The sequence below is a fragment of the Eurosta solidaginis genome, chromosome 1, assembly GCF_040869045.1.
Source record: "Eurosta solidaginis isolate ZX-2024a chromosome 1, ASM4086904v1, whole genome shotgun sequence".
Taxonomy (NCBI): Eukaryota; Metazoa; Arthropoda; class Insecta; order Diptera; family Tephritidae; genus Eurosta; species Eurosta solidaginis.
The window spans coordinates 153,751,655-153,823,743 of NC_090319.1; the positions used below are offsets into that span (position 1 = coordinate 153,751,655).

Sequence of the window (72,089 nt, forward strand, 5' to 3'; positions counted from 1 at the left end):
CACATAATCTTCGACACTTTACAGCCCCGCGCTTGAACCCACGCCTTTTATGCTTGGTCGATCATGTGCACCTCTCACCTTCGCTTATTCTCGCCCAATCTAATTGGGACGTCTACGGAGCAAGCTTCAAGGGATGCGCCCTTTTTAGCTAATTCGTCCGCTTTTTCATTCCCATCTATTCCCATATGCCCTGGGACCCAATATAGATGTATGCTTCTCCCTGTCCCGATTCTCTCCAGAGACTGCTTACACTCTAACACGCATTTAGATGCTGTGCTATGCGAGATTATTGCCTTAATTGCTGCTTGACTGTCAATATAAAAATTAACACGGTTGCAGCTGTTGTTGTTGTAGCAGTGCTTCGCCCCACCTAACAGACGCGACCGATCACAAACTGTCATCAATATCCTCTAACGGGAGTCCAAGGAAACTTGCTGTTTCAACAGGGGTGGACCATATGGAAAGGGGTGTTAGAGGCGTTGGTTCCACATTACAATTAAAGAGATGGTTGGTGTCATGTGGGGACACATTGCAAGCGGGGCATACATTTTGTATGTCGGGGTTGATTCTGGATAGGTAAGAGTTTAACCTGTTACAGTATCCAGAACGAAGTTGAGCCAGAGTGACACGCGTTTCCCTGGGGAGTATGCGTTCCTCTTCCGCAAGTTTTGGATACTTTACTTTGAGTACTGGGTTCACCGGGCAATTCCCGGCATAAAGGTCCGACGCCTGTTTGTGGAGTTCACCAAGGACCTGCTTATGTTTTTTCGCTTCATACGGCTGTGTTCTCAGATGCCGTATTTCCTCAAAATGCTTACGGAGATGACTCCTTAAGCCCCTAGGCGGTGCTGGCTCGTCAATCAGATGTCTGTTGGGATGCCCAGGTTTCTGGGTATTCAACAGGAACTGTTTGGTCAGCATCTCGTTTCTTTCCCTGATGGGGAGTATTCTCGCCTCATTATGTAGATGGTGTTCTGGGGACATAAGAAGACAGCCCGTGGCAATTCTGAGAGCAGTATTTTGGCAGGCCTGTAGCTTCTTCCAGTGGGTAATTTTTAGGCTTGGCGACCATATGGGTGACGCGTAGCACGTAATCGGCTGGCTAATTGCTTTGTATGTAGTCATGAGCGTTTCTTTATCTTTTCCCCAGGTACTGCCAGCAAGGGATTTGAGGACTTTGTTACGGCTCTGAATTCTCGGAACAATTGCGGCTGCGTGCTCACCAAAATGTAGATCCTGATCAAACGTCACACCCAAGATTTTGGGGTGTAGGACAGTCGGTAGCGTAGAGCCATCGACGTGGATGTTCAAAATGGTCGACATTTGGGACGTCCATGTTGTAAATAAGGTCGCGGAAGATTTAGTCGGTGATAATGCCAGGTTTCGCGAGGCGAAAAAACTGGAGAGATCAGGGAGGTAGCCGTTTATTTTATTGCATAGCTCATCGATCTGTGGGCCTGGGCCTGTGGCCATTACTGTGCAGTCATCGGCGTAGGAAACGATTGTGACTCCTTCCGGTGGTGAAGGTAGCTTAGATATGTAGAAATTAAACAAAAGTGGGGATAGGACACCACCCTGTGGCACCCCTTGTTTAATTCTCCTTGGCTTTGATGTTTCGTTTCTAAATAGCACCGATGCCTGCCGACCACCCAGATAATTTGCGGTCCACATTTTAAGACATGGGGGAAGGGTAGACCCTTCCAGGTCTTGCAGTAACGAGCCATGGTTGACCGTATCAAAAGCTTTTGATAGGTCTAGCGCTACGAGTACTGTTCTATGGTGGGGGTTTTGATTTAAACCGCAATTTATCTGGGTGCTGATGGCATTTAGCGCGGAGGTAGTGCTATGGAGTTTTCTGAAGCCATGCTGATGGGAGGCTAGTTGCAAATTTGCTTGGAAATAAGGGAGCAAAATGGCTTCGAGCGTCTTTGCTACTGGCGATAGGAGAGATATCGGACGATACGACTCTCCTATGTTAGCTGGTTTACCAGGCTTTAGTAGCGGGACCACCTTGGCCATCCTCCATTTCTCGGGTATGACAAAGGTGGAAAGAGACAGGTTGAAGACCTGCGCTAAATATTTGAAACCCTCTTTCCCTAGGCTTTTAAGCATCGGCATGGCTATGCCGTCTGGGCCCACTGCTTTGGATGGTTTAGCGCGACCAATGGCGTCCTCAACCTCTTTAGCGGTGATGGTGATTGGTGACGCGCTGAATTTGTGTTTATGTGCGTGTCTGTTGGCCCTCCGTCTAACTTTGTCGACCGTAGAATGCATTATATATTGTCGGCAGAAAGCGCTCGCGCATTTTTTCGCATCCGACAGCACTTTGTCGCCAAAGGCGATGGAAACTTTGTCTTTGTGGTTAGTCGGATTCGATAGGGACTTTACGGTGGACCAAAGTTTACCCACACCCGTAGAGAGGTTACAACCTCTTAGGTGCTCCTCCCATTTCGCCCGCTTGTGTTCATCCACAAGCAATCTGATGCGTTGGTTTATATCCCTTATTTGGGGGTCGCCTGGATCAAGCTGCCTTATAAGGTCACGTTCTCTCGCTAAGTTTGCGGCCTCCGCCGGGAAGTGGGGCCGGATTTCGGGAATTCTCCCGGCGGGAATGAAACGTGCCGAGGCGGATTCAATGACCTTGCGGAAGGCACGCTCCCCTTGGCGGGCATCAGTCGGGATAGGGAGGGCAGCAAAGAGGTTGTCTGTAAAGGATTTATATTCTTCCCACTTTCCTTTTTTAAAGTTTATGAAAGTGCGTTTTTCGGTGACGATGAAGTCGGCGGTACGCTCGAGCGAAACAAGTATAGGCAGGTGGTCGGATGCCAATGATACCATCGGCTGCCAGTTGACGCAGTTTACGAGTTCTGCGCTCACGATTGAGATATCTGGCGAACTGTGACAGCTTCCTACCATACGTGTGGGGGCGTCTCCGTTTATTGTGCAGAACGTCGTTTCTTCTATTTGATCCGCCAACATCTCGCCCCTACTGTCCGCCCGCAAATTTGAATGCCATAGATCATGATGGGCATTGAAGTCGCCTAAAATAATGCGATTGTTTCCAGTGAGTAAGGCTCTGATATTAGGGCGGTATCCACCGGGGCAACAGGTGGCAGGGGGGATGTAGATGTTGATGATTTCTAGGTTTGCATCGCCTGACCGGACAGATAGGCCTTGACGTTCTAAGACGTTGTCCCTGCGGTCGATGCCAGGATCAAATATGTGATACTGCACAGAGTGGTGTATTATAAACGCGAGGCCACCTCCATTTCCGCTCTCGCGATCTTTTCTGTGGACATTATACCCAGAGCAGGTCTGCAATGCAGATCGTGCTGTGAGTTTAGTCTCTTGAATCGCAGCAATGCGGATGTTGTGCCGCTTCATGAAATTGACTATCTCCGTAATCTTCCCAGTTAGTCCATTACAGTTTAACTGCAGAATTCTGAAGTGCATGAGGGGAGACGTCGCCACTCTGGGGGTAAGTGACGGGTGACTACGCCTGGGTTGAGGAAGGCCAGGACGCAATTGCTGTTGTGGCCCTGGGACTGGGCGTCCTTGGGCAAGCATTGGGGTACCCGGATGATTTGGGTTTGCGACCTGGCAACATGGCGCGATGAAACCAGTCGAGGGGTTGCCGTCGCGGAGACCAGAACATCTAGGAAAGTGGCACCACCCAAGGCAGAAGCTGCATTGGGCGGATGTCGCAAACATATATATTCTGTGCTGGCAAACGGTGCAAACGGAGGTAGGGACTAAGAGTCTGGTTCCCTGACCTACACGATTGCTGCCGGAAAAGAGGGGGGGAGAAGACGGGGGCAGGGGCTGTTGCTCAGCATTGCTTCCGACTCTACTACGAAGATTGTAGTTATGAGTGGTAGCAGCTGTTTGAGTTGTTGGCGCCGTAAGGCGCGAGCAGCAGCGGGTACTTGTTGTGGCTTGCTGAGCAGCGGGGCTGCTGGAAGGTAATGGGGGGGCGCTTAGACGTAGACTACGAGGCGCCCTTGGGCGTGAACAGCAAGGAGCCACAAAAGATTTATAAAAGTTACGTGGACGTCGGGTTTTGGGATCAAGCCCAGAACAACCTGTCCGATGCAACCATCCCTTACACGAGACACACTGAAGAGAGTATGACCGTCCTAAAAAGATTCTTTTCCGGCAGATGCAGCAAAACCATTTCTCAGGACCGGGGTCAGGAGACGGACCCGGATTGGATTCGATACCTTCCCGGAGCAAGAGAATATGGAGCAGTCCTGCTGCAAGGAGCTGCTGGGAGGATGACAATTTATGGGAGGGACGAAACAAATTAAATGGGGTTACACTGAAATGACAGTCCTTGGTCGGGAAAAATCCCGAGTCGCTCCGGTACATAGAACCGACTGCCTTGGGAAGCGCCGGTTGCAGCTTAAGCTATTCTCTTCCAGGGTTTCTACTGCTTTGGTTACGGCTAATATTTCCGCTTGGAAAACGCTACAGTAATCCGGCAGCCTGTAGGATCTGCTTAATTCCGGATCAGCGCAGTATACCGCAGACCCTACTCCTTCCACTATTTTGGAACCATCGGTGTACACATGTATCGCCTCGTCCGCCATTTGCGCACCCTTGCGCCAACCGTCCACCTCTATTGTGGCCTTAAGATCTCCCTCAAAGTGCAGGTAGGGAATCATGTAGTCTGTTCGTCTTGTGACTGAGGACGCTATACTACTATGGCCATATGGTCGGCGCTCAAGCTGCCCCGAAGCATCGAGCCTGGTTGCGGTCGTTAACGCTTTGTTCTTTGCTACCAGGTCTACAGGTGGAATGTGCAGAATGGCATACAGTGCAGCCGTCGGGGTTGTTTTCAGGGCTCCCGTAATGCAAAGCATCGATAGTCTGCATACCCCCTCTAATTTTTTGAGGTATGTTTATTGTGTGGCTTTCCACCAAACAAGAACTCCATAGTATAGAATAGGGCTTACAATCGCTGTAGGTAGTATTAATCTATATAATGAAAAATTAACGCCTAATAGTAATATAATTAATATAACTAGTATTATAGTTAGTAATATAACTAGTAATATAACTAGTAATATAACTAGTGATATAATTAGTAATATAACTATTAACTAAAAGATTACAGTAAGCTATAATAAATTTTTATAAAGATTAGTAATAAAATAGCTAGAGTAGAAAATTTAACTTACCAAAAAATTGATATGGATGAACGAGTTAAAGGAGGGAAAGAATTAAGCAACGTAATTAAAGAAATCTTGTTCCTCCAAATCAATTTACATCACTGCAGGGTAAAGGGATTTTTGTCAGACTGATAAACTTATAAAAATCTTTTCCCTAGGGGGATGGTGTAATGGCACCACTAACGATATGGCAACGCATATTGAAAGTATGAAATATCGATAGTGGGCTGGCAATGCCGTCATACCGAATGGAACGCATATAACGGCATAGCGAAAATTTGGAAAGCCAAATTAATATAGATACACGCTTAAGGAGTACGGTTCACTCTCGAATAGTTTTTGCTCCCAAATATTTTTAAAAGACAGTTGGTAAAAGTTATACAATAAAGTGAGTGTCAAGAAAAGTCAATAATATTTTCATTGTTTAGAAATTTGAGCACAAATCTGAAATTACAGAAGGGTTGGAGAAACTGATTGAAATTTGAGCTATACCAGCGACGACAACATCGAAGGCGGATATTTTGAGAACGCCAGCACTTATCAGTGCGCAGCAATGTTGGCTAGGATAAGAAAAAGTAAGTTGCTAGAAGCCGATGCTGCACTAGTGTCCCATAACATTCTTGAGAGTGACTGGAGAAAAACCAAGGAAATTTTAGATGAGATTAGATTTAGATTTATAAATTCATTCTTTTCTTACAATGTAACATATCAACTTAAAATTAACATGATTTAGATTAATATGTAAGAAAAAAAGGTAAAGCATTCTGTAAAATATAATATAATAGTGTGGAATGCTATACATAAATAGAATACAAAACTAGTGTGTGGGGTGAAAATGGCATATCTAGATTATAATATAAATATGTATTATACAATATTTAAAGATCCAAAGTCAAATTAAATACTAGGGTCCAGCAAAACTTTGATATCGTTATGTGATAGCTCGAGTAGATACGATTTTACATTTTTTAAAAACTTGTGCAAATTACTTATGAAACGTATATTGGCAGGCAGGGCATTGAAGAGCTTACAAGAGACGATTGTGAAAAAGCTACTCTAATGAGTTGTACGATATGCAAGAATGCCAACTAGGCCGTGGGTGTTTTCCCTCAGATTATAGTTATCCGAAGATAGGCTATGTAAATAACCGCATCGAGTGAAAAATATTTTCAAAATCTTATAGTAATACATGTGTCTTATCGGCAGAATTCCAAGATTTGTAAAAAGCTCCATGGAGTGCTGAAATCGGTTAACATTGCGGATTTTTCGGATAACGTATTTCTGGCTAACTAGAAGGGGCTGAATTATATTAAACGATGCCCCACCCCAACAACTTATGCCATACTGAAGTTTGGAGTGGACTAGCGCATAATACAGAACCTTGAGGGTTACATTTGTACAAATATTTCTAAGATTATAAAAGTGTCGAATCGTGCATCGCAAATAGGTTTTTAAACGCAAAATAGAGCGAAGACCAGTTAAGACTTTGATCAAGAGACACACCCAAATATTGAAACTCCTTAACTTTTTCAATTGTAAAGCAGGAATCGCTACAATGAGCATTGCAATTGAAAGAACTCATTGACAAGATAAGCCATGTAGGGAAAAATATGTGCAATTAGTAGAATGGAAAAAAATGTCTCCGTCAGGCATATCTCTCGCATGTAGATTAAAAAACATCATCTGTTTTTATACCTTTCATGAAAATGAAATGGTATATTTTAATATTTTGTTTTTAGGCTATTTGACCTATTGTGGGTTCCAGTAAGAAATAAAAATTTGGTAATTATTCCACTGTTGCGGCCCTACGTTTCGCTAGCCGTCCTAGCTTCTTCAGGGGCGAAGTCTATTTATTTTCAACAATAAAACATAAGAAATAATTACATTAGTTTTTTTTTGTCACAATTTTTGAAATTCAACAACAATAAAGTGTCACAAAACAACAATTTTAGCTAAGCTAATACTAATTAAGGTACAAAAAGGACGCACATACATGTATACACGTAAACAAAAATTAACATCACTCACATGATATTTTTCCTTAACTCTAAAAAATTTTTGGTACCACTTGCAATGGGTATCATAGTCATACTAGACATAAAAATATTATAAACATAAAAGATAGCTTGCTGCAATCGCTTCTGTATCCTCCTTCTTGTTTATCGTGATTTCCCTTTTTTGCATTATTCGGAGGCTCTCTAACGTGTATCGGACTTTTCCTCTTTTGTTTTTGTCTATTATTGTGGTATTCGCGAGATCAGCTGTATGTCCAGTTGATGTTATGTGTTGTGATAACGCAGTGTTGTTCTTTTTCTTCTGTATGTCAGCTTCGTGTTCTCTTAGTCGTACGCTCAGATTTCGCTTTGTGGTCCCAATATATACCCGGTTGCAATTTTCGTTAACTTTTTTGTTTCCCATGCAACTGATTTCATACACAACATTATTTTGTTGTAGGATCTCGATGGGGCTCTTTGTATTTGTAAATATGCTGGACAGGGTGCAGTTGGATTTATGTGCTATTGTAATGTTCGGCTTAATATTCATGCTTTTTCGAACAGTTTCCGTAAGTTTGGGGATATATGTAACGCTGTAGTATTGTTTCGTTGAATTCGTTGTTTGCGATGTTAGTGCTTTGGTATGTTTCGTTTCTGTTCTCAGTGTTTTTTGCTGTATTAGATTTTGTATCATGTTATGTGGGTAGTTGTTGTTTCTTAATATTTGGTATATTTTTCCGATATTGGCATTGTGAAATTGTTCGTGGCTTATAGACAGAACTTTGTTTACGAAATTTCTCGCTGTGTTTAATTTATATTTAAAAGGCTGCGATGAAAGGAAATTGATCATCCGTCCCGATGACGAAGGTTTGGCATACCAATCGAATAAAAGAGATCCATTATTTTTGTGGATCTTGACGTCAAGAAAGGGGATGCTGTGATTTTGCTCTACTTCCAGGGTGAATTGTAACTTATTGTGGTAGCTGTTGAGCGTATTTAAAATTATTTCCAAATCTTTGCGGGTGACTATTGCCAATATGTCGTCTACATATTTGACCAGAAACTTTATTTTCGTATTGTGTTGTTGCTTTAATGTTGCGAAAGTGTTCTCGATTAAATCATCCATAATTATATCTGCTATAGTTGGGGAGAGGGGGTTGCCCATGGGCATTCCAAACATTTGGGTATATATTGTGTTGTTACACATGAAATAGTTGTTGTCCATGAGACAAAAGTTTAGTATGTCGCGGAATTTGTTTTTGGGTATGTTCGTTTTATTTTGTATTTTCTCCCATTTTTTATACTCAGTTGAGCAGAGCTCACAGAGTATATTAAGTTTGATTGGATAACGGTTGGTTGTACATATATAAAGGAATCGAGATAGATATAGACTTCCATATATCAAAATAATCAGGATCGAAAAAAAATTTGATTGAGCCATGTCCGTCCGTCCGTCCGTCCGTCCGTCCGTCCGTCCGTCCGTCCGTCCGTCCGTCCGTCCGTTAACACGATAACTTGAGTAAATTTTGAGGTATCTTGATGAAACTTGGTATGTAGATTCCTGGGCACTCATCTCAGATCGCTATTTAAAATGAACGATATCGGACTATAACCACGCCCACTTTTTCGATATCGAAAATTTCGAAAAACCGAAAAAATGCGATAATTCATTGCCAAAGGCGGTTAAAGCGATGAAACTTGGCAAATGGGTTGACGTTATTACACAGAATAGAAAATTAGTAAGATTTTGGACAATGGGCGTGGCACCGCCCACTTTTACAAGAAGGTTATTTAAAAGTTTTGCAAGCTGTAATTTGGCAGTCGTTGAAGATATCATGATGAATTTTGGCAGGAACGCTACTACTATTACTATATATGCGCTAAATAAAAATTAGCAAAATTGGATGAAGAACACGCCCACTTTTTAAAAAAAATTTTTTTTTAATTAAAATTTTAACAAAAAATTTAATATCTTTACTGTATATAAGTAAATTAAGTCAAAATTCAACTCCTGTAATGATATGATGCAACAAAATACAAAAATAAAAGAAAATTTCAAAATGGGCGTGGCTCCGCCCAGTTTCATTTAGTTTGTCTAGAATACTTTTAATGCCATAAGTCGAACAAAAATTTACCAATCCTTCTCAAATTTGGTAGGGACATAGACTCTATGACGGTAACTGTTCTCTGTGAAAATGGGCGAAATCGGTGGAAGCCACGCCCAGTTTTTATACACAGTCCACCGTCTGTCCTTCCGCTCGGCCGTTAACACAATAACTTGAGCAAACAACGATATATTTTTACTAAACTTAGCCAACCTACTTACCTGAACTCACTTTATCTTGGTATAAAAAATGGCCGAAATCCGACCATTACCACGCCCACTTTATCGATATCGAAAATTACGAAAAATGAAAAAAATGCCATAATTCTATACCAAATACGAAAAAAGGGATGAAAAATGGTAACTGGATTGGTTTATTGACGCAAAATATAACTTTAGAAAAAACTTTGTAAAATGGGTGTGACACCTACCATATTAAGTAGAAGAAAATGAAAAAGTTCTACAAGGCGAAATCAACAGCCCTTGGAATCTTGGCAGGAATACTGTTAGTGGTATTGCATATATAAATAAATTAGCAGTACCCGACAGATGATTTTCTGGATCACCTGGTCCACATTTTGGTCGATATCGCGAGAACACCTTCACATATACATCTAAGGGCCACTCGCTTTTAAAACCCTCATTAATACCTTTAATTTGATATCCATATCGTACAAACACATTCTAGAGTCACCCCTGGCCCACCCTAATGGCGATATCTCGAAAAGGCGTCCACCTATAGACCTAATGCCCACTCCCTCTTAAAATGCTCAGTAACACCTTTCGTTTGATACCCATATCGTACAAACCTTCTAGAGTCACCTCTGGCCCACCCTAATGGCAATATCTCGAAAAGGCGTCCACCTATAGACCTAATGTCCACTCCCTCTTAAAATGCTCAGTAACACCTTTCGTTTGATACCCATATCGTACAAACATTCTAGAGTCACCCCTGGCCCACCCTATTGGCGATGTCTCGAAAAGGCCTCCACCTTAAGACCTAATGCCCACTCCCTCTTAAAATGCTCAGTAACACATTTCGTTTGATACCCATATCGTACAAATATTCTAGAGTCACCCCTGGCCCACCCTAATGGCGATATCTCGAAAAGGCGTCCACCTATAGACCTAATGCCCACTCCCTCTTAAAATGCTCAGTAACACCTTTCGTTTGATACCCATATCGTACAAACATTCTAGAGTCACCCTTGGTCCACCTTTATGGCGATATCTCGAAAAGGCGTCCACCTATAGAACTAAGGATTACTCCCTTTTAAACTACTCATTACCACCTTTCATTTAATACCCATATCGTACAAACACATTCTAGAGTCACCCTGGCGCACCCTAATGGCGATATCTCTAAAAGGCGTCCACCTATAGACCTAATGCCCACTCACTCTTAAAATGCTCAGTAACACCTTTCGTTTGATACCCATATCGTACAAACATTATAGAGTCACCCCTGGCCCACATTAATGGCGATATCTCGAAAAGACGTCCACCAATAGACCTAATGCCCACTCCCTCTTAAAATGCTCAGTAACACCTTTCGTTTGATACCCATATCGTACAAACACATTCTAGAGTCACCCCTGGCCCACCATAATGACGATATCTCGAAAAGGCGTCCACTTATAGACCTAATGCCCACTCCCTCTTAAAATGCTCAGTAACACCTTTCGTTTGATCCCCATATCGTACAAACATTCTAGAGTCACCCTTGGTCCACCTTTATGGCGATATCTCGAAAAGGCGTCCACCTATAGAACTAAGGATTACTCCCTTTTAAAATACTCATTACCATCTTTCATTTGATACCCATATCATACAAACACATTCTAGAGTCACCCCTGGCCCACCCTAATGGCGACATTTCGAAAAGGCGTCCACCTATAGACCTATTGCCCACTCCCTCTTAAAATGCTCAGTAACACTTTTCGTTTGATAGCCATATCGTACGAACAAATTCTAGAGTCAGCCCTGGTCCACCTTTATGGCGATATCCCTAAATGGCGTCCATCCATAGAACTATGGCCTACTCTCTCTTAGAATACTCTTTAATACCTTCCATTTGATACACATGTCATACAACCACATTCCAGGGTTCCCTAGGTTCATTTTCCTACATGGTGATTTTCCTTATTTTGTCTCCATAGCTCTCAACTGAGTATGTAATGTTCGGTTGCACCCGAACTTAGCCTTCCCTACTTGTTCATAATAATGTTGATAGCGAGATAAGTTGGAATGTTAGTAAAAAGGGATATGACATCAAAAGATACTAAAACTTCGTCTTCAGCGACACTAATGCCATGAAGCCTCTCTTTTAAGTCAAACGAATTCTTTATATTGTATTTTTCACATATTATATTCTTTATTATGTTGCCTACATACCTGGATAACTGATAGCACGGAACGTTCAAAGAGGATGCGATTGGGCGGAGGGGGAAGTTAGGCTTATGGATTTTTGGTAATCCATAGAGTCTCGGCGCATTAGCTGCTGAGCATGAAAGTTGCTGTTTTTCTTTCGCAGAGTTGTATTTGTTTTTGTATAAATCGTTGACGATGTTATTGTTTTTCTTTTGTAGTGCGTGTGTTGGATCAGTTCTGGTTGCTCTGTATGTGTTTTTGTCTTGCAGTAAGTCGTTCATTTTCGCGTTGTAGTCTTTTTTGTAAAGTACGACTGTCTTTTTCCCTTTGTCTGCTTCTGTTATCACTATTTCGTTTTTGTATTGCTTTAGGAAAGTTTTGCTTTTGTTATACACCTCTGTTATGAACTTTTCTGCTGAGTTGTGTTTGATGTTCCTTTTAAACTGGAGTATTCGATTACTTAGTCTGTTTCTCGCTATTTCCTTCGTTCGCTCGTCGTCTAGAGTCTGTATGATTTGCTCCATTTCTGCAATTATGTGTACTGGGGTAAAATTCGTTTTCGTTGTAGGAATCGTAAATTTTGTTCCAAGAGAGAGCAACCACTTGGTTTCTTCGGGGAAGTGTATATTTGTTTTGTTCACAAACCAGTCGTTCTTTGTATTGATACCGAGGTTGTGTAGTTGTTGTCGCTTCAAGTTTTGTATCTTCGATGTATGAGTATCCCGTGTCTCTTTTGCTATTCGTTGTCCTAAGAAGTTTTGATTGCTTGTGAATGTTCTGAGCTCTGTTTCGCTAAGAATGCCTTTAAGAGTCTTTTCCGCGTGATGTATGTAATCTTTCGTTATTTTTATGTTTATATTTGTTTGTGTAATTTCTATGTTTAATATTTTGCGGAGAAATAATAGCTTTGTTTTGTGAAGTTGTTGTTTTACAATCTGTGAAGTTGAGTTGATGGTTATGTTTTTGACTGCGTTTGTTAGGTGGCTCGGTGTTAAATCATATTTTTTGCATTCCAAAAGAAATTTTAGTTGTTCTGTTTGTTTTGCTAATTTTTGTTTCTGCTTGCTGTAGTGTTTCATAGTCATACAGGTGTGCTTACCATGTTTGTATTTGATGGCTTGGTAAAAACCTTTCATCTTTGTATAATATGAACTAATGGAATTTTTTCCTAGCGCTTTTTTGTTGTTGGTATCTTGGTATTCGGCTGGCCTTCCGATGTTATAAGTATTAGGGTTATTCCGGTCAATTTTAATAAATTTTAATATTTTGTTTTTAGGCTATTTGACCTATTGTGGGTTCCAGTAAGAAATAAAAATTTGGTAATTATTCCACTGTTGCGGCCCTACGTTTCGCTAGCCGTCCTAGCTTCTTCAGGGGCGAAGTCTATTTATTTTCAACAATAAAACATAAGAAATAATTACATTAGTTTTTTTTTTTTGTCACAATTTTTGAAATTCAACAACAATAAAGTGTCACAAAACAACAATTTTAGCTAAGCTAATACTAATTAAGGTACAAAAAGGACGCACATACATGTATACACGTAAACAAAAATTAACATCACTCACATGATATTTTTCCTTAACTCTAAAAAATTTTTGGTACCACTTGCAATGGGTATCATAGTCATACTAGACATAAAAATATTATAAACATAAAAGATAGCTTGCTGCAATCGCTTCTGTATCCTCCTTCTTGTTTATCGTGATTTCCCTTTTTTGCATTATTCGGAGGCTCTCTAACGTGTATCGGACTTTTCCTCTTTTGTTTTTGTCTATTATTGTGGTATTCGCGAGATCAGCTGTATGTCCAGTTGATGTTATGTGTTGTGATAACGCAGTGTTGTTCTTTTTCTTCTGTATGTCAGCTTCGTGTTCTCTTAGTCGTACGCTCAGATTTCGCTTTGTGGTCCCAATATATACCCGGTTGCAATTTTCGTTAACTTTTTTGTTTCCCATGCAACTGATTTCATACACAACATTATTTTGTTGTAGGATCTCGATGGGGCTCTTTGTATTTGTAAATATGCTGGACAGGGTGCAGTTGGATTTATGTGCTATTGTAATGTTCGGCTTAATATTCATGCTTTTTCGAACAGTTTCCGTAAGTTTGGGGATATATGTAACGCTGTAGTATTGTTTCGTTGAATTCGTTGTTTGCGATGTTAGTGCTTTGGTATGTTTCGTTTCTGTTCTCAGTGTTTTTTGCTGTATTAGATTTTGTATCATGTTATGTGGGTAGTTGTTGTTTCTTAATATTTGGTATATTTTTCCGATATTGGCATTGTGAAATTGTTCGTGGCTTATAGACAGAACTTTGTTTACGAAATTTCTCGCTGTGTTTAATTTATATTTAAAAGGCTGCGATGAAAGGAAATTGATCATCCGTCCCGATGACGAAGGTTTGGCATACCAATCGAATAAAAGAGATCCATTATTTTTGTGGATCTTGACGTCAAGAAAGGGGATGCTGTGATTTTGCTCTACTTCCAGGGTGAATTGTAACTTATTGTGGTAGCTGTTGAGCGTATTTAAAATTATTTCCAAATCTTTGCGGGTGACTATTGCCAATATGTCGTCTACATATTTGACCAGAAACTTTATTTTCGTATTGTGTTGTTGCTTTAATGTTGCGAAAGTGTTCTCGATTAAATCATCCATAATTATATCTGCTATAGTTGGGGAGAGGGGGTTGCCCATGGGCATTCCAAACATTTGGGTATATATTGTGTTGTTACACATGAAATAGTTGTTGTCCATGAGACAAAAGTTTAGTATGTCGCGGAATTTGTTTTTGGGTATGTTCGTTGTATTTTGTATTTTCTCCCATTTTTTCATAATAATGTTGATAGCGAGATAAGTTGGAATGTTAGTAAAAAGGGATATGACATCAAAAGATACTAAAACTTCGTCTTCAGCGACACTAATGCCATGAAGCCTCTCTTTTAAGTCAAACGAATTCTTTATATTGTATTTTTCACATATTATATTCTTTATTATGTTGCCTACATACCTGGATAACTGATAGCACGGAACGTTCAAAGAGGATGCGATTGGGCGGAGGGGGAAGTTAGGCTTATGGATTTTTGGTAATCCATAGAGTCTCGGTAATGGTATATTAATTTCGTCACGAAACCCAAAATTGTAAGTCCTTAAAGGAAAATAGATAGACCCACCATTAAGTATACCGAAATAATCAGGTTAACTTTTGTAATATCTTACTCAATTTAACAGATTGAAGCTTCAAACTTCACCATATACTTTCGTATATTGCACATATTGTTGCCTGAAAAAATTGATGAGATCGGTCGTATATATAGTATATATCCCCCAAAACTGGTTGTTCAGATAAGAAACTTTTCGTAATTACTGCCCTATTTTAAGAGCTAGAGGCTTCAAATTTCAACGTATGCTTACGTATATAGCATATATTGTTGTCTGAAAAAATCATACAGATCGGTAGTATATATAGTATATATATGGTGGTATATATAGTATATATATATAGTATATATATATATTTTCGCAATTTTAGCCCCATTTTAACAGCTAGAAGCTTCAAATTTCACCGAACGCTTACTTATATGGCTTATATTGTTGTCTAAAAAAATCATAGAGATCGGTTGTATATATAGTATATATCTCATACAACCGATTGTTCAGATAAGAAACTTTTCGCAATTTCTACCCCATTTTAACAGCTATAAGCTTCAAATTTCACCGATTGCTTACGTATATAGTATATATTGTTGTGTCAAAAAATCATAGAGATCGGTGATATATATAACATATATATGATGGTATATATATATAGTATATATATATTTTTTTTTTGCGATTTCAGCCCCATTTTAACAGCTAGAAACTTCAAATTTCACCAAATGCTTACGTGCATAGCATATATTGATGTCTGAAAAAATCATTGAGATCGGTGGTATACATAGTATATATCTCATGCAACCGATTGTTCAGATAAGAAGCTTTGCGCAATTTCTGCTCCGATTTAACAGCTAGAAGCTTCAAATTTCACCAAATGCTTACGTATATAGCATATATTGTTGTCTGAAAAATGATAGAGATCGGTTATATATATTATATACTTCATATAAACTGTCATTTTTGCCCCTTTTTTACGGGTAGAAGCTTCAAAATTTATCAAATTTCATAAAATAGTTACGCTTACTTCATATATTTTTGAAATACGTGATTCGTAGTCATAGTTTTTACATGCAGACCACAAAAAACGTGAAGCTTTGCATCTTCACACAAAGTACCTACCTATTTTTTTATTTTATATTTATCTTAAAAATCGTTTAGATATGTTCAAATTTCACCAAATGTTTACGTGTATAGCATATATTGTTGTCTGAAAAAATCATAGAGACCGGTGGTATATATAATCTCATACAACCGATTGTTCAGATAAGAAAATTTGCGCAATTTCTGCCCCGTTTTAACAGCTAGAAGCTTCAAATTTCACCAAATGCTTACGTATATAGCATATATTGTGTCTGAAAAAATTATAGAGATCGGTGGTACATATATTATATACCCCATATAAACTGTATTTTTTGCCCCCTTTTTTACAGCTAGAAGCTTCAAAATTCATAACATTTCATCAAATAGTTACGTCTACGTCATATATTGTTGAAATACGTGATTCGTAGTCATAGTTTTTACACGCAGACCAAAAAAAACCTGAAACTTTACATCCTCACACAAAGTACCTACCTATTTTTATACCTTTCATGAAAATGAAATGGTATACTAATTTCGTCACGAAACCCAAAATTGTAAGTCCTTAAAGGAAAATAGATAGACCCACCATTAAGTATACCGAAATAATCAGGTTGAAGAGCTAAGTTGATTTAGCCATGTCCGACTGTCCGTCTGTCTGTTTGTATGCAAACTAGTCCCTCAATTTTTGAGATATCTTGGTAAAATTTGGTGAGCGGGTGTATTTGGGTGTCCGATTAGACATTTGTCGGAACCGGCCGGATCGGACCACTATAGCATATATCCTGCATACAACCGATTTTTCAGAAAAAGAGGATTTTTGTAATATCTTACTCAATTTAACAGTATGAAGCTTCAAACTTCACCATATACTTTCGTATATTGCACATATTGTTGCCTGCAAAATTTGATGAGATCGGTCGTATATATAGTATATATCCCCCACAACCGATTGTTCAGATAAGAAACTTTTCGTAATTACTGCCCTATTTTAAGAGCTAGAGGCTTCAAATTTCAACGTATGCTTACGTATATAGCATATATTGTTTTCTGAAGAAATCATACAGATCGGTGGTATATATAGTATATATATGGTGGTATATATAGTATATATATATAGTATATATATATATTTTCGCAATTTTAGCCCCATTTTAACAGCTAGAAGCTTCAAATTTCACCGAACGCTTACGTATATGGCATATATTGTTGTCTAAAAAAATCATAGAGATCGGTTGTATATATAGTATATATCTCATACAACCGATTGTTCAGATAAGAAACTTTTCGCAATTTCTACCCCATTTTAACAGCTATAAGCTTCAAATTTCACCGATTGCTTACGTATATAATATATATATATTTTTTTTTGCGATTTTTTTTATTTTATATTTATCTTAAAAATAGTTTAGGTATGTAGATCTGTTCACTAGATATTTCTTATCTTATACATCCGATTATTCGGAGATTACGAACGGGATAAGATTATTGTTCAGCCCCATTCATGGAAGGTATGAAGTCTTCGGCATAGCCGAAGACAGTCCCGTCCTTACTTGTTTTTACTTACGACAAGCTTATGCTTAGCAACAAACCACGCTCTTAGCAAATACACATCATGGTTGATACCTGCCACCAAATCTAAAAAATTTGTTGAACCGTATGCAATCGCGAGGTCATCCGCAAAGGCATTTACTTTTTCGTAGAGAGGTAATGAAAAAATTGAGTTCAAGTAAACTAAAAACAATATTGGGCCTAATACCGACCCTTGTTGCACTCCCATGTTAATTGAGACTGAATTACTTAAACAATCATTGACTCTTACCCTCTAAACTCTTCCGGTTAAGTAGGAGCTAAACCAATTATGATACTATTGGATTTTTTGCGACCTGTGTTCTTGTAAACATTTGGCGATTCTGCTGGTTCAAGGTCTTTATAATAAATGAAGCACACAGGTTTTTTTCTTCCGATATATTTCGGTTACACTACGGTAACCGTCCTCAGGGAAATTATTTTACACGTCCTTCCGCCGTGACGTGGAGTTTGGTACTGTACGTGTAAAATAAAATCCCTGAGGAGTCATAGTTTTTACATGCAGACCACAAAAAACGTGAAGCTTTGCATCCTCACACAAAGTACCTACCTATTTTTTATTTTATATTTATCTTAAAAATCGTTTAGATATGTTCAAATTTCACCAAATGTTTATGCGTATAGCATATATTGTTGTCTGAAAAAATCATAGAGACCGGTGGTATATATAATCTCATACAACCGATTGTTCAGATAAGAAACTTTGCGCAATTTCTTCCCCATTTTAATAGCTAGAAGCTTCAAATTTCACAAAATGCTTACGTTGTACAGTACCAAACTCCACGTCACGGCGGAAGGACGTGTAAAATAATTTCCCTGAGGACGGTTACCGTAGTACGACGGTAACCGAAATATATCGGAAGAAAAAAACCTGTGTGTTCCATTTATTAAAAAGACCTTGAGCCAGCAGAATTGTCAAATATTTAAACCAGTTATGAATAAACCCACGAAAACCGGCGCAATGTAATTTATCTAGCACGATTTTATGATCTACCATATCAAAAGCCTTGGTAATATCCACAAATAGGCCAGCACAGCTCTTTCTGGTATCTAAGTCGGCTTTTATAAGGGAACAAAAGTTAAGTAAAGCTTCTTCAGTAGACCTTCCTGATCTGAAACCGAACTGCATTGAGCAAAAAAAGTTTGTATTTTCCAGGAACGAATGAATCCTATATTCAAACAGTTTCTCAAAAACCTTTGAAATAGAAGACAGCAAAGAGATAGGTGTATAATTGTTTTGCCTTTTTTCATGCCTTTTTTAAAAAGTGGAATGACAATAGCACATTTCAAGTGGGACGGAAAAGTTCCAGAGAACACGCTAGAATTGAAAAGGTGTGCAAGGATATCAATCAAAATAAAAGCCACATTTTTTAAAACCTGGTTTGATATTCCATCATAGCCACATGATCTTGAGTTATTCAAACACTTAAAGGTTTTCAAAATTTCTAATCCGGTAAAGGGACTAACGGACAACATCCGGGAAAAGTAAAACCCCAAATCTACAAAAACTAAGTGCGTGCAGCACTGCTTCACCGGGTGAATACAAAATCCGGAGGACTTGACATGTAGTCTCGTGGATCCCTCAGCTACCGGAGACGATGATCACTCCGAACACCCTGATCCGTTCAACCATCCCACCGCAACGCAAGTGGCTGCTGCGGCTTCTCACCTCGGACTGGTGGGATGCTATAACAGATGGCGCCTCAGGAACCGCGTTGGGCGTCATCTGTTATAGCGCCCTCTGCAACTGTCATCGCGACAGTGCCTCGGACACCAAAACGTTGGGCGCCATCTGTTATGGATTTGCATCTTTGATGGAGCAGTAATGAAGGCAGTCTAGTGGTGCTCTGTGGCTAGTCATGTCGGCTGGTCGGGGTTCTTGCCAACCTTACTATCCTGCGCCATAAACAGAAAAAATTCCTATCATGCCTTTGAAATGGTCATAGCGCAGAAATAATTCAAAACGATGGAAATTCAAAATAAAACGACATCCGGCTGGACCAGATGTCACGGACAGACCGTTGAAATATTCAAATATGAAATTCAAAAAGAAACTAAAAAAACAATATAACGCAAAAAAAATTACCGAACCGGACATGACCGGTTGCTAGCGCTGGAAATCCGAAAAAATTAAAAAAAAAACTGGAAAAAAATAAAAAGGGGGAAAACAAAAAAATAGGCCGAATATGCATAGGGGGCGCCGCGGATGTTGCTGCGACGCCCGGTGCTTGACCCACCCTCAAATCCATGGCCACCGACGCACCTATTTTTCGGTGGCCCCTTACCTGTATACTCTATGTGCCTTCTAAATGAGAAGAAACCTCAGCATTCCCATTTATAATACAGATTTATTTATAATTCATTATAATAGAAAACTTATTCCGTACTTATAGCCAATACATGTTATACGACTAACCCTATACTAAGGCTTATTCAAACTAATATAAGGGAAACCCTAAGCAAAAAATTCAAGGTTAGGCTAATCTCATATTCTTTTCAAAAAAAAAGATTTTAGTTGCAAGGTTAGCGGAAGGCCATAGATATAATTAAGTAGGGGGCGGAAGAGTATATATAAAAAAATTGCTTTATTTTAACTTATTTTGTTTTATTTTCTTTTATTATAGTTTATTTTATTGTAGTTTAATCTATTTTATTTTTGTTTTTCTTATTTTAGTTTATCTCATTGTATTTTATTTTATCTTATTTTAGTTTATTTCATTTTATTTAGTTTAACATTACTCTTAATTTTATATAAGGTAGTTTATGTTTTATTGAAGATTCAGCTCAATTTTATTGTATTTTATTCTAATTCATTTTATTTTATCTTCAAAAAAAAATTTTTGTTTTCTTCCTGATTTTAATAAATATTATATATATATATATGTATATATTTATATATATTCTAAATATATGTATGCAGTACCACTGTTAGGTATCGTAACAGGCTTAGTTTTTGAAGAAATGGAAATTTAAATTATTTCGCTCATTTAAAGGAGCATGAGAAGTTAGCAGCTGTGTCAAATATGCTTATCTACCCCAACTTTCTTATTTTATAATTTCGTCTGCTAAATATTAATAAGTTAGTGCAAAAACTTGCTCGAAGATATGTTCAAAAAGCGCTAGTAGAGTATTCAATGCGCGCGAATGTTTTACAATTTAAATTATGCCATTGCCAATTTCGAAATTAACTTAGAAATGGTTTTCAAAATTTTGAACTTTCGATTTTTGCACTCTAATATTCAAATAATGTTAAGCTTCCTAATATTAGGTTTGAAAAATTCGAAATTAGGTTCGAAATAATAAAAATAATTCCATTTCCTTATTCTGAAGTCTTAATGCCGTATTAGATAAGAATATAACATAATACTATCAAAGGTGTATGCATGTACATAGGCTATGTTGCTGATAAATATGCACATAAATTTCGAGTAGTTCTTGTAATTGATATTAACTATGAGTAAAAGATGAATGTGTCGTTAGACAGAAGTACATACGTAAGTGCATCGTATGGCATTGTGTGGTTTTAGTCTACTAGCAGCTACAAATAGGTATGTATGTTTATAAAATATGCTAAAGCAGCGTTATAATAAAATTGAATTCTATTACACAAATGCCATCAAAACCGAAATATTACTGAAGTAAATTTTGTTTGGTTACTGGCAGCCGCAAAATTTACTTACAAATTTAAAAAAAAAAATAGTTTGAATTTCTGTGTATACATGTGCGTATGTTATGTTGCTGATACATATGCACACAAATTTTTAGTAGTTGTATACTTGAGAATAAGCATATTTAAAAGATGAATGTATGTCTATGCCTATGTATATACGCAAGTGCATGATAAAGTATGGGTGAGTTGATTGTAATATGCGCATATGCTGAATGCGAGCAGCAATTAAACACGCCTCAAGTTTTGCGTTTAATGTAACATACAATTTACAATTAGACGTAATTCTTATTACATATTTGGATATTAACTTAATGAAAACGTTTTTCTTCTACAATGTCATCCTAAGACAGCTTAATGGCTTAAATATATTTAAATTCAATTATAAATTTAAATTCAAAGGAAACAAGTTTAAATTTCTAAATCGTCCGTATTATGGAATGAACTCACCCATTATATGGTGTTCTCGTTGTCTGAGCCGGTGGTGCAGGAGGCCGTTTAGGGGGCCTCTGCCTTATGATGTCATTGCCGATGCTGCAGGAGGCCGTTTAGGTGGGCTTCTGCCTTTTAGTTGTTACTGCCGATGCTGCAAGAGGCCGTTTAGGTGGGCCTCTGCCTTTTAATTGTCACTCTCGGTGGTGCAGGAGGCCGTTTAATGGGCCTCTGCCTTTTAGTTGTCACTGCCGGTGGTGCAGGAGGCCGTTTAGAAGGGCATCTACCTTTTATTTGTCACTGTTGGTTTTGCAGGAGGCCGTTTAGATGGGCCTCTGCCTTTTATTTGTTACTGATGGTTTTGCAGGAGGCCGTTTAGGTGGGCCTCTGCCTTTTAGTTGTTACTGCCGATGCTGCAAAAGCCTGTTTAGGTGGGCCTCTGCCTTTTAGTTGTCACTGTCGATGCTGCAAGAGGCCGTTTAGGTGGGCCTCTGGCTTTTAGTTGTCACTGTCGGTGGTGCAGGAGGCCGTTTAGAAGGGCATCTGCCTTTTATTTGTCGCTGTTGGTTTTGCAGGCGGCCGTTTAAGTGGGCATCTGCCTTTTATTATGACACTGTTGTGGTTTCAGGAGGCCGTTTAGAAGGGCCTATGCCTTTTATTTGTCACTGTTGGTTTTGCAGGAGGCCGTTTAGATGGGCATCTGCCTTTTATTTGTTACTGATGGTTTTGCAGGAGGCCGTTTAGGTGGGCCTCTGCCTTTTAATTGTTACTGCCGATGCTGCAAGAAGCCGTTTAGGTGGGCCTCTGCCTTTTAATTGTCACTTTTGGTGGTGCAGGAGGCCGTTTAGATGGGCCTCTGCCTTTTAGTTGTCACTGTAGGTGGTGCAGGAGGCCGTTTAGATGGGCCTCTGCTTTTTTTATGACACTGTTCTCTTGCGGCGCGCTGCTGATGTTCATGCGCGGTTGGGGTATACGTTTGTAGGTAGTATTGGCGTGCGGTGTTGTGCTGTCGGTGGTGGTAGTGCGTGGTGTGGCGATGGTGGAGCTTTGAAATAAGAAAAAATGCTGTTAATGTTCGGCCCGGGTGCGTCTGAAACCGGCAGTGGGGGGTTTCCTCGTTATAATAGTGTTTTAATTAGGGTGTAAGAAAATATATAAATGGATACAATATTACCTTTGAGTGTAAAGTGATGACGGTGATCCTCGGCGATGTGTGCTGGTTGGCGGTCGATCGAAAAATATGCCGGTTGTCCCGTTGATGACAACCGCTAAGCCGCGAATAAGTTCTCTGATATTAAGGAGGGGAAAAGCCACACACACAACCACCCCTAAGTATACGTGCATGGGTGCTGACAACCTGCACCCCCACACATGCATGTGTATGAAACGCATGCATGTGCATGCATGGACACAAGTGCGGCGTGAGTGTGGGTGGCTGGAAATATTATTAAAACATTAGGAAGGGGCGCCGTCAATCAAGTGAAAGTTAGGCGTTGGGCCTAAACATGCCGCCCCTTGCGGTACGCAACCTCACAGTCCTCCAAGGATCACCGACCGTAAAGAAGAGGAAAAGATAAAAAAGTTATAACTAACTTAACCTAGCAACGGCCAGTCCGCCGGCTTGGCAGCACGCACGATGAGTTGCATAACGTGCATGCTTGATTGCTGATGCCTCGGTCATTCGCCACTCTTCCAGTCCTGGTTAGAGGTTGACGAGCTATGGTTGCCTAAAGCTAGGGATAAAAAAAGCAGTAAGAAGATATATGTAAATAATAGGCTAACATGTTGAAGACCCCAGGCTGGTTACGTGTAAAACACAAGATTTTTTTTCACTCCATAAATAAAAATATAAAAATAAATAAAAAACTATAGTATATTCTAATTTACGAATTAGGCTTCTGGCCGTAATGAATACATAATAATAATAATAATAATAAAAAGTAACCCCTAAGGTGTAGTAGTACCCACCCGGTTACAGGGTTTTAATGTTTAGATGGGTTTAACTGAATTCGGTTAGGAAAATGCAAAACCTTTTCATCTAGCTCCTGCGGGAAAGTCAGATCGGCTGGGTTCCTTAGAGCACCCACCCGAATATTGTGCTCTGCGCGAGCAGGGGTTCGAACGAGGGCGGCAAAACTCCTGGTGTTATCACCTCGGCATATACGTCGGCGCCAAAAACCAGCCGGATCGGTGTAGAGGCATAAAACTGCGGGTCTGCTAGGCGGATATGCTCGTATGGAGTCGATACTGTGCGATGGACTGACGCGCTGAAAATCGCGGATGGACACCGCGTGGGTTGTCACCGTCTTGCTGTTGCCGTATTTCCCACGGAGTCGGATAAAACAGCCGAGCTCTCCGGTGGCGTGGGTGGTCGGCAGTGCTAATTCCTGCGCCAGGCTGCGGTCGATCGTTGTGCGGGGGGAGCATGCATCAATAAGTGCACGAATAAGATGTAATCACCCCCGGCTTCCACCTTCGCGATCGCAGTCGACGTAAGAATAGCCATCGGTGGCAAAGTGGGACCCGAGGTAGTGTTACTGATGGGATTACCTTTACGGAATGTCGTACGGAGAGGTAGCTGGCGCGGCCAGTCTACGCTTTTGGTTGCTGTCGTTGTAAGTGGAATTACTCGTGCGATGTCGCTGGCGTGGCCGAATTGCCAGTCGACGTTCGTGGCTGATTGGATGACTTCGCGTGTGTCGTTTATTGAGTGAGCGGGAAGGCCGTTGTTCCGCGACACTCTGGCTCCGTCTTTCATGGGCTAACAGGAGTTGGAACGGCCGTGGGTTTGATCCGCCGATGTACGGTTGTGGCGACTTTGTGGTTGCTTCCGCCTGGTGATTTTCCGGTGCGTCGCGATAAAAAGCTTACTCTGAAGCGTGAATGGATAGCACTTCATCCGTCTCTTCTCTTGCGTGGTGGGACCTACTCTCTCTGGATGCCCGTATCATTTCGCGCTCTTCCTCCTCTTCCACTTGCTGTGCCCAACTCTTATAGGGCTCTGGTTGTCGTGGAAGATCTTCCATAGGTAAATGTAGTGTGGTGTGGTGTGGTCGACCACATGGTCGATACCTGCCGTCGCTGGAACAATTTTTAGCGCGATGTACCATCGATAAACAATTTTGGCAATAGTTAAGGCTGATGATCTCGCGCAGCCGCTGCAGAGGGGTCTGCCCCCGGTAGACGGCGCACGAGCGAATGGGATGTTGGGCGTCACATAGAGGGCACGGCTTGGGGTAGCGACCGGCTTGGCGTTCGGTTCTTTTGCGCAACGATGCGTAGCGAGTCATTCTATGCAGAGTGTGTGAAAGAAAACAAAAAGGAAACTCTTTTACTTATTATGGCTGTGTTACGCGTTCGGTGGCGAATGGTCATTGTGATAGGGTGATGGATATTTTCTCTGTTGCTGCCTTCTTTATAATGACGGCGTTATTTTGTAAGGTGAATGAGTTTATTGGCCCCCCTTGCTTTCGTAAAGTAGGCCTTACATGTGGAAATATCGTTTAAAGATCACAATAAAACTCCTAATCGGCTGAAGATTTCTGCTCTGACGTGTTTGGCGAGGCTTGCTACACGACGGTTTTGTATCTGCACGCACCATTATACTAATGGTATGTGCCACCCTGTCGCACGTTTCTTTTTTTCAGGTGATAGAGCTGATGTGATAAATTTGTAGCCGGAGAATTTATATGTATATACTTTTGTCGGAGAATTTATATGTACATACTTTTGCCATTGGCACACGGTAGGGCCGTAGCAAGAGCTGACTTTTTTTCCATTTCGGGTCCTTTTCCTTTCGGGCTGTTTAACTTCGGCACTCGGATTTTTTTGTACCGAGGCCTTAATCATGACTGTTTTTTAATGTTTGTTGTCGGAAACAACAAGTCCGTGCAGTAACGACGGCAAAAAACAAGAAAACAAAAAAATTTTTATTTGTTTGTTTTTTTGTAAATGAGGGCATAATTAAATCTGAGTGAGGTTTTTGCCTTTATTATTTTTGTGCGTAAGCAGTGTTGGGACTGCCCGAGGCGTCAGTATTGAAAAAAAAAACGCGATCCCGATTTTGTTGCTCTTGCGGGTTTTCGGTACCCGCGTGTGTCATTTGGCGCAGCACTAAAAAAATATGCAAATATATGTAAATACGTTGGGATAAGTATAATAAGGGCCAGTGCAAGGACTTTAACACTTAATTTACTTTTTGACCCGTTTTCAATTCTTAGCACTTCTAGTATCTTTTACAACCAAAGCTTAAAATCTGCCAACGTTGCAATATATTTCGCATTGAAAACACTTGCTGCGATCATTTGGTACACGTATTCAATTGCCGAGCCCACCCAAATAACACTTAGCGGTGACACTAACCAATTTTGAAAAAATTTGTGTAGAAATTATGAGATAAATGTAGCAAATGAGTACGCAAATATTTGGCTACGCTATTTTCGTCGGTTTATGTGAATAAATTTGGACGAAAAATGAACGTTTTAAGTAAATGGAATTCCAAAAAGGTGAGTATTATATAGGCATACGCTATTTATATACGAATTTACATGTATTTCTTGTCTTGTTTACATGTTTGTAAAAGGGTTATTTCCGTGAAATGTGCGTTATTCGTTTTTCATTAAATTATGAATTGTTTTGTACAAATATTGACTCTCACTGCTGTTCTCCAAAAAAAATCTACCAACATTCTTGTTAACATTAAAGGTTCGCGCACTGGCATAATATACCAGACAAAAAAATGAACATTCATACGCATAAATGTACATTTCTCTGAATTGAAAGAAACGGTAAATGGATCGTTCGATTCATGGCACCGTTGCTTCATTCTTTCGTTTTTACGCGTGGTTGAATACGGTGCTGGATATGGAGACGTAAAAAAAAAGGTAAGTAAATTTCGATATTTTGAGCTAATTTTATTAATGATAAATATATTTCTTATCTCATCTTATTAATTAATTTTCTTTTTATTCTCAGGTGGATGGTTTGAAGATCCAGCTTGGCAGGCCAACTGAAAAGAATTTGCAATTATTCGCAGTTGATACATGGTGAGTTTTTTTGTAAAATTATTTAATCTACTGTAAAATTTACGAAAATCCTCACACTTATTGTTTAATAGAAGGCAATGGCTGCCGCGTTAGAAAATTTTGTGAACAATGTGTCCACAAGAAGTGCGGAAGGATATTTTCGCACTATGGTCGAACAACTCAACGATTCGGTTGATATGTTGTCACAATATTTGGACTTGCTAGATAACATGTTGGAGACATTGGATTATCAGCAGCATTCTTTGGGCGTGCTTTATGTGTTGCTAGTTAAATTTAACAATGCTGTGAGTGGAAATGCAGATTTACCGCAGCAGTTCACCTACTACAAGGATTTTATAAGTCAGTGCAACGGCGAACAAGTTCGATATGCTACATACACGTATTATGATTTATGTCACATGTTTACAAACCTCATAGTGGGTCATCCATATTGTATTCAAGGAACCAAAATTGTAGCACAAGCCATCGAAAAATTTTTCTTTGTGATTCACAACAAACCAGCATTCACGCCGATCTCTGCCAGTTAAGTTTGAAAGCGAAATGTTTTAAAACAGCTTTAAGCTTTTTGGATGTCGATATTACAACCATATCGACTGCATCGGAATTTCGAGGGTAAACATCAACTGTCACCAATACTGACGCCAAATATTTTCTGCTCTATTACTATTACGGTGGCATGATATAAACAGAAGTTCAAAATTTTGATCGCGATTTATAATATTTTTTTGAAGTACGTATATCAACACCTGCGGCTGCGATGTCACACATAATGTTAGATGCATATAAAAAATTCTTATTACTTTCACTTATATTACATGGAAAGGTTTTGCCAATACCAAAATATTCAACACAAATGATTTCGCGATTTATGAAACCTTCAGCTCAGGCTTATCATGATATAGCAAATACTTATGCTACATCATCTAGTGAAATCTTTATATGTGATAAAAATATGGGTCTAGTTAAGCAGGTTGTGACTTCACTTTATAAGAAAAATATATAGCGATTAACCAAAATATTTTTAACGCTGTCCCTTTCCGATGTTGCTAGTAGAGCTAAGCTTGCAGATGCTGCCGAAGCGGAAAAATACATATATATTTAGTATGATCAAATCTGGCGAAATTTATGCAACAATAAATAAAAAGATGGAATGGTTGTTTTCAAAGATGATCCTGAAAAATATAATTCTCCAGAGATGTTTCTTAAAGTTCAAGAAGATATGGCACAAACAATGGAATTAATAAAACAAATTAATAAAATGGAAGAGGAAATTTTACTTAATCCCGTGTATGTTAAAAAAGCTTTAGGAAATCAAGAAGATGAACTAGCGTCTCAGCATCCAAAGTCATTCTCAGGCGATCCTACGGATTGATGATATCACATAAGTAAATACTTTCCCACCCCCTTTTTTTCAAGCAAAGCAAATACCGACGGTATCTATTTCATCTGATCCATGCTCAAATGCATTTCTTCTGTATTCAACAAAGAGTTTGTCTGCTTTGCCGCCTGTAAAGGTTTATTAAAGGATTGTTTTTAAATTCAAAAAAAAAAAATGTATATGGTTATACGTTATTTGTTGCGTGATAATGATTATCGGATTGCACTGCGTTCTTCATTTTTGGGATTCATCGAGGCTATTAGCATATTAGTTTTTATATTCGCTCCAAGTGTGCTAAAGCAATTTGGTGTTTATAGTTTTTTTTTTTTTTTTATGGCAGTTTCTCATTATTCAGAATTTCTTGCTATAGCGTGGTGTAATCCAAGTAGCCTATCAGTCGACTCTTTCATTCTAAATCATTCGATACACTACGCTTTAGCGGCAGTAGCTAATTGGATTGAATTTGGATTGGAGGTGTGGCTGCTGCTAAGTTTCAAAGATTTTTATTACATTTGGCTAACTGGCGTGGTGCTTTGTATAGTGGGTGAGATAATGCGAAAAGTAACGATGATTACAGCGCGAAATAGTTTCACGCATTTGGTGCAATATGAAAAGTCTTATCATCATAAACTGATAACACATGCCATTTATGCTTATATGCGGCACCCATCTTATGTAGGATGGTTTTGGTGGTCGGTTGGCACACAAATAATTTTACTTTATCGTTTAGTGAATGATACATATATGGTCGGGAGGTCGATCAGTCAAAATTTATCTGCGCTCAGCAGTATTGATTAGTGCTGGCACTTCAATGATAAGATACACCTCACCGAGCTTGGCGTTTGTTAGCACAGGCATTGTACCATGCGTTGCTGGTATGGCCATAATATGCGGTCGCTATGTACGCAACATTGCACGGAACCTACTGAACAAATTCACTGATATATCGAAGTCAGCTGAGGAACGTTTAGGCAATGTAAAAATTGTCGAAAGGATCTTGCAAGGAACATGAAGAGAGCAAAGCTTATGGCGCACTACTTACAGATGCGTTGAATCTTGGCTATAAAGAAGTCCAAGCGCATTCAATATTCTTTGGTTTGACTGGGTTTTATGGTAATGTGAGAATAATTTCTGTAATCGATTGTGGAGGCACGTTTGTCATATACGATGCGCCCAGTGTTGGTGCATTGACTTCTTTCATATTAGACGCTGGTTATTCAGCGATATCCATAAATGATTTATCCAACTTTTATACTGAACTCAATAAGGGCGTGGGAGCAGCGCAACGTGGTTGGAGAATACTCGACCGGTAATGTGCAATTCCACTACACATTGGTATATTGTCAAAAAAAAAAGGCCACCGTGTGGCAAGATGACCTTTGAAAACGTACGATTTAGTTTTCCGGCGCGTGCATTTCACGCTTCAACCGGATGAGTCCACAGCGGTGGTCGGACGAAGTGCTTCGGGAACAAAAACAATTTCTATATTAGGACTACGTTTATATGATCCACTGTAAGGTTGGATGATATCGATCTGCGAGAGTTAAGTCCAGTTTGATTACGTAGTTTTATATGGGCTGTAAACCAGGAACCAACCCTGTTTTCGGGCAATCCTGAAGAATGGAAATTGGTTGTGGAGCTTTAATTTTGAAAGGTAATTAAAAACGAGCATCGCTCGAATTTGCATTTGTATTTCGAAAAATGTAAGCTTCGGTGCAGCTGCTCAACTTCCATGAATATTGTATCTGAATGGTGTGCAAGATTTATAACAGGCGTAACTCTTTAGGCAATACGCGCATACGTCAAATGAAAGCCAAACATTGAGAAGGAATGAAACAGGTCGGCCGCCATCGGCTGGCGCGGGGACATGATCTCTCTGGTGAAAGGCACAGTACATGAAGAACGTTGGACCGAAGATGGACTTGATGATAACAAATGAAGGGTAAGTTGCACTAATGGGGTACCTAAAATTGTATGGATTTCGTACGGGCTAGGTTTTGTTCTCCATTTCATCTACTGAACCCCACAATTAGCAATACCCTGTTCTATGATAATTTAATAAATATAACTGTGTAAGCTGTGCGTACAAGTGTATTTAAAACAAGTATTATTTAAAGAATCATGGTTTCTTGCTACATAGAAGTACAACTCTACGTCACAAAAACTCGAAAGTATTTGAATTGCAAATCGATATGATATAGGTCTAAACGAATCTTGGATTAATTTAGACCTCTACGATATCAGCCTTAGACCTTTTCGATGTTCGTTCATTTAAGAGATTCGGCTCTTTCGTTATTTTTTTCTGATGGACGAACAAGTTCAGACCGAAACGAACCTACTCTACCTCCTACCCACTTTCTGTTCGTTTGTGGTGCGGGTTGGAGCCAATGCACTCTATGAACTTAGGATGGGTATCTTTACGTAGTGGGGGTTTAATTCTCTTTGCCCTACACGACGTATATATAAAGATCCCGATAAAAGTTGGAATGCTGTTTTGTTGGTTTACTACCCTTGGTGTTAGAATGGGTATCGTGATTTCGTTTGGTATACACCCCACAGCAGGGGTCAATGATGTTAGTAACTTTGTAGATTATGAAGAGGAAGATCTTCATATTTCAAGCATGGAAAAATATGCAAAGGAGTTTACTGGTGTCTAATTATGTTGTATATTTATTTTGTTTTATCGATAAAATCGGAAAGATGAATAGACCCTATTTACCATGGTTTCTTAATCCGATTCACCATGTAAGAGCTAATGCCCACTCGGCAATTTTGAATTTCTATACCTATAAACATAAATGGATTACTCTTCCTGTATACATAGCCTGGCAAATTTCAAATGATTTCATAAGAGAGAATGGCTGCTTTAAAAAAAAATTTTTTTTTTTATTGGATTCTCCAACAACCAATTAAAATTGCGGCCATTCTCCAGTTAGTGTATGCCTAAATTTCAATCTTAGTGAGTAGATTTACATAAATATTATGTATTCGATATAATATTACGAGAATAAAGGTTATCATTTATAAAGAGTTCTGTGGCAGACCGTGGGTCCGCATTAGGGTGCTGGTGTTCTCGCGCGAGGTGAGCGAGTGAATTTCGGGTTTGATTTTCTTTTTTTTTTGAAATTTAAATATATAAATAGATTCTATGGCAGGGCGGTTCGCCCTTCTGTCCTCGTGTCCTCGTTCTGGGATAACGAGTGAGTTGGGGTTTGATTTTGAAAATTAAAAATAAGTGTTTGGTGGCAGATGGAGATCTGCATTAGGGTGGTTGACTGGCCTTGTTTCGGTGAACGAGCGCTGGGGTTTTGGACGTCCCCTTTTCTCGACGGAACCCTTCCGTCTTTCGGTTAGGGCTTCCCCGTCTCCATCACCGCGAGAGCATAAGTTTAGGGGATCGTGTTTACTCACGTGGCGAGCCCGGGGATTCCGCAGTGGCATATTATGAGTTTTTAAAATTTAAAAATAGAAAGTGTCGAGTGCCTTAGGGAGATTGGAATCTTCAGAGGTGTCCGTTCACGTGATGAGCCCGAGGATTCCGGGGTTGGCACTGAGTGCCCAGGGTGGTTGGGATCCCCGGGAGCCTCACACGTGGAGGCTGGATTACATAGGTTGATTTGGAAATTGTCCACTCACGTGGCGAGCCCGCGGATTCTGCTGATGAATATTAAGTGAATCGGGTGGTTCGGAATCCGTAGTGGGAGCCTCCCACGGTGAGGCCCGGCGTAGGAGTAGCGGAGTGGATAGATTATGTTCTTACGGTGACGAGATGAGTTCGGTGGGAATACCCAACCGAAAGTCTGTGAAGAAGGGGAAGGGGATGGATTCGCGATAGGAAGGCGGAATTTGGAAAGAAGGGCAAATCGCAATCCATCTCCTCCGTTGGAAGAAGGATCAGTTTGACCAAAGGTCGTCTGACTTGACCCTTCTCGGTTATGAGGTCGACTACACGAACTCGGTTGTCTTCGCCGGAGTGTACGTTGACGACTTGGCCTAACCTCCATTCGTTGGGAGATAAGTTGTCCTCCTTGATGACAACTAGATCATCCACTTTCAGATTTTGTTTTGTGTGTTTCCACTTCACCCGTTTTTGAAGCTCGGAAAGATATTCGGTCTTCCATCGCTGGCAGAAGGTTTGATGGAGGGCCTTCAGCTTCTGCCATCTGTTTATTATAGAGCCCGGGCTTTCGTTCACATCCGGTTCTGGCGGCGCCAGAAGATGGCTGCCAGTTAGGAAATGTCCTGGGGTTAGTGGCTCCAGATCCGTTGGGTCTTTCCACCCTGGACTGAGAGGGCGCGAGTTGAAGCACGCCTCAATCCTTCACAAAAGTGTTTGGAACTCCTCCATAGTATATTTGTGGGGAGAAGAGATCTTTTTGAAGTGGCTTTTGAAACTCTTCACTCCCGCTTCCCACAGGCCGCCCATATGTGGAGCGGCGGCGGGAATAAAATGCCAGCTCAAGGCTTGATGGCTATACTTTGAGACTGTTTTGTCTCGGCTTTCGGCCAGAAAGGCTTTAAATTCGGACCGTTAAGATCTTGATGCTCCGACAAAGTTTGTACCATTGTCGGAGTAGAGGTTATTCGGACATCTTCTTCTCGCGATAAAACGCGAGAAGGCTGCGAGAAAGCATGGGGTGCTGAGGTCACTAGTGGCCTCTAAGTGAATGGCCTTAGTGGTGAATCAGACAAAAAGGCACACGTAGCCTTTGGCTAGCCGACACCCCCCACCGCGGTAGCTTTTGATTTCGAAAGGCCCTGCGAAGGCTACCCCGGTATTGGTGAACGCGCGGGTAAAGCTAGTACGTTCGCAGGGAAGGGTGCCCATAAGTTGGGACTGCGCCTGCTTCCGGTGAATAATGCAGGTTTTGCAATTGTGGATGATGGCTCTGATAATAGTCTTGATATTCGGGATCCAATATTGGGTTTGGATAAGACGGAGCATGAGCTGGTCTCGCCATGAAGGGTGTCATGATGAGCCATCATAACTGTAAGGCGAAACAGCCTACAATTTTAAGGCAAGATGATCGGATGACGCTCGTTGTATGACATGTCTTTTGAAGCCCCTAGACGCCCCCCTGTTCTAATAATATCATCTATGTCGATGTATGGGTTGAGTGACAGTATTTCACTCTTTCGATCAATAGGTTCCCTATTTTTCAATTTTAAATATTCTGTACCGTACAATTGTTTCTAGCAGACTCGTATTAACGCTTGTATAATCTCATCGGCTGAGATTATACACAACCTTTCGTAGAACATTGCTTTAGTTTTAGGATGCGTTCTTTTATAGAATCTCCTAACATAGGATAGAACTTTCAAAGCCCTGGGCAGATTTGAAAATCGGTCGAGAACATCTATTTGATCTACCCTTGTCGTGGCATATGTTTGTGCCCTCTTCTCCTCAACGGACGTTTTGTATTCGGTCTCTTGTGCTGGCCAGTGGGAATTGTCTTCTTGCAGCCAAGAAGGTCCCTACCACCACAACGAATTGTTGACCAACTCTGATGCAAGTAGTCCTCTGCTTCCTAGATCCGCTGGATTAGATCCGATTCCACGTGAAGCCAGTCCTTGCTACCGACCATATCGATGATCTTAGTGATTCGATGTGCGACGAAGGTTGACCAAGTACAAGGCGGCTTGCGTATCCATGCGAGTACGATGGTTGAATCCGTCCAGAGGTGAACTTTTGCTGGTCCCAAATCAATGTTTCGGAATATTAATTGCATGATTTCTGCGAGCAGCACGGCGCCGCAGAGTTCTAAACGTGGTTGCGAGATGGTTTTCACTGGTCGCCTCTTTTCACGCGCATGTATACCGCTGCCGCATATGCTTTCTCGGAAGCGTCACAGAAGCCGTGGATTTCTATGTCGTCTTCCGGTGAAAAATTTATCCACCGCGGTATCCTGATGTTATCAATTTCGCTATAGTGTTGGGTGAAATTTTCCCACCGTTCTAAGGTAGTTGGGGAGACAGGTTCGTCCCACCCGGTGCCCTCTAACCAGATATTTTCTATTAGTATTTTTGCTACAATGACCATTGGTGCAAGCCAGCCTAAAGGGTTGAAGAGTTTGGCTATAGCGGATAGGATTGCGCGTTTGGTGATGTTCTCGCCATTCTCTAAAGCTCCTGCTGAAAAGTAAAACATGTCTGAGTGCGCGTTCCATCGTATTCCGAGTGCCTTCACCGAGCTAGCCTCTTCAAACGCTAGGAATTCCTCGCTGAGCAGATCCTTTTTTTGGGATGTCGTGAATGATTTCCTCACAATTTGATGTCCTCTTGCGCAATGGAAAACCAGCTGAGTGTAATGCTTCGCGAATCTCGTTTCTTGCTCTGATGGTTGACGCGATTGTATGTACTCCCGATAAAACATCGTCGACGTACATACTTATTGGGTGGGTATTTTCTACATCATACATCATCAGCCAATTGCAGAAGTGACCGTATCGCGAGGTAGGGGGCGCAGTTTACACCAAATGTGACAGTCTTTAGTTCGTAAAGACTGATGGGTTCGTTGGGAGATGTTCGATGGACAATTCTTTGAAATTTGGCGTGATTATCGGTCAACCAAATTTGCCTATACATCTTTTCTATGCCACTATTAAAGACAAAGCGGTACATTCTCCATCGTAGAATTAAAATGAGCAGGTCTGCTTGGAGTACTGGGCCTGGGTGGGGTATGACGCTTAGACTAATGCCATTCGCCGTCGGACTTGACGCGTTGAAGACGACGCGCACCTTGGTAGTGGTACTTTCCGCCTTTACAACGGCTTGGTGGGGCAGGAAATAATTATCCGGATCGTCGGATGCTACATTATTCTTGATTTTTCTCATATGTCCAAGCGTTTCGTATTCTGACCACACCTGAACATACTCTCTCCATAACTCTTGGTTTTTCAGTAATCGCCCCTCATTTCTGAAGAATTGTGAACATGCGCGCTTTAGGGACGGTCCTAATTTAATATTCTCAGGGTAATCCTGCCTGAATGGTAGCGAAACTGTATACCTCCCATTTTCATCACGTTTTTTCGTTTCCTTAAATAACTGTTCACAATACCTTTCTTCTTTATTAAGCATTTTATTTTTGGGAATATTTTCTATCTCCCAGAAAGCTTTTAATTGGTTGTCCAATGCAACCTCGTTGTAATATGACACGATGCTCTTCGTTGGACTCGGTGCTTCAATTCGACCAGTTAGTATCCAACCGAACATTGTCTCTTGTGCCAGAAGTGTATTAAGTACATTCTTTTTCAGACCGCTCATTATAATTTGGGGATATATATCTCCACCATGGTGTGATGGTAGCGTGCTCCGCCTATCACACCATACGCCCTGGGTTCAACTCCCGGGCAAAGCAACATCAAAATTTTAGAAATAATGTTTTTCAATTAGAAGAAAATTTTTCTAAGCGGGGTCGCCCCTCGGCAGTGTTTGGCAAGCGCTCCGGGTGTATTTCTGCCATGAAAAGCTCTCAGTGAAAACTCATCTGCCTTGCAGATGCCGTTCGGAGTCGGCATAAAACATGTAGGTCCCGTCCGGCCAATTTGTAGGGAAAATCAAGAGGAGCACGACGCAAATTGGAAGAGAAGCTCGGCCTTAGATCTCTTCGGAGGTTATCGCGCCTTACATTTATTTTTTTTTTATATCTCCACCAAGTATGAGGTCTACATCTTCGTTGACGTAGAACCTCTTGTCTGCCAGAACCAAGTCTGGGAATGCCTGCATAGTCATTGTGTTGATATGGCAGGATGGCAGATTCCCAGTAAGCTTGGCTAGAATCAGAACTGGAGTAGTCAAGCTGAAGCATGGATCCACTGGTGAACGTAATTCGATGGTGGATGCCTCTCTAACTTGAGCAGATATTGCATTGGTGATGCGCGACACTTGGGCATGCATTTTCCTCGCCGGAAAATTGATTCGGCGTTTCAGTCTTTCTGTCATGAAAGAACATTCAGACCCTGAATCAATTAATGCCCGCGCGGAGAATTCGGTACCATTATGGTGAATGTGTACGCGAGCAGTTCCTAATAGCACGCCTGTGCTGGAATTGGCATGACAGGATTATACATTCTGGTTTGCAGATTGTCGCGCCTGTGCTGATGTTGTTGGGATATTATCCGCATCTTTGAAAGGATTGCGTACAGCCGTGTGCTGAGATGTATCCGCATGCAGGAGCGTGTGGTGACGAGAGTGGCATTTGGAACAGTTGTAGGAACTGGTGCACTTCGTCACGGTGTGTCCTGGGGATAAACAATTCAGGCAGCCACTTGTGGATTTTATAAATTTAATCGTTTCTACTGGGGTTAACTCGCAGAAGCGTGAACAGTTGCGTAATCTGTGCTCTGCGGACTTGCACATTTTACACATTGCCTTTGACGTCGGTCTGGATACCTTTGTTTTAAAGGCACCAAGTCTTTTCGTAGGGGCTTCTGTTGATTGCCGTGACGCGTTTGGTTTTTGCACTTTCGAAGTGGCATGCCCTGTAAAACCAGACACGGTTTCAAGTGTCTGAAATCGATTAGACAGGAATTTTACCATATCCTCCCACTTGGATATGTCCATTTTATGATCTATACTTTGCTCCCAAAGAGCCAACGTGCTTTCTGGTAACTTGGTGGAGCAGAGATAAGTCAGGATTGCATCCCAGTTGGAAAAGTCAATTTTGTGGCATTAGAGGGGCAAAATACTATTATTTATATCATTTTGCGGCTTTTTTATTGAACTACCACACTCACTTTCTACCTTTTTTAAGTTAAATAGAATTTGTAGTTGTGTGTTAACTAAGATACGTTTGTTCTCGTGTCTTTCACAAAAGTTTTTCCAGGCCATCTCGAAACCTTCATTTGTGAGAGGGCATTTTTTAACGATATCTTTTGCTTCGCCCTGCGTTTTGTTGTTGAGATGGAATAACTTTTCCACCCCCTTCAAGATAGAGTTGTTTATATAAATTACCGTGAACAGGTCACGAAAAGTTGGCCAAGACAGATAATCCCCTTTAAAGACTTCCGTGTCTCAAGCAGGGAGGCGAATTTTATGCCCATGAGGTTCGTGCTCAGGGTTGACGTTCTTTTCATGCTTCTTGTATTTTTCTGCCTCAGCAGATATAGACGCTGAACATCGCACGTAGATTGCGTATGCTGCCTTTTGCTTCTTTCTGACCGCCATAACGTCATCCGCTGACACCTCATCAGATCCCAATAGCGAATCAAACGCAGACTTTACCTTCTTCCACAAGGATCGCAACCCTTCCTGCTGTATTGCAAAGGTGTGTTTGCTATGGTCGCTTTCCGGAATAAGGCTGTAATCTTTATCAAACTCTGCGATTGATTCTGCTAAACGGATGTAGGTTTCCATTGTTTTATTTACGTTTATTAACGAGAAAATTTCCGATTAGAAAAATAGAACTCTTCAGAGTTAAAATACCTGCCCAGCCCTAAATCAAAACTATTGAACTTCGAAGTTTATTATTTATTTTGTTTATTGCAGACTTTGTCAGAGTAGCGACAACGAAAAGGGTTTATTTTACCGTTTTTTTTGTCTCGGTAGCGACAAAAACGGAGGTTTATTTTTCAAACTTTTTGTCCCAAAAGCGATAACAGGAAAGGGGACCACTCGCCTCTACAAATAATGGGTGTATTTTGAAATAGTGAAAAGTGCGTGCGATATTCGAAAATAAGCGCAAAAGAAGTGTAGAAAGTGTTTAAAAAGTGAAGTAAGCACCGTATTAATTAAAATGCAATAATTTGTACTTGTGATCTAAAAAAAAAACAACAACAAAACTGCTGTAGTGAGGTTGCTTGGACACGAGGTTATGTTACCCTCTGCCTTGTGTTGTGTCTGAAAAACCTTACCGCTGGTGGGGGGATAAACCAGATAATCACAAGGGACGAAATAAATTAAAATACAAGTGATTTAAATTTAGAAAAGAAGTAAAGGAAGGAAAAATTGGTGCTCACTAAAATAGACTTCACCTTATCTGATTTCACTTTTTTCGCGCACAATATGCGTTATTGCTTTATTTTTCACTAATCAACACTCAAAAAAAAAGTGGCAAGAAATACAACACTTACTTCTTATTGTTTTTTGTGATGGCTGTGGCTCCGGTGGCTGTTAATAATATCGTGTTGTATATAGTATGTAACGCTCAAAGTGGGTGTTATTTTTGGCTGCTGGGGCAAATCCTTTGACAAAAAGCAGATGTGCTGTGGCTAATAAATTTTTTTGTGGCAATCCTCTGGCAAATTGTGTAGTATGCAAATGTGCTGTGCAGGTTGATATGTGGACTGTATATGTATAAAAAGATGCTTTCAGTTCCTGGTGAGGAGGACCAATGTTCGGCCTGGGTGCGTCTGAAACCGGCAGTGGGTAGGCGCACACGGGTAGATCTCGGGGTTGATGGTTCACTCAAAATAAACAGAGAAGAAAAACGCAAAGAGGATTTCCTCGTTATAATAGTGTTTTAATTAGGGTGTAAGAAAATATAAAAATTGATACAATATTACCTTTGAGTGTAAAGTGATGACGGTGATCCTCGGCGATGTGTGCTGGTTGGCGGTCGATCGAAAAAGAGGCCGGTTGTCCCGTTGATGACAACCGCTAAGCTGCGAAAAAGTTCGCAGATATTAAGGAGGGGAAAAGCCACACACACAACCACACCTACGTATACGTGCATGGGTGCTGACAACCGGCACACCCACACATGCATGTGTATGAAACGCATGCATGTGCATGCATGCACACAAGTGCGGCGTGAGTGTGGGTGGCTGGAAATATTACTAAAACATTAGGGAGGGGCGCCGACAATCAAGTAAAAGTTAGGTATTGGGCCTAAACAGTAAAAGTTTTATAAGCGATAGAGACGTACAACATATTACATGGATTATGTATTGCTTTAGTTGGCAATTTGGTCATAATCCGTTTTCGTTAAGAACAGGGCTGCTCAACCCCTATGCTCTTGTAGCACGTTTGTTTTGTTTTGCTCCGAATCATATGCGCAGATACAAATTCATACTTTAATAAAAAAAATTTTTAATTGCGGTCGCATATGCCCTCACATATAATTTTGAGTCGTATGAAAATGCTCGAATTTCTTATGACAGTGCCAAGAAAAGCGCTTCCGTATGAAACTTCAAAAATGAATAGCACCGAAAAAAATGGTTATTAAAATTGGTTCATAAATAAAATTATGATATTGATAATTAGAAAAATGGATAGCTACCCGCGTAGCTGAGTACATGGTGCATATGACCAAAGAATATAGGCAGAACTGTATCCAAAAGAAGAGGAGCCTCTTTGCACTGGTTATTTTTATGCTTGGTCGAAGAACGTTAGTGAAATCTCTTTTTGCTTTAACAACGTTAAGCCGGTAGATATAAAATTTAGCAAGCTTTTGAGAGATTTCTTGGAGCAAGCTTAATATGAATGAATATATATTTTTACGCAGTTAGGTGCGTTTAATTTCAATACTTCCGCCAATAGACCCCTGAGCGACTTTTAGGACCACGAATTAGGCTTATTATTGCCATATTTTTACTTCCCGGTTTACAACAAAATTAGCTAAATCTAATAATGGTCTAAACTTACCAATTTATTGGGGTTAATTTTAACAAAAACGCACTTTTTATTTCTCTTTTTTTTCACTACCACTCACATTGAAAAATTCACTTGGTGGAACATACCGCCGCCAACGATTGCAATTTTGCGAATGATTTCTACAAATGGCGCCCCCACGCCGTCACTTGTTAAAACAAAATTCCACCATTATTGCGACTGCGCAGTGGAACCGTGCCGTTAAATCGCATGATTTAACTGTAGTTGACATGTTGGAACCATACGAGGTGGTGGCCGCTGTGACATTCCTGCAGCTATCATTAAAAGTTCCATATACTTTGTTTTTGTGGACCGATGAACTAATGTCAAAATCGTACTGCGCTGAAAGTTAATGTGTCAAATCGTATAAAACTACAAGTCAGCTGTCACCTTGTATAGTTACGCCATGGTGGTTGCCGTTATTGGGAATTTTCCCACACCATTGGATTATTACGCGATGCCACCTGCGCGAAATTAACAAAAATTTGCTTTAACCACCCCAGGCAGACATGAGTGAGGGTGAATTCTAACTTTTTCCCTATCACTAGCCAACTGGTACGTTCCAAGGGTGAATCTCCCAAGTGGACCATAACAGTATACCCTTCAAAAAACGCGAGTACTCTATAATGTAAGGAATACTCCTTTGGGAGTATAGGACTGTTCCAAATCTAATCTGTATTCATACAAAAAATGTGCTCCTATTAACATTGCGATGTCCTAGGAGAGGAGTAGGTGATCCCACTCTCGCTTTGTTTGTGAGTATTCCATAGAGTACATACGTGAGAGTACTTTCCAAAGTACTTTCACTGTAGTACTCCATGGAGCACCCACAGAGGATCATATGCCAAAGTACTAAAGAGGAATTGTGTCGGAAAGAATTATCGAAGTGAATTTAATTTAAAATGAAAGTAAATGAAGAGGGGCAATACATCTTTTATATTTTATACTACGAATATTCTTATGTTATTTAGCATTTGCGTGAATAAAGAAACTAGTATAATACGCATACGCATACGTGAATAAAGAAACTAATATAATATGTATACATAAAACCGGTGCGCTGTTGCATTTTATCAGAGTTGCCAAAGTAAAGTTTTATTATTAGTTATTTGCATGCAATATTTTACTTTTGGCAACTCTGTTCGATCGTCATCGTGTCGTGATCACTGTCGTTAAAAAACGAGCAACGATCGGCTGATGGTGGTCCGCAAACGCATTGCAAAGGAGTATTGTTAGAATACTCCAACATGAAGGAAATGGAACACGTAATCCAACAATTTTTGCAGGGTATTAATCCACAAGTTGCTTAAGTATATACACACCGAGACACATATATACAGCAAAACAATTTCGTTGCCTACATTTAGACACATCCGTATTTTCTGTGAAAAAACAGTTGCATATTCTTAATCCCTGGAAAATTCTCTATTAGAAACATGTATTAGATTTAGCGAACGCTTTACTGATTTTTTTGATTTTTGCCATGCTTTAACGGCAGAGGCGCCACTGTGCGACGTGCAGCGCACGTACGTACGTAGCCCGGAACGGAGAAATCAAAACAATTTGGATTTTTATGTAAGAACAAGTCAGCTGATAGCTCTCTCACTAGACAACGTTGCCTAGTAAACTTTTGTGCGCTAATTTTTGGCCGTTTGCAGTTTTATAAACAAACACCTAATTCAAGTTTGAAAAATTGTGAAAATAATTCGAAATAATTATGTAAAAGTACAGATTATAAATATGCAATCTATTTATACTTATTTAATATTAATTCCAGTGAAATGTTCGTAATTGAAAGACGTTGCACGTTTGATTGTGCGACATTAAGTCTCTTCTTTATTGAATAAATTATTGTCTTTTATACTAATTTACTTAACCTATACATTCATAAATATCTTAATACTAATAACTAAAAATAAGTACATAGGAAATGGGTTATGCATACACGTACGTTTGTATACAGTCTATGTATACATGTAGTTTTGTATGCATAACTCCATACATGTAGTTTTGTACAATTTGCAGCGTCAGCAGATCAGTTTGAATATTTTGGTATTTTCCCACAATTAGATGAATGTTTGTATGTATATTACAATGGGTTGTGTGTTTATATGTATAATTTATTAACTGTGATATGTGTCTCATATTCGGCATTCCGTGCCGTCTGGGTTAGTTCAATAATTGTAATATGATTATTACTAAAATATATTTGAATTTGTTATGCGTAAAGCCGCAAGTATGTTGCATATAATGATGGCATATAATGATACAATACAGTGTGTGACGTATAATGCTACACCATCCACCTTAGAAAAAAAAGTGTTATATAATTGTTTTGTGAACAATTGTATAAGACTTTTTGTCATATTTTCAATTGTTTTGATATTTTATTGTTATTTGATATTGCAGTGAAAGAGGTTGTTTGCTTTGCTTTTGATCTGTTGACCTTGCTATTTTTATTGTTATAATTATTGTTACTTTTTACATATATATATTTGTATTAGTCAATTTATTTTTTCAAAATTGTAGAGAAAGAAAAAATCTTTTAATTTTGCTTATTTTATTTATATTGTTTATTTTATTTATTTTATTAAAATTTTATACAATTGTTTTATTGCCGGATTTTAAATGTGTCGACCCATCTAAAATCCGATTGTTTTTAGAAATTATTTTTATTAATGAATCGGGTAAATTGGAATGATTATTTGCTAAACAAAATATTTTAAATGGGTTTAAGTCTATTCTTATGGATTATTAGTTCCTTATCCCTATTGTTCTTATTACCAGACTCCTGTCTATATGGTATTAAAGTAAAATTGTTGTTTTCGTCGATTTTCTTTACTTTATACCGCCCTTTATATCTATGGTCTAGCTTATGGTTATCTTCTTCTTTTACTAATACTAAATCTCCTAATTTTATTTCCTTACTGGTGCTACTTTTATCATAATTAATTATTTGTTTTTCCTTGGCTTCTTTTACCAATTTTCTAGCTCTTTGTTGTGCTATTTGAAGTCTATATTTAATTTCCTTATCGTATGCCTCGTGATTATATACTGGGCTTATTTTATTCTCATTTAAGAAGTCGTACATGGGGGGGTTTTTCGCAAATATAAGCTCATAAGGGCAATAGTTATGTACGGTCGATGGGGTCGTGTTGTAGCAGTACGCGAAATATTTTAGGTATTCATCCCAATCATCTTTGTCACTGGATATATATGAACGTACATATTCATTAAACGTTCTATGACTACGTTCTACAGTGCCCAAAGTTTGATGATGGTATGGTGTTGAGTTTTTGTGTTCAACTTTTAGCAATTTGCACAGTTCTTCGAATAATTTATTTTTGTATTCGGATCCCATATCTGTTAAGATTGTTTTCATGGGACCATAAATCAAAATGAAATGCTCGAATATAGCTTTGGCAACTATTAGCGCATGTTTGCTGGGGACTGGGATTGCTACCAAGTATTTTGTGAGATCGCATATAATGGTAACTGCGTATTCGTTTCCGTTTATTGACCTTGGCAATGGTCCGACCGTATCGATCTGTATTATATCGAAGGCTCTCGGAGGTGTCTCCGTTATTGTCATTGGCTCTTTTATATGCTTATTTATTTTATTCTTATTGCATTGGATGCAGTTATTTACGTATTTCTTTATTTCACCTCGCATATTTTTCCAGCTATAGTTTTGTTTGATTTTCTTTATCATGCGATTTATTCCTGGGTGGCCACCACTAATAGGATCGTCATGATATTTCTGCAGAATTTCCTGGGACTAGTCACATACACAACCTCTGGGGTTAGTGCAATTGTTAATTTCTTGAGAACCCTATTTCCTAATTCAATAAATTTGCCTACTCGAGTATAATTATCCTTAAACAATTTGTCCCCTAAGGACAACTGTATCTTTTCAAGTCCTAAATTGGAGGCTTCTTTTTCGAGCCTGATAAAGAATTGTCCTAAGTCAATTTTATCATCTACAATTAGGTTGCTTGTATTTATGGTGCTACAAATTGTCTTTCCCTTTTTGAAATATAATTTCGGGGGATTGAAAACGAGCCTGACATGTCTTTTTACTTCAAATTTATTTAGCGCTTCATATATCTTGGGGTTCTCAGTGTGACTTTCTTGAATTTTTGCATTATTTGGTATATTTTTAGCTGTTGATCTAGTTGTGACTTTCATTATTTTGCATGCTTCCACTGACATTTCTTTTAAATTCGTTATGTTAATGCGAGACAATGCGTCCGCGATGTCATTTTCTTTTCCAGCAATGTACTCTACTTCGAAATCGTATTCTTCTAAATCGAGTCTTACTCGTGTCAATTTAGATGAAGGGTTCTTCATCGAAAAAAGGTAAGTTAAAGGGCGATGGTCGGTTTTGATTTTGAATTTTCTACCATAGACGTATGGTCTGAAGAATGTTATGGCCCAATGGATTGCTGCTAGCTCTTTTTCTATTGTAGCTTTGTTTGTTTCACCTTTTGTAAAGGATCTAGAGGCGTAAGCGATTGGTAACTGTTTGCCATCATGTTCCTGGCTAAGGACTGCTCCGCAAGCATACCCACTAGCGTCTGTTGTTATGCAGAATTCTTTATTGAAGTCGGGGTATTGCAAAAGTTTTGGGCTGATTAATGCTTCCTTTAAATAGACAAAAGCTTTTTGACATTCTTCTGTCCAGTCGAAGGAAACATTATTTTTGCAAAGCCTAGTTAATTTTCTTGAGTATTCTGCGAAATTCGGTACAAATCTTCTGTAATAATTGCAGAACGCTACGAATCTTTTAACTTCATCTGCTGTTTTTGGTGTTGGGTAATTTTGAACTATCTCAAATTTGCTTGGGTCGGGTAGTATTCCCTCGCTTGTGCATTTATGTCCTAGATAAGTTACCTCTTCGCTGAAAAATAGGCATTTTTCTGGATGTAATTTTAAGTTGTATTTCCTACAAGTATCAAAAACATCTCTTAAGTTTTTCAGCATGTGTTTTTCTGAACACCCTAGTACAACTAAATCATCCATATATAGAAAGGCTTGGGATGGTTTGAGGCCTGCAAATACCAGTGTCATCATTCTTTGGAATGAGTTTGGTGCTACTTTTAATCCATAGGGTAGTCTTTTAAATCTATATGTACCATTGTCTGCTGTGAACGAGGTTATATCTCTAGAATCTTGGTGTAATTCTATTTGGTGAAAACCTGACATAAGGTCAAGGCATGAAAAATATTTTGCTCTTCCAAGTTGGTCTAAAATATCATCAATTCTTGGAAGTGGAAATTTATCCGCTGCTAGTTTTTTGTTTACTTGTCTGTAGTCAACTACCAGCTCCATCTTTTTTCAGTATTACCTGGTAGTGATTTTTTAGGTACCAGTAAAATGGGGCTGTTATACTCTGATATTGAGGGTTCTGTAATGTCATCTTCGATCAATTTATTAACCTGTTTGCTTATTTCTCCTTTTTGAGTTTCGGGCAATCTATAGTTTTTTATGTATACTGGTGTGTCATCTTTCATGTGTAATTTTTGCTTATAAAAATTATTAGACGAGATTGGTTCTGTTTCTAGTGCAAATATGTCTATAAATTCTGTGCATAATGAGGTTAATTCTGAATTGACAAATTTTGGGAAATTTTTAGTTAATATTTTTAATTTTTCTGTGTCATTACTTTGTTTATTTCGTGTGTTTGTTTTAATTAAATTGTAGTCATCTAAATTTTCAGTATGTATTTTGTAATTTTGAATAGTTGTGTTTTTGTGTTTGGTGTTTATAATTCTGACAAAAGTTTGTTCTTTATTTGTGATTGTGTTTGCTATGAAAATTCCTTCAGATAATTGTTGATGGGGTATGAAGGTGGTTTTATTATCAGAGTTTACTGTTACTTGTCTAATGACTTCAGATCTAGCAGGGATCGTAATTGTGTTGGCAGACAGATAATTTGTTAGGTACATTGTGATTGTTTGGGGAAAATCATATGGTCTTAGGATTAGTTTATCCTCATTTTTGCCATAATCTAGAATACAATTATATTTTTTTATAAAGTCCAAACCTATTATTCCATCACATGGTATTGGAAAGTCGTCTTCTACGACGTGAAATTTATGATAAATTAGAAGGTCATCTCCTTTTAAATCAGCTTTAATTGTGCCTAATGTACTGGTTATACCCTGACCAATGCTCTTTAAGTCTGTTATTTGTTCTGTATTTATTTTTGTATGATTAAGTACTTGATTCTTTTTAATTATGGAGATATCTGCTCCTGTGTCTACTAAAAAATTTGAAATTGAGTTATTTAGTGATGTTTTTGTAGATATATAACTATTTAAGTGTAAGTTTAGTACACATATTTTTCTATCTACTGATTTTGAAGTGGAGTTTCGTGGTTTTCCTGCTGGGTACAATTTCGAACGTTACGAGTCTGGTTGTATTGTCTATTGACATTTTGGGTTTGTGCTCCTCTTTGAGCATTATTATTTGTTACTGTGTTATTATTGTATCTCGACTGTGGTCTAAATCTTCTGCCTCGGTAATTCCCATAGTTGTTACTTCGGTAACCTCCACGGAAATTACTTCGATATTGGTTTTGTTGACGAATGTTTAGGATTGCATTCGAGCTGCCTGTGATTTCCGTGCAGCTGTTTGTGAATTTTGAGATTGCGTCGTTCATTGTTGTGAACGTTCCTGCTTGCATTATCATTTTCACTTTATCATTGGAGCAGTTTTTACACATGGCTTTTACCGCTGCTTGCGTAGAATATCTCGTTGCTAAGTCTGGGTTAAGTCCATCCGAGATATAAGCTCCTTCCAATGATCTGGTGATTTTTTCTATTTCAGCAGTATACTGGTTTGCAGTTTTGTTGCGTTGTTGGATATTCAGAAGTTTTGCTGTTAAACCTTCTACTGATTCTCCCTTTATTGCAGTTCTTAGTTTATTTTTTATTTGAGCGATTGTATTTTCGTTACTTATGAAGTTCCTTGCCGTGCCTTTTAACTTTGTCTTTATCATGGTTATAGCTAAAGCTTCATGGGTATCCTTGATTTGGTCTAAAATATCAAGAGCATCTAAGAAACTGTGTAAATTTTCAGGCTTGCCATCAAACTCTGGCAGCACTGATGAGGCAGTTTTGATAAACTCTACTACCGTTTGTGCCATTGTGACGTTTATGAGTGGGTTATTCAGTGGTTTATGATCTTCCACTGATGGGGTTTGGCTAAATGATGGTGAAGGGGTACGGTTTCTTGAAGGTTCAGTTAGAACGGTATTAAAATCAATTTGGAAACTTTATTCTATAGTAGTTGGTATAGGGATTTCGATGTTATATCTTGCTAATGAAGATACTAATTTATCCCGTACTGTTGAGAAAATTTGTTGAGCCTCTTTTTGGTGGTCGGCAGTAAGTATGTGATTTACTTTACTAATCAATTTTTTTATAACATTTAAGGCTTCTAAAATTATGTTTAAATGTTTTGGTATGGTTTCTGTTTTTATGGTAGTACTTTTGTTTATGCACTTGTATGATTTATCTGCTTTTAATTTTTCTTCTGATAGCGCTTCTAAGATTTGTTCCCATTTGTTCATTTCTATCTTGGCGGGAAATGGAAATTCTAAATTTGAAGGGTTTTGATAAGGGTGACCTAATCGTTCCAATTTACTAAGAAAATATTTATGCTCATTTTTTTTTAATTTTTTATTTCTCAATTCTTTAATTTTTTCTTTCAATTTTATTATATCCTCCTTATTGGTAGTGATATTTAGTAGTTTAAAGGTTTCAGCTATTTCCTTCTTTTTTTTAAATTGTTTACCTCCCCGTTTTCTTTTTCTTATTATTGTCGGGGAAGGTATTATAGGAATTGTTTCCTTCTTATAAAGATTGTTCCGTCTCCGATATTCCTCTATTGTAATCGGAGTTGGACCTTGTTTAGTTGTTTTATTTATTTTAATTTCTTCTGCTAATTTTATAAATTCCCGAATGGTGTCTTCGCACTTCTTAAAGACTTTGTGAAAATCTTCCTCAGTTTTTATTTTTGCATAACTAAAGGAGATAGCTGAGCCTTTGTTTTTCAAATTGAATAGTACAGATTTTCTATTTAAAAGATATTTGTTCAATGTTTAAAAAAAAAATGCAACTAATTTTATTTCCTACTTAAAGAGAAGAGAAAAAAAAATCCTAAGCAAAAACTTTCGTTTTCCTTGTCGGTCTGGATGTAGTTTGCCGTTAATTTGCTGTTGCTGAAGATTTCCAACATTTATTCCACCTCTTTTGCTTATATTTGATCCGTCATTTTTATTCCAGCTTGCTTACGTTTTTATTTGATCCATTCTCCTTATTGCCTTTTTATTCCACTTCGCTTATGCGTTTACTTGATCAGTCATCCTTCGATTCTGATTTGCTCCAATTTTCATAACTGATGATTTTGGTTTTAATTTGTTCAGCTCCTGATGATGTTAGCAAAACATTTTTTGAATCCTTTTTGTAGCGTAAAATATCTCCTTTCTTTGTATCTTGTTACGTTCAGGACTACTTTAGTTTCGCAGGATCTTTAGTCCTTTCTTTTCAAATTCTTGGCAGTTAGTGAGCTGTTTGTGAGATGGCAGGATCTCTGTCCAGGCAAGATCTAGCGAATTTTGCTTATGAGCAAATTTTCAGCTAAGTTAAGATCAAGCTGGCAGGATCTTCTCCAGTCAGAACGTTTTAGCAGTTGTGCTGATTTTTGTTCTGAGCTGGCAGGATCGGCATGAAATGTTCGTAATTGAAAGACGTTGCACGTTTGATTGTGCGACATTAAGTCTCTTCTTTATTGAATAAATTATTGTCTTTTATACTAATTTACTTAACCTATACATTCATAAATATCTTAATATTAATAACTAAAAATAAGTACATAGGAAATGGGTTATACATACATGTACGTTTGTATACAGTCTTTGTATACATGTAGTTTTGTATGCATAACTCCATACATGTAGTTTTGTACAATTTGCAGCGTCAGCAGATCAGTTTGAATATTTTGGTATTTTCCCACAATTAGTTGAATGTTTGTATGTATATTACAATGGGTTGTGTGTTTATATGTATAATTTATTAACTGTGATATGTGTCTCATATTCGGCATTCCGTGCCGTCTGGGTTAGTTCAATAATTGTAATATGATTATTACTAAAATATATTTGAATTTGTTATGCGTAAAGCCGCAAGTATGTTACAGTAGGTGTGGCATATAATGATACAATACAGTGTGTGACGTATAATGCTACACCAGCCTTTTACAACATCAAAAATTTAAATTGAAAAAGTTGATGTTTCCATAAGCATGCATTCAAACAGGTCAATGGCAACATCAATCAGCAACCCTCAAGCCCGTAGGAATCAATGTGTGCGTCTGTGTACATGTACATAACATATTTGTGTGTATTATTTACAGATAAGCACTGTTGCCATTAACCATTTTGCATGCATGCTTATGGAAACATCAACTTTTTCCAATTTAATTTTTGATGTTGTAAAAGGCTGGAATTAATATTAAATAAATATAAATAGATTACATATTTATAATCTGCACTTTTACATAATTATTTGGAATTATTTTCACAATTTTTCAAACTTTAATTAGGTGTTTTTGCATAAAGCTGCAAACGGTCAAAAACTAGCGCACAAAAGTTTACTAGGCAACTCTGTCTAGTGAGAGAGCGATCAGCTGACACGTTCTTACGGAAAAAATCAAAATTGTTTTGATTTCTACGTTCCGGGCTACGTACGTACGGGCGTTGAACGTCGGTGAGTTTTCGTTTACATTGCACACTCATAAGACAAGTCGTGTCAGCTGACACGTTTTTGGTACGTACGTTCGTGAGTAATGCGGCAGTTACCCACCGACGTGTGCCGTACGTAAGGACGTTTGTCGTACGAAGCACGTTTGACCGAACTCTCAAGCCCGTAAGAATCAATGTGTGCGTCTGTGTACATGTACATAACATATTTGTGTGTGTATTATTTACAGATAATCACTGTTGCCATTGACCATTTTGCATGCATGCTCATGGAAACATCAACTTTTTCCAATTTAATTTTTGATGTTGTAAACGGCTGGAATTAATATTAAATAAATATAAGTAGATTACATATTTATAATCTGCACTTTTACATAATTATTTCGAATTATTTTCACAATTTTTCAAACTTTAATTAGGTATTTTTGCATAAAACTGCATACGGTCAAAAATTAGCACACAATAGGTTACTAGGCAACTCTGTCTAGTGAGAGAGCGATCAGCTGACACGTTCTTACGGAAAAAATCTAAATTGTTTTGATTTCTATGTTCCGGGCTACGTACGTACGGGCGTTGCACGTCGGTGAGTTTTCGTTTACATTGCACACTCATAAGATAGGTCGTGTCAACTGACACGTTTTTGGTACGTACGTTCGTGAGTAACTGCCGCAACACACTGGGTAACTGCAGCTCGAGGCATGATGAGATACATACATACATAGCATTCGCTGCGTAGGTGTATAGGTGTGAATGGATGTATGTATGTATTTTCATTTCGTATCAGCTTGATAAATATTTATGCGTGTTGCGAAGCTAATGCAAAATAAATGGTTTAGAATGCATAGGTACATCTCTTGAAAAATAGTATTTTTGTAAACAAATTTTAAACATTTCTTTAAAATTCTTAAACAAAATTCTCTTTTTTGGTATGTTTGTATGCATACGCTAAGGTTTGTGCACTAAGGAGATTTAATTCTTTAATATATTTTTTATGCTAATTTGTACGAGTATGCTGATCGTAAAGACAAAATAACTGAGTATCCATTTTTAATATTTTTTATGGCAGCCCTAAATGTATTCTTTTAGAATACAGTTACTTTTCACAAATTTTCGTACTAAAATTTTTAAATAATTTGTGAAAGCTGTGCTTATATCGAATTAATTTAAAATCAAAAAAGTGTTTTGAAAAAAATAAATCACGTACATTTATCTTGCAAAGGTTTTAGTGAATACCTGCTCAAAACCCAATTGTGTAAAATTTCACTTGATATGTAAACATCGCTTTGCTGTGCATCTATAATACTTCTAAATCTGAAAGCCACACATTTCTATAAAGTTAAAAGTGTTGTGTGTTTATGTCTTACTAAATATGCATCCTACAAGAAAGCGGCCACATTTAGGCAGACGAACCCGAAATGCAACGAATTAAATTAACTATCTATCTAATCATAGCCAGGAACTTGAAAATCGCAATGAACGTCAAAGAATTCGGAGAAGACAGACCAGTGAAGCGCGACATACGACTAATACTGGTGCAAGTTTGAATGGAGCTGCTTTTCGTTACGATATGTCAATTGATTACAGTGCCTAAAACTGTGTTGCTATTGGACTTATGAACTCAGGTTGCCAATATTGTAAGGCATTGAAATACAGAAATGAAGCCAATGTGAAGGTGTGTTGCGCCAATGGAAAGGTGAAATTGATAACATTCCTTCCACCCCCAAAGCCATTGTTTCAGGAATAGGAACAGATTCCCTACACTTTTTAAAGAATATTCAGCAATACAACGACTGCTTCCAAATGACATCATTTGGAGCAACAAAAGTAGTTCCGGAAAATTTCATGCCAATCTTTAAGGTTTGTAATGGTATATCCAGTTTATATATTTTTACAATACATTTTTTCCTTTTATAGATACTAGGTCAAATATATCACAGAGCCGGTTCTTTGTTACCACTGCCAGATAGCGACTACAAGTTTTTGCAAATTTATTTATGTGCAATTTTCCACAAGAAATCAATACATATTGTGCACATAACAATTCAGTGCAAAGGTCAATAGTTGGACAATTACAAAACTTATTTCACGAACACAATCAATTAATTTTATGATTTAAAAGTGCAATGGATATGATGCCATCTGATGATCACAAAATTGTTCTGTGTTGTTCCTGTGGGCCAACATGTAGGACGTTTTAATGCACCTACTATCGATGAAGTTGCCACTGTTGTAGTTGGAGAAAATTTGGAGTCATGTGATATTATTTTACATCGTCAAAATAATCAGTTACAACGAATTAAGGAAATATATCGTTTCTAGGATGCACTGCAATATCCCATTATATTTTGGCAAGGTGAAGATGGCTATGATTTCTCAATCAAGGTGATAAATCCCATTACAGTTAATTGAAATATTGTTCTATGAGATGTGTCGTCATCTACTATATCACCTACTAAATAGTTTAATTTGTTATTCAACTGTCATCATTATGATAAAAAACATTTACAGGTTCTGAAATCAACAAGGAGTTAGTTCAATGAACTTTTATTCATACCGCCTAATGATCAGAGAAAATTAAAGCAATCACATTTTGAAATGCCGGCGATTATGTCACAGATACGTTGTTGATATGTACGTAAAAATTGAAATGGAGAGATTAACAATCATCAGGTTGAATCAGACCAAACCTCGATCTGAAGAGTATATTCACCTTCGAGATGCACTTAATTTTGATGCACCGTGTATGGTAGATGGTAAATTTTCAAAGTGCTATCCATTAATATCGGAAACAAGTACTGAAAATGATGGTTATCCACTCTATCGTCGGCGATCTCTGGAAGACAATGGAAGATCAAGAATTGTCAAAGTAAATCAACAAGATATTGAAATAGATAATCGGTGGATTGTTCCATATTCACCGATATTATCAAAACTTTCAAAGCACACATCAATTTTGAATCTTGCTATTCAGTAAAATCTATCAAGTACATGTGTAAATATGTAACCAAAGGAAGTGATATGACTGTGAATGGATTTGGTGCAAAGAATTCAAGTGATGAAATAACCCAATACCAAATGGGCTCCTATGTTAGCAGTAATGAAGCATTTTGGCGATTTTTTTCTTTTCCAATTCATGAAAGACACCCCACAGTTGTTCACTTAGCCGTGTATTTAGAAAATGGACAAAGAGTGTATTTCACAGCCCAGAAAGCGGTACAGAGATCTCACCAGCCATCATCTACTACCTTAAACAGTTTTTTTAAGACGTGCCAAAATGATCATTTCGCACAAACACTGTTATATTCCGAAATGCCAAAATATTATACTTGGAATCAATCAACAAAGAAATTTATGCGAAGGAAACAAGGAAAAACAGTTCCAGAATACCCAGGTGTATGTATATGTATTTATATTTTTTTTTTTTTATTTATTCCGTTCATCCAAGCAACGATGAATGTTTTTATCTGCGGCTACTATTAGTCAATGTGTGTGGCCCAACATCATTCAACATACACGAACAGTTGATAGTGAATTATGTGGATATTGATTTCGCCATGCAGACCTTTTTATTTTCTTCTACTTAATATGGTATGTGTCCCACCCATTTTACACAGTTTTTTCTAAAGTTTTATTTTGCGTCAAAAAACCAATCCACACCATGTTTCATCCTTTTTTCGTATTTGGTATAGAATTATGGCATTTTTTTTCATTTCAAGATAAAGTGAGTTCATATAAGTACGTGAACTAAGTTAAGTAAAGCTATATCGATTTTTACTCAATTTATCGTGTTAACGGCCGAGCGGAAGGACAGATGGTCGTCTGTGTATAAAAACTGGGTGTGGCTTCAACCAATTTCGTCCATTTTCACAGAAAACAGATATCGTTATAGAAGCTATGCCCTTACCAAATTTTACAAGGGTTGGTAAATTTTTTTCGACTTATGGCGTGTTCGTCATCCGATTTTGCTAATTTATATTAAGAACAGGTATAGTAATAGGAGTAACGTTCCTGCCAAATTTCATGATGATATCTTCAACGACTGCCAAATTACAGCTCGCAAAACTTTTAAGTTACTTTCTTTTAAAAGTGGGCGGTGCCACGCCCATTGTCCAAAATTGTACTAATTTTCTACTCTGCATCATAAGGTCAACCCACCTACAATCTGTCTTTGGAAATGAATTATCGCACTTTTTCGGGTTTTCGAAATTTTCGATTACGAAAAAGTGGGCGTGGTTATAGTCCGATTTCATAAATTTTTAATAGCGATCTGAGATGAGTGCCCAGGAACTTACATACCAAATTTCATTAAGATACCTCAAAACTTACTTAAGTTAACGTGCTTGCGGACAGACCGATGGACGGACATAGCTAAATGAATTTCTTTTTTCGCCCAGATCATTTTGATATACAGAAGTCTATATCTATCTCGATTAGTTTATGCCGTTACGAGGTACCGTTATGCGAACAAAATTAATATACTCTGTGAGCTCTGCTCAGCTGAGTATAAAAAGTATATCTCCTGGTATACTACTAGTTAACCAATATAACGGCAGTATCGAAATCGGTAATCAAGAGTTTATTATTATTACGAGCCGGACCCGTGCGCATCTTGCGCAACCATTATAAAAGTCTCTTATCGTTTGTTTGTTTGTTTGTAGTTTTAAGTTGCTTCCATTCATTTATTTGAATGAAAGACTACCTTGGCCCGGCTTACTTAGAAGCTATAATGCCATAACTAATTCTTAGTTTATGAAATCTTTCTGATTTAATGGTTTACTCCAAGTACGATATATGCTTTTAATTTAACCTTTTATCACTTCGATTCCCGCACTATCCACCATTTTATTCTCAACCACATGAATAACGTCGTTTTATAACACGCGGTTGAGTTGTGGAGAAAAACGAACTTGACGCGACGACGTACAGGGTTTCGACTGTATGGAGTTAGGTGGAAAAAAGTCAAAACCATTATAGTTGTGCTCCTATACTAACTTAACCACTGAAATTGGATTGTACAGTAGCCCCATGCTTCTAATACTAAAAATTTTAATGTGTGTGTGTCTACATATACATTTGGGTTATTCAAAAAAAAAAAAATTTCCCAACTCTTACCCTTTTAAATCGTTTTTATTGTAAAGATAATTATACTTTGTCTCAGATTTGCTCAGCAGTCGTTTATTTAATAAAAACAGAACTACAACATACTTCCATATAAGGTTATCATTCACTTATGTATTTACTGTAAAAAAAAGTCAAAGCCATTATAGTTGTGCTCCTATATTAATTTAACCACTGAAATTGGATTCTACAGAAGCCCCATGCTTCTAATACTAAAAATTTTAGTGTGTGTGTGTCTACATATACATTAGGGTGATTAAAAAAAAATATTTTCCCAGCTCTTACCCTTTTAAATCGTTTTTATTGTAAAGATAATTATACTTTGTCTCAGATTTGCTCAGCAGTCGTTTATTTAATAAAAACAGAACTACAACATACTTCCATATAAGGTTATCATTCACTTATGTATTTACTGTAAAAAAAAGTCAAAGCCATTATAGTTGTGCTCCTATATTAATTTAACCACTGAAATTGGATTCTACAGAAACCCCATGCTTCTACCCTGCAAAAATCGCGAGTACTCCATGCATGCATGTATGGAGTAATCGCTATGGACCAACCGAGTACTCCAAAATTAACCACAATTCATACAAAAAATATGGTCCAATTAACATTGCGATGTCCTAGGACTGGACCATATACTCCATCTCCGCATTACATCAGAGTAATCCATGGAGTACCCACAGTCCAATAAACATCGTGTAGTGATTACAATCGTTAAAAACGAGCAATGATCGGCTTACAATATGTTCGTGTAGAAACATGAGTTGGTCCATTGCTGCATTACTGTGGAGTATAAATGTAAGTACTCCAGTGGACCACATGATCCAACGATTTTTGCAGGGTAATACTAAAAATTTTAGTGTGTGTGTGTCTACATATACATTAGGGTGATTAAAAAAAAATATTTTCCCAGCTCTTACCCTTCTAAATCGTTTTTATTGTAAAGATAATTATACTTTGTCTCAGATTTGCTCAGCAGTCGTTTATTTAATAAAAACAGGACTACAACATACTTCCATATAAGGTTATCATTCACTAATGTATTTACTGTAAATAAATATTTCAAAACTCTCCTCGGATTTGCCAAACTTTTAGGGGCAATCTATATGATATATGTAATAAACACTCGAATGTTTTTATCAGCGTATGGAGTGTAGACAACCCATAATCATAATTTTCAGTCCTTGCAATGTAAGAAGCAACTGGTATGTTCATTTGACTAGGTTTGGCATTGCAAATGTAACAATTTTGTTACCCTTCGTCCGTGAGAGTATGTTACATATTTTTCCATCAACCATTGTTGAGAGGAGAGTATGTTTCACTAGGAAATTTTTACAATAAATTGGCCTCAATTGATTAATTTGACCCCTTATATTATCTGCTTCGCGTTTCACTAAATCTGGTATTTCTTTTTGAAAAATAAATTTGATTGGACGACAATATCGTGTTGATGAGGGTTTGGAATTTATCCAGATTGAAGTATCGTGGTCATCATTTAACACAAGCTTTAAAGGCACGAAACCAATTAAAAATAAGTACTCGTCAGTTGCAGCAGCATTTTCAAACTTTTTCTTGTACATGCTATGCCCTAAACTCCCTGAACTTTGTCAGCTCCATAGGGTGACAAAGTGTCTAAGACGCGCTTGGCGGTTATATCTCACAAAGACTGCAATGTCAAACTAGCAGAAATCTCATCTACATGACTGCATTCATCAGGTGGAAAGCATATTTTCTTAGATTTCGTTAAACTATATAGAACGATGGAAAGACATCGTGATCCACACCCAGAGCTGCATTTCTCAATAATTTATAGTTATTGTTAGTTAATTTAGCGTCAAGGTAGAGGCCTATCGCTTCATCAGCAGATAGACACCTTTGTTTTGAAGCATTTACCTGCGCATTTTTCATATCTTTAGCACTGTCTAAGTCATCGCTTAGGTCTTTAATAATGCTAGCAGCATCTTTTTCCTTGCAAGCCTAAGGGCGTGCTCGGCAGCGAACAAAATTTCCTCCAAAGTGTAATTGTTAAGTATAAATTATATTCTTTTTATTTTAGTTTTTTGCCCACAGTCTTGGAAGTCCTTTGAGGGTCGACCGAATTGTTGTTCTTTTGTAAAAGTTTCTTCAGCAGCATACGAAGGAGCATCTGGTTCCTCCAGTGGTAAAACTATATCCTCGCCATTCAACCATTGCTCATACTTAGAAGAGAACCGCTCAATCCGTTTACCAGCGAAATTCCACTTCTTGTCAATTTTCAACATCAACAATTTTATGTTTCTTTTTAGTTCATCTTTCGCATTATCAGATATACAAAGGATAATCTTTGTATGTATGTTACTATATATTTTTTTAAGTCTTTCATTTTTAGGGTAGCTTTGCCACAATTGGAAAAATTCTTTTCGTGAAATTATATAAGCTGGAACTGAAAATCTAAAAATTTAAAATTACACATTTTTGCAAATCCGTGCGCTACAATCGGCTTATATGAGCAGAAACTAGATAAAATTCTCTACATTATGAATCTACTTCTATTGAGTTACTAAGGGGTACTCACTTTTTTTTTTTGCTTCTAATCTAAAAAATTTACAATTCCTTGTTGTTTTTTTAAGAAAAAAAAAAACACCAAAATCCAAAATTAATTATAAATATTTAGCTGGATTTTCCATGACTCGTATTGAATTGATATCGTTTAAAAAATTACGGTTTATATTAAATTTATTACCGCTAGACGCACTTAAACCGATTAATCAATATCACCCGGATTTCACAAATTTCCACACAAATGCGCCGTTTGTCGAAGATTGGTGGCAGCTAATTACCCGAAATTTTGCGCACACGACTTTTAGTAATTGCTCTCTAACATCAACACATCTAACGTATGGTAGAAACTTGCCGGTAATGCAGTGCAAATATTCACAATAGTGCCATAACACAAATAGATTTCCTTGTGTGCTCACAATCGTTTATTTTTAACAAATTATTTTAATAAAAAATAGCTGAACAAAAGCACTACGACCAAAATTGCCCAAAGCTCGCTAATAGCTGGAATCTCCATCTTTACAACCAAAAATTTATTTATAGATTTGGATTCCAAATAAGAGTGAAAAAGGGACCCATACGTAAAAACAGCAATTAGAAATAATATATATGATTATTTATTTGTTATCCAAAATAATAAAATAACATGTAAGCACAAGCTACCAAGGCTACCCGGCTTCTACAATACTTATGTTCATGTGTAGGTTTTTTAAGTGAAACATGTTTATACCGTTTAAGAATTTTCCAATTAGATTTAGATTTTATTAGATAGTTGGAGTGGATTTCGTCCTTGGAACGATTGGGTGTGATGAGCGTGCAGATCTGAGCAATCTACTAGAATATGTTGAATAGTTAGTTTGTAGTTGTTGCAATAATGGCACATGGGCTGAGATGTTGATTGAAGAAGGTGTTAATGAGTTATAAGGGTATGGCCTAGTCTAAGGCGTACAAAACATTTGTTGGCCAAAGTGGATGTGTTAGATGGCAGTTTGATCGGAACACCGAGAGGGTTTATATCTTTGTATGGGTGTTTGCAGGTTGACTGTTCCACTTTAAGACTTTTATGTAGAGCGTTGGAAAAGTAGTTTTTTTTTTATTAATTTTACACTAAATGGTATGTGGAAATAAAGACTGTCTTTAAAAGCGGATTTAGCAGCTTGACTTGGAGATCCACATCAATTTTATCAAAGCAGGCCCTACCTTAATTGGAGTTTTTCGTAGATGTTAATATTGATTTACTGCCTGTGCTATCACATATTTTTTGGCTGTTTCTTTGGCTAGTTGTAGTGCCGAAAGCAATCCCTGTAGTTCAGCGTCAAATATGTTTGCATTGTGTGGTAGTAAGCCGTGGGCCTGTGTTAAACCGTTGTCGTCCGTAACAGCAAATGAAACGCCCACATTTTGTTTCGACCCGTCACTAAACAGAAAATTCCAACCTACCCTTTTCAGTGGAGAAACGATACTTGTATATATTTTTTGAAAGGCCGCGTGGGATGTATTGTCCTTACGTCGGAAGGTCAGCTCGTTGATAAATACCTTGGTGTCAAGTTACCATAGTGGAATTTAGTTTTGGTGGGGAGAAACTTAGGTTGGGGTATTCTGCAAGTTATTTTACCTTGCACAGAGATTTTCTTTCTATGGCAGTTTTCTTTTTGTTTAGGAGCAGAATTTCATGGTTAGGAATGTTGGGAAAGTAGGAATAAAGCTTATAAATTATAGGATTCAAAGATATTTTATTCTAGACTCGATCGCCAGGAAGCCTCTTCGACTAGCAAGTTCTTAACGGGGGTAGCCCTAAATGCTTTTAGGCTCCTTCTTATAGCGGCGTGATAAGGTCCCCTTATTTTCTTGAGGTGATTTTTTGCACAGTTTCCTTAGATTTGAAGCCCGTAGTCAATTTAGCTGTGAATTGTTAATTTGGTAATATCAATTAGGGTGTTAGTATGACAAAGCATTTTTTTGAAGATAATTATTTAGGTACAACTATATTTACATTTTTCATGCTATTTACGCAGTGGGGTGGTGAGGTTTTCTAGCGCCCGGGGCAAAATATTTTTTTGCGGCACATTAAACGATATTTTCGCAAGAAGATTCGCACAGTCCAAAAAGCCCACGATTAGGTCGTACACAGACATAACCAAGTGCATCGTTCTCATCGTTTTCAGCGATTGCAGATTGATCAGTTGACAACGAGAAGAATAAGAAGCGGGTTATCAAAATGTATGGAGTTCATGTTCGGCCCTTTCAATTTTATGAAAGGCAAGATAGCGCCAAATAGCTCCTAGGTTATAGCTATAAGCACATAAGTGTATACTTCCAGGATGTCTCTGGTTAGCGAACTAAATATAACTCAATCTTTAATATGAGTTCGCATACAGACCATGGTGTATTCGTTTTAATTGAAACCTGGCTCAATCCTGAATTTCTAGATGTTGAATTCTTTGACTCAAAACTTTATCACGGATATCGCAAGGACCGGGAATCGTCCTAAACGGGTGTCTCCAGAGGTGGATGAGTTTTAATACCTATTCGTCGTCACTTTAAATCATCGCTTGTGAAGTTAAGCGTGAGGTATTCACTATTGGATCAACTAGCGTCTGAACTTTTGCGTGCTAGGGGATTTCAATCTGGCTAACGTTGAGTGGTTCTATGTTGACAATAGTATTTCTTTGGTTCCCAAAAATGTTAATAGTACTTCTGAGATGTACCTTATTGACAACTTCTTCAGTGCTAACCTTTCCCAGATAAATAGCTTCTCCAATCTGTTATCCAGAACCCTTGATTTAGTCTTCATTACTGACAAAATGCCTCGACCCGTTGTTGTTGTTGTTGTAGCAGTGCTTCGCCCCATCCAATAGGTGCGACCGATCACAAATTGTCATCAATATCCTCTAACGGGAGTCCAAGGAAACTTGCTTTTTCAACAGGGGTGGTTCCACAATACAGTTAAAGAGATGGTTGGTGTCATATGGGGACGCATTAAAAGCGGGTCATATGTTTTGTATATCGGGGTTGATTCTGGATAGGTAAGAGTTTAACCTGTTGCAATATCCAGATCGATGATAAGCTAGAGTGACTCGCGTTTCCCTAGGGAGTGTGCGTTCCTCCCTCTTCTGCAAGCTTAGGGTATTGTCCTTTGAGTAGAAGATTCACCTGGAAATTCCTGGCATAGAGGACCTGCTTGTGTTTTTTGGCTCCATACGATTGTGTTGTCAGGTGCCGTATTTCCTCATAATGCTTACGGAGATGACTCCTTAAGCCCCTGGGCGGTGTTGGCTCATCAATCAGATGTCTGTTGGGATGCCCAGGTTTCTGGGTATTCAACAGGAACTGTTTGGTTAGCATTTCATTTCTCTCCCTAATGGGGAGTTTTATCGCCTCATTATGTAGCTGGTGTTCTAGGGACATAATAAGATAACCGTGGCGGTTCTAAGGGCAGTATTTTGGCAGGCCTGTAGCTTCTTCCAGAGAGCAGTCTTTAGGCTTGGCGACCATATCGGGGACGCGGCATGCAATCGGCTGGCTAATTGCTTTGTAATTGGTAACGAGCGTTTCTTTATCTTTGCCCCAAGTACTACAAACAAGAAATTTGAGGATTTTATTACGTCTCTGGATTTTCGGTACAATTGCGGCTGCATGCTAACCAAAATGTAGATCCTGATCCAACGTCACACCCAAGATTTTAGGGTGTAAGACAGTCGGTAGCGTAGTGCCATTGACGTGGATGTTCAAAATGGTCGACATTTGGGACGTCCATGTTGTAAATAAGGTCGCCGAAGATTTAGTCGGTGATAATGTCAGGTTTCGCGAAGTGAAAAAACTGGAGAGATCAAGGAGGTAGCCGTTTATTTTGTTGCAAAGCTCATCGATCTGTGGACCTGGGCCTGTGGCCATTATTGTGCAGTCATCGGCATAGGAAACGATAGTACCTCCTTCTGGTGGCGAAGGTAGTTTTGATATGTAGAAGCTAAACAAAATTGGGGAGGGGGCACCACCCTGTGGCACCCCTTGTTTAATTCTTCTTGGTTTTGATGTTGCGTTTCTAAATTGCACCGATGCCTGCCGACCACCCAGATAACTTGCGTTCCAGCTTTTAAGGCTTGGGGGAAGGGTAGACCCTTCCAGGTCTTGCAATAACGTGCCATGATTGGCCTTATTAAAAGCTTTTGATAGGTCTAGCGCAACGAGTACTTTTCTATGATGGTGCTTTTGATTTAAACCGCAATTTATCTGGGTGTTAATGGCATTTAGCGCGGTGGTTGTGCTATGAACTTGTCCGAAGACATGCTGATGACACGCTAGTTTCAAATTTGTTTTGGAATAGGGGAGAAAATGGCTTCAAGTGTTGTTGTTGTTGTTGTAGCAGTGCTTCGCCCCACCCAATAGGTGTGAGCGATCACAAATTGTCATCAATATACTCTAACGGGAGTCCAAGGAAACTTGCTGTTTAACAGGGGTGGATCATAACGAGAGGGGTGGTTCCACAATACAGTTAAAGAGATGGTTAGTGTCATGTGGGGACGCATTAAAAGCGGGACATATGTTTTGTATATCGGGGTTGATTCTGGATAGGTAAGAGTTTAACCTGTTACAATATCCAGATCGAAGATGAGCTAGAGTGACTCGCGTATCCCTAGGGAGTGTGCGTTCCTCCCTCTTCTGCAAGCTTAGGGTATTGTTCTTTGAGTACAAGATTCACCTGGCAATTCCTGGCATAGAGGTCCGACGCCTGTTTGTGCAGTTCACTGAGGACCTGCTTGTGTTTTTTGGCTTCATACGATTATGTTGTCAGGTGCCGTATTTCCTCATAATGCTTACGGAGATGACTCCTTAAGCCCCTGGGCGGTGTTGGCTCATCTATCAGATGCCTGTTATGATGCCTAGGTTTCTGGGTATTCAACAGGAACTGTTTGGTTAGCATTTCATTTCTCTCCCTAATGGGGAGTTTTCTCGCCTCATTATGTAGCTGGTGTTCTAGGGACATAAGAGGACAGCCGTGGCGGTTCTGAGGGCAGTATTTTGGCAGGCCTGTAGCTTCTTCCAGTGAGCAGTCTTTAGGCTTGGCGACCATATCGGGGACGCGTAGCATGCAATCGGCTGGCCAACGAGCGTTTCTTTATGTTTGCCCCAAGTACTACCAACAAGGATTTTATTACGGCTCTGGATTTTCGGTCCAAGATTTTGGGGTGTAAGACAGTTGGCAGCGTAGTGCCATTGACGTGGATGTTCAAAATGGTCGACATTTAGGACGTCCATGTTATAAATAAGGTCGCCGATGATTTAGTCGGTGATAATGGCAGGTTTCGCGAGGTTAAAAAATGGAGAGATCAGGGGGTAGCCGCTTATTTTGTTACAAAGCTCATCGATCTGTGGGCCTGGGCCTGTGTCCATTATTTGTTTATTTATTTTTTTATTTATCTTGTATTAATCTAGAAAATGTGAGCATTTTCATACAGATTACAAGAAAAAAAATATGCACACAGTTGTTTTATCGTAAAAACTAAAAATTACTTAAAAGTTTACGTATATAAGTCATTTAATATCGATTTAAAAATATGTTTTGTGGAGGAAAAGTCCAGACCCACAGGATTTGAAAGCATATTAAACTCTTTTAAAGCTCTTGAAATTCGAGCATTAGACGCGTAATTTGTTCTAACCGTGTCCAGCCAGAAAGTATCGTGATTGCGTAGACTCCCCGCAGTCAATCGCTCCACTTATCAAGTCGAAAACAGAGGTGAGAGATAGAATAGAACGTCTGCTGTTTAACGATTTTAGGCTTATAAGCAAACAGCGACTACTGTAAGAAGGAATTGGGTCATTGAAATGCAACGACCGAACAAAAACTTTTTGCACACGTTCAAGCCTGGTAATGTGACAATTATAGAATGGCCTCCAGATAAAGATAGCGTATTCTAATTTAGACCGCACAAGAGAGGTGTATAGCAATTTTAATGTGTAAGGATTGGCAAAATCAGAGCTAAAACGTTTAATGAAGGCAAGTGTTGAATATGCCTTCGCAATTATGTAATTGAAATGGGTTTGAAACAGAAATTTGCAATGGAATACAACACCAAGATCAGTAATTTCACTTAAAGTAGACAATCGAAGACCATCGATTTTATACCATGTGGGTAACGGACAGCGAGACTTAGAGTAGCAAACATGTGAGCACTTTTTCATATTAAGATTCAACTTATTACGTTTACACCAGTCGGCAACATTATCTATATCAGATTGTAGCCTTACCATGTCTTCGTTGCTCGTAGTTGTCGAAAAAATCTTAAGATCATCAGCGTACAACAGAAAATTTGCCTAATTGAAATAGCTGGTTATATCATTGATAAAAATTACGAAGAGAAGCGGACCCAGTATGCCACCCTGTGGAACCCCAGAAGTCGCAATGAAAGGATCAGATGATGCCCCATCAACAGTAACCACACATTTACGAGAGGAGAGATAGGATTCAAGCCATTTTAAAAGAGTGGAATGAAATCCTAGAGCTCTCAGTTTCAATAATAAAATTGTGTGGTTCACCTTATCGAACGCCTTTGAAAAGTCTGTGTAAACTGAATCAACTTGAAGGCGATTTTGAAACGCAGAAATGCAGTATTCCGAAAATACGGCGAGGTTTGAGACTGTTGAGCGACCTTTAACAAAACCGTGTTGTTGAGCGGAGATCAAGCGATTTACCGCAAAATAAATTTTATTTTTAACTATAGGCTCAAATAGTTTTGAGACTGAGATATCTTTGAAATTGGCCGATAAGTCGCAATATTGTTCTTATTACCACTTCTAAACACTCGAGTGATAGAACTGACTTTCCACGCATCAATAAACACTCCTCGCTCAAGTGATTTATTGAACAGAACCAACAAAGGGGAAGCAAGGGCAGAACATTTTTTTAATAGGTATGAAGACAACCCATCCACATAGGTTTTAGTAGACATCTTCAGTTGTCGGATTCCTCCTTCTATATCAGCGAGCGTTAGGGTTAGCGATCCAAAATTTATTGGGGAATTTATGTTCGTGTAACACACCTGATCAAAGTCAGTGCCAGCTTCGAAGTTTGACTTGAAGGAATGAGCAAAGAGATTAACAGCTTCAATAGTGGAGTGCGCTTTGGTCTCATTGAGATAGACAACAGAAGGTATACTCGAACACGATTTTCTGGAATTGACATATCTCCAAAATGATTTCGAGTTTTGCTTTATAGCCGTTTCGAACTTACGAGTATAATTACGCTTCCCTGTTCATGGATTTACATTTACTTGAATAAAACAGAAATTTCTCTTTATATATAACAGATTTGGATAATTTAAACTTCTTGAAATATTTGTTTCTTAAATTTATAAGTTTTAACAATCGTTTTGTATACCAAGGTATTTTATATCTGGGTTTCTTAAGGATTGGGATATGCTTAACGCAGATATCACCTAACTTATATTTAAAGATTTCAAAGCAGTTGGCAACATCAACGTTGAAAAATATTGAATTCCAATCAATGGCATCAACTGCAAAGTTAACCATATCGGCATTCATTCGACTGAAACAGAAACTAGTAACTTGTTCATCATAATGAACCGAATTAAACTCATAGATTTCGACCTTTAAAACGAATGGTATACGATGAATACCAGGAGTAGATAAAGGATCAAGGCAATCAAATAAAGAAAAATGTACATTATCGTTGACAAAAATTAAGTATAAAATGCGAAAAAGCCCATTTCGAAAACCATTTATCTGAGAAAGGTCGCAACTGGATAAGTTATCAACCAAGAAGGATTCAGATATACTATTTACGTTTTTTGCATGTAGCTCATTACTATCATCAATATAAGACCAAACAATATTGCCCAAGTTGAAGTCACCCATGACATAGATACTATCATTATTATGACTAGATGCTACTGCTAAAAAATTGTCCACATGTGCTTGGTATAGCATATCGTTGCTTGTCTGAGGAAGATAAGAAGCGCAGATAAAAATGTTTGAAACGCCTTTGACTGCCACGCAGAGCTGATCCAATAGTGTATCATCATTCTTCAATGTCACGAGTAACGAGCGAAATTTGCGATTAACTGCTGTAAGAACGCCTCCACCTCTACTGTGATCAGTTTTAATATAATCACGGTCCTTTCGAAACACATTGTATAAATTCGAATCGAAATATTCATTATCAAAGAAACTCTCGTTTAGCCACGTCTCAACGAGAACAAAAATATCATAGTCCAGGTGCGAGCTCAAGGAATAAAGCAGCTTCGATTTGGTTCTCAACCATTTTGAAAATATATTTTTAATTTTTTTGAAGATTTGTTAATAACGGAAGTGGTTGTGTTGATACACCTTCTTGGTGAAAAAAACGAAGCAGGTGAATTTTCACAAATTCAGGCCATATAGCTGGATTAATCACCTTATCAAATCAACATTCCGAAACACCCAATTTGAAATTGACTTTAGTTAGGCTATCTAAGGGAATGTCTTTTTTTACCAATGTATGACATATCAATAAATTGGGTTCAATTTTAGCATGACTTGAAACATACGATAAGATATCAGATTCCTTCACAGTAGGCGAAAATGACAAAATATGCAGAAACTTGAGAACTGGAATTACTTTTAACTCGCTGGTATTACAATTACCAATAACAATGGGTTACTTAATTTCCTTCCAGTACTTTTGGCTTCAATTTCCCGCTAGGTTGTTTGGCTCACGGTGGATGCTGGTACATTTACCGCAGCAACAGCTGATTTAGCAACAGAAGCAAATGTAGGCGTAGCAGAGGCTTGGGACGCAGCACGAGATGTCTCTGCTAGCTTACGCTTAACTTTTTTAGTGCCTGCAGCATTACGCTCTTTAGATTGGGACGTTGACGTCATTTCACTATCAATAGGTACAGCATTGACAGAAGGGGAAGGCAAAATAGTAATGTCATAGAATAGATTGATACGAATCTTTTGTTTACGCTCTCATATTTTCGCTCTCACGAGGGATTTATCTTCTAGTTGTTGCTGGCAACAATCACAGATAAATCCCTCGCGCCAGCTGAAGCGGGTTCCAGAACAAAAAATGTGCCAGCCAAAACGAAAAACGTGCCAAAAATTTTGTTAAACTTTGGTTTGACTTACAACTGTAAAATAGCGTTCAAAAATTATGGGAAAAAGGATAAAACTACTTGTTTAAGTGTAAGTATTATTAGTTCGAAGGCGGAGGGTAAATATTATTTCCCATTCAAAAGTTATCACTAAAAACAGGTTTTGTAAATATGAACTCCCGATGCAACCAGTCCATTTTTATCACAGAACCTGAAACGCCAGACATGTAGGATAAACCCTATCCATTAAATAATGTTAACTATTATATCATAGGTCCGATTTACTGAAATATCAAAAGAATATATGGTTTTCACTGCGAGTTAAATGCGTTACAATATTTGACTAATTAATTTAATCGGAATGTTAGTTTTACTTAGATTTGTTTATATCTAACTCTAACTAGTCGTATTATTTTAAAATAACTTTAAGAAAATAAATATTTTACGATTATCATTTTGTTAAATGATTGAAACTATAATCGCCGTAATGTATGTCAAAAATCCCAATTTTCAGATCTATTCATTTTTGTTTGGAGTGGCATCATTGATAAATGTTATAAAAAATGTGCATTTTGACAGCGCTCTCTCGAAACAAAGAGTTGCAAATCCATTCATCTATCGTAATGTCATCATTTGTGCTCATTTGAAGTTCTGGCTCATTAGCAGTTATGTTTTCTTTTATTGTTGAATTTATTGGCTTTACACTCACAGCATTCGCAGCAATAATTTCAGTGGTTGTAGGCTGCTTTGGTAGGTTAATAGCTAATTTACCAACAATGCTACTAAGATTTTTAACCTCAACAGTTAGTGTTGAGAGAGCAGAATCTTTAGCATCAACCTGAGAGCGCAAAGAGCGAACTTCGGCAATAAGATCACCAGATTTCAGCAATAGATTTTTGCTGTCTTCATGCATTGACAAGTAACAGAATGCGTTCATTCTCTCGCCTTACTTTACTAAGCTCATCAGCAAGAAAAGCAATTTGATGCTTCGGATTATGCTCATCTTCACTGACATCAGATATATTATTTGTTTCAAGCGGCAGAGTTAACAGGGGCTGCGAACGTATAGATGAGCGCCTCTCAGCTGAGCAGGCTTTGCAGAAAAAAGGCTTTCCCGAAGTGAGCAGAAAATCCAAGTCTCTCTGAAGCAAACCTACACATTCAAGGTGAAAAAACTCTTTACATACATTGCACTGCACTTTTGGATTCTCACGATTCACTTTTTGACCGCAGTTGCACGGCATATTAAGTATTTTCAATCTCTGATTTATTTTTGTGTTATTGTATGTTCGTTGTGCAGAAATTATGATTTGATTGGTATCATTTAATTTATCCAACCTTCACTCTAATAGTATGGCACTTTGTCTTTTTTTATTATATCTTAAATTTTACCCAAGAGAAAAAATGAAAAAAGGCTACAGTTTTTATTTTATTTTTAAAATCCTAAAGTGTACAAAATACAGAGCGATTAGTAAAACACGTCCGAACAAGATGACTGCGTTTATATATTATGACTGCGTTTATTTATTATGACTGCGTTTATTTATTATTGTGCAGTCATCGGCGTAGGAAACGATAGTAACTCCTTCTGGTGGCGAAGGTAGCTTTGCTATGTTGAAATTAAACAAAAGAGGAGATAGGAGGGCACCCTGCGTGACCACTTGTTTAATTCTTCTTGGTTTCGATGTTGCGTTTCTAAATTTCACCGATGCCTGGCAGCCACCCAGATAATTTGCGGTCCACCTTTAAGACAGACTCAGACTCTTCCAGATCTTGCAGTAATGTGACATGATTGACCGCATCAAAAGCTTTTGATAGGTCTAGCGAAAACAGTACTGTTCTGTGGTGGGGGTTTTGATTTAAACCGCAATTTTCTGGGTGCTAATGGCATTTAGCGCGGTAGTTGTGCTGTGAAGTTTTCTAAAGCCTTGTTATTGACAGGCTTGTTGAAAATTTGGTTTGAAGTAGGGGAGCGAAATGACTTCAAGCGTCTTGGCTAGTGCCGATAGGAGAGATATCGGGTGATATGACTCTCCTATGTTAGCTGGTGTCCCAGGCTTTAGTAGCGGGACCACCTTGGCCATTTTCCATTCTTCGGGGATGACAAAGGTGAACAGAGACAGGTTGAAGACATGCTAAATATTTGAAACCCTCTTTTCGTTGGCTTTTAAGGATCGGAATGAGCGCCAACTGAGCCCACTGCTTTATTTGGTTTAGCTTGACGGATGGCATCCTCAACCTCTTTGGCGGTGATGGTAATTGGGGACGCTCTGAATTTATGTTTATGTGTGTGTCTGTTGGCCCTCCGTCTAACTTTGTCAACCGTACAATGCATTATATATTGTCGGCAAAAAGCGCTCGCGTATTTTTTCGCATCCAATAGCACTTTATCGCCAAAGGCGATGGAAACTTTGTCATTGTGCTTAGACGGATTCGATAGGGTGTTATGATTTTCGTTTATATTTTTATAAGTCCGAATCCGTGGAGTTACCCTTTTTTTTACATTTGCTCACTTATACACCGTGAAAGGTAGTGAGATTGCATACTAATACTAGTAATGAATGACAATTACATTTTCATGACAGAGGATTAAAACACGAAGAGTTGGGATGCTTGAGGCGAATAATAAGAAAATCTTCTGGCTTTTTTGATTTGGATGTTGCTGGAGTTAAGTTGTTCTAGTGATAAAAAAAAAGTTTAATTATCCTGCATGAAGGTTTCTGTTACCCATGGAGGACACGAGGTCCACAAGTACCATTAGTGTAAATCTTCGAGAAGATTTTTTGAGTCTCCCCACCGAAAATTCTTTCCGGCTATCAGAAGGAAGCCAGAAACATCCATAATGTTCCTGATCCGAGCCATCCCTTCTAGTGTTAAGCGGTGATCATTGATGGATTCGTGTTAATAGTTATAAAGAAAAGAATCGAAACAAAAATATATAATAAAACCATATCTATGATATATATACATAGTATACATATTTATTAATTGAAAGTGACTTAATATTTAAAGTTTTTGAAATTTAGGGAAAAACCCCATATCTATGGTATACATACATATACTCATTAAATGAAAGTGACTAAATGTTTAAACTTAAATGCTTTTGAACAAGAAAAAAAATAAATTTTTAGAACAACGAAACTTGTAATACTATGAAACTGAAAATTTAGCGAATATAAAAGTTTATATAAAACAAAAAAAAGAGGTTTGCTAAATAATTAAATTTCTATGTGAAGAAAATGATATAAAATAAATAAATGTAAGGCGCGATAACCTCCGAAGAGCTCTAAGGCCGAGTTTCTCTTCCAATTTGCGTCGTGCTCCTCTTGATTTTTCCTACAAATTGGCCGGACGGGACCTACATGATTTTACGCCGACTCCGAACGGCATCTGCAAGGCAGATGAGTTTTCACTGAGAGCTTTTCATGGCAGAAATACACCCGGAGCGCTTGCCAAACACTGCCGAGGGGCGACCCCGCTTAGAAAAATTTTCTTCTAATTGAAAAACCCTATTTCAAAAAAAATTTTTTTTTTGATGTTGCTTTGCCCGGGGTTTGAACCCAGAGCATCCGGTGTGGTAGGCGGAGCACGCTACCATCTCACCACGGTGGCCGCCGAAAATGATATACATACAAAAATAATTATATTTTGTCGAAGTATAAATTTTAAAGTTCTGTTACCATATACATACGTACATAGGAGAAATATTTGAGAATTTTCATTTAAATTGAATTACAATTGAAATACTTTTATGTATTAAGCGTTAATACTTAATTATATCATTTTCATAATTATATCATTTTCAAGTTACATAGTTATATCATTTTCCAGGAATTAAATTCCTAAAGAAAATATTACATAAAATTTGATACCTAGTGCCCCAGGGTAACCATGTCTATTGGCAAATACGGTAACTCGCTTCACAATTTTATGTTTCATAAAAAACATTTCAACGTAGTTTTACCTACAGTACTCATTTAGCAATAGAACCTATACATACAACTTCTCATTGATAAAATTCAAGCGACATATTTATATACATATATAAGATTGAGCACCACTCATTGTTAAAGATCAAGAGGCATAATTATATACGTATCAAAAAATGTGCAAGCGCATCCCAACCAACAATTATGGTTAGATATTAAATGTTAAATATATATATGATTTGATTTAAATAAAGTTATATTTAACGGCAATCAAGGTTTATTATTATGAAGTACTAAACTAGTAAGGTAAGGTCTGAGTAAAAGAAGTTCATTGCCGAAATCGGAGTAGACATATCTCTAATCCAAAAACCCTGGTTGGTTAGGGACAGGGTTTGTGGATTAGGGCTGGACGGCTACCGTCTACATGCACAAAAAGAGGGTAAAATTAGAGCATGCATAGTAGCTAAGAAAAATATTAATCTATTTATCTCTACACAGCACTGCAACGGAGACCTCGTCACTGTAGTGTGCGAACAAATACAGGGGCGCAAGCTGCTGCTATCGTCCACATACTTTCCGTACGAGGGGGACACGCCACCACCGACACCTGTCCGAAAACTCGTGGAGTTCGCGGAAACGCATGGGATGGACCTTGTCATAGGCTGCGACGCCAACGGACATCATGAGATATGGGGGAGTAGCGACACAAATGCAAGAGGTGAATCCATCTTTGACTACTTACTTACTACTAACCTAATTGTATGCAATAAAGGCAACCAGCCAACGTTTAGGAATAGAATTAGAGAGGAAGTCATAGATATCACCCTGGCCACAGACTCTCACACTGTAAAAATGGATGACTGGAGAGTGTCAGACACATGTTCCTTTTCGGACCACAGTAGGATACTCTTCAACATCGATCTTGAAGTGGAAGTTCCCCGGCCATAAAGAGATTGAAGAAAAACAGACTGCACAAATATTCTGAAGTAGTATCTCATAAACTGGCATCCACGGAAATGGAAGTCAGACGGGGAGCCAATAATATAGACAGAGCGGTAAACCGACTGACAACGATATTGACAAACAATTTTGAACTCTGTTGTCCTCGTACTAGACCACGGACAAAACCGAGGACTACATGGTGGAACACAGAGCTAAGCCAACTCAGATCAACAAAAATAAAACTCTTCAATAAAGCCAAATATAGCCGAACGCAAGAGGACTGGGATGTGTTATGATCTTCATTGACTGAGTGTGCGATAGGCACATTCACGGACAAAAAGCAGCAGTGCTTGAGTCAAGGTGCAATGACCACGGCGTGTGCAGTGGCGTTTAGGCCCGGAGCTTCAGCTTCGTGGCTTCTTATACATGGTCATCACACAGCACTGCTCTCCCCAGTGAATGGTCAAACAGGATAATTTATTTTGCACACTGGGGATATTCAACCAAAAAGAGAATATAAAAAAAAACGCACTTGCACGCCACACTTCGCCAACCCGATACACCCTATACCTCAACTTACCTTTATGCTTGGCAGCTAGTTGTTGCTACGTTTGGTGGCTGCCTCTGTACCCGCCCTACCATTGGCCTGATGGATGTTATTGAGGCCCCGTTATACTACCACCAACCTCCCATGTCACAAACCAAAGTAAAACAAAATTATGTACACATTAGTAATTATTATTCACAAATGCAATGCATTATACAAGTGTGTTTAGTTTTAGCCTAGCTGACCTGAACTCAACTCACAAAATCGGTTTTGATTTTAAACAAGAGAAAGTAATATGAAAGAAAGTATAAAAAAATGACATGGTAGAACAATAATCATTCCTGCGTGTACACTGAATAGTATCTTACCACAGAAAATGAATATACATATATATGTAAAAGTGTATGCGCGCATATCATTACGCATATGCAAAAAAAATTATTTCAAACCAAAAACTGCATGTTCGAAGAAAAAGAAACTTCACTTGATATATTAATATCTATTTATGTACAAATGTATATACATATGTATGTATAGGCGTGTGAGTAAATGTATATATACATATATAATCAAAAGAAA

The 72,089-nt window shown here is 38.4% G+C and overlaps 1 protein-coding gene and 1 pseudogene across 1 annotated transcript; both read left to right on the forward strand.

Moving 5' to 3' along the window:
• Positions 1 to 26,685: 26,685 nt before the first annotated feature.
• Positions 26,686 to 28,014, forward strand: LOC137239131 (COP9 signalosome complex subunit 3-like; annotated as a pseudogene).
• A 146-nt stretch (positions 28,015 to 28,160) lies between these two features.
• Positions 28,161 to 28,784, forward strand: LOC137238161 (protein-S-isoprenylcysteine O-methyltransferase-like). Its single transcript, XM_067762834.1, has one exon. It carries the CDS (start codon positions 28,161 to 28,163, stop codon positions 28,782 to 28,784), a length of 624 nt encoding a protein of 207 aa, XP_067618935.1.
• The last annotated feature ends 43,305 nt before the right edge of the window (positions 28,785 to 72,089 follow it).

What these genes read in the sequence shown, in the direction of transcription:
- LOC137238161 (XM_067762834.1), top strand. Translation starts at nt 28,161, where the DNA reads ATGTATATGGTTATACGTTATTTGTTGCGTGATAATGATTATCGGATT.